The sequence below is a fragment of the Anoplophora glabripennis genome, unplaced genomic scaffold (genome assembly GCF_000390285.2).
Source record: "Anoplophora glabripennis isolate ALB-LARVAE unplaced genomic scaffold, Agla_2.0 scaffold146, whole genome shotgun sequence".
NCBI classification, from domain to species: Eukaryota; Metazoa; Arthropoda; class Insecta; order Coleoptera; family Cerambycidae; genus Anoplophora; species Anoplophora glabripennis.
In genome coordinates, this window is record NW_019416318.1 from 847,911 (window position 1) to 919,999 (window position 72,089).

A 72,089-nucleotide genomic window follows, 5' to 3' on the forward strand; every position below is an offset into this window, starting at 1 on the left:
GAAATTCCTTTCAAATACCCTTCGGTACAGAATTTTTTTCTTCTTCAGTGCATTCCAAAAGTGAAAAGATGGCAACTTTATTGGCGGTCTAAGGAAAAGCAAGTGAGTAACTCGCAAATATAGAGCGATCAGTTGAATTTTTACGATATTTTACATTAATTCAGCAATGAATATGCTTTAAATTTGGTTCGTTTTTGAATGATAGAATTTTTTTGAGCCCGTACCCGTTGACGAAGGTGACCCCTGGACGTCATTTGTAAGTCATTTAAATGTCGAATCTGAGATTTGAACCTACCGGCTGGAATTTCCGCTACGAAATGAGACGTCGGATCTCGGACCAGTTAACCTTTACGCTTTTTGAGTCGTTGATCAAATGAACTCCAGAGGTCACTTTTACTAACAGGTCAACGCGAAAAATTTCTCGCTGTTTCGGATTCCGAGATCAAAAAAGTCACATCATTTGAAAAATGGAATTTGACTTCTATTTGACCTTGATCTAGACGCGCTGATATCACGTGGAAATTGGATTCGTGATCAGCGGTAAAGGTCAACTGGTCCGAGAACCGACGTCTCGTTTCGGTAGAAGAAATTTCAGCCGGTAGATTTGAATCTCAGATTCTACCTTTAAATGCCTTCCAAATGACCACCAGAGGTCACTTTTACTGACATATTTGGACGTAAAATATCCCGCTCTTTCGAAATCCGGGGTCAAAAAAGTTATATCAATCAAAAAACGAAATGTGACCTTCATTTAACCTTGATGCAGACGTACTGGTTATATGAATACCGGGATCGTGATCAGCGACCTCAAAAACATAAAGGTTAACTGGTTTGAGAGAAGGTAATTTTTAATCAATAACTTCATATTCATGTCTAAAAAGTAAAAATTTCGTTTAATATCCAAGAAATGTGTAGTGTTTTGTTGCTAAATATTATTCTATAATGACATATAAATTAACTATACTGGCCGTTTTACTAATAAATCATTGTATAATTTTAATCTCAGATTTTAAAGAGTTGTATTCGAACTATACGCCATTGTTATTACACAACATTTGTATATGGGGATTTTTGGGGCCGCTCATCATGTATCTTAAGTTGCATTTGCAAAATTTAAGATGGCGGATTCAATATGACGAAAGATTTTATCCGCCATACTGGATTTGTCATTTTTTAACGACCTCCGAAAACCCCCCATATACCAGATTTGGTGGAAATCGGTTGATTTTTCGAAATTTCGTCCGCCATCTTGAATTTTGCAAATCTAGCCTCGGATTCATAATCAGCGACCTCAAAAACCTCCGTATACCAAGTTTGGTGTAAATCGGTAAATTTTTTAAAATTCAGTTACCAAATCGGTTTTTTGACCGCCATGTTATATCAGCCATTTTGGATTTTTTCATCCAACCATAGTGTACCTCAGCTACAATTTTAGTTAAAAAATGACCCGATTGGTTGCAATTTTTTTTTACAACCCTTTTTTGTCGTACACTCGGGTTTTCTCCTGCTTCCGGCCGCCATATTGGATTTTTGAAAAGTACCACTCTGCGTTTGAATGCCTCTTACTAGACGAACATTTTAAGCACTTACACGTCTCGATCGTTCCACGCAATTTTTGTCCAGGTCGGTGATCCGCTTGATGTGAAATATCTCATATATCAATTCCCGGAGTTATCTTCAATGAAACATTTTTCACTCCCGGGAAGGGGTGGTATCCACCCTCAGGGTAAAAGTAACCCCCCGGTACAAAATCAACTTTGAAGTATAGGGTAAATAGAACCTAAGTCCAAAGTTTCATGAAAATCGGTATTGTTTGGCAAAATTATACGGGAAAATGGTCATTGACTGGACTAATAATTATTATTTAACTTTACGACTGTCATATATCGAAAGGTGGCAAACACCCCATTATAACAAATCATGCTTTTGTGTTTGCAAAATGTGATATTTATTTGTAAGCACTATAGTCTGTTTGGAAATGAAAGAGAGTAATAAAACCCCGAGATAAGAACCGGCCATGGGCGTGGTAATATTTCGTTTCAGGTAATTATCGGGTAACACTAATGCTAATCCCGTGACGAAGGGAGGAATATTTATTATCTAGAGGAAACTTGGGTCAACGAGGGATATACTGTAACAAAAGTATGGCAAGATAAAAATGTAAAAAGTTTTTGACAAGCATTTTTGGATGGACTTTCAACAGGGTTCAAGGCACCTTCAGGTAAAGGGCGAAGATTAATAGTGACACATATAGGTAGTGCCAGTGGTTTTGTAGATGGCGGTTTACTTTTATTTGAATCTAAAAATACAGGTGACTATCACGAAGACATGAACGCAGATGTTTTCGAAGAGTATTTTACACAGATGTTGGATCTTATTCCTCCGGGGTCTGTAATTGTCATGGATAATGCCAGTTACCATTCACGGCAGACCGAGCGGACGCCTACGACTGCTTGGAGGAAAGCCGATATAATTCAATGGTTATCCGGAAAAAACATTTCTTTTGAAACAAATATGGTGAAAAAGGAACTTTTGACACTTGTCAATCTTAATAAAGATCAGAAAAAATATGTTATCGATGAAATGGCAACAAATCGCCAAATAACGGTACTACGGTTACCACCTTATCACTGTGAACTTAACCCAATCGAATTAGTCTGGGCGCAGGTAAAAGGAGATGTAGCGCGAAATAATACGACGTTTAAATTAAGTGACGTGAAAATTTTGTTAAAAAATTCCTTGGAACGAGTAACTGCAGATAACTGGCAAAGATGTATACATCATGTACAAAAAGAAGAGGAGAAAATGTGGGAACTCGATAATTTAATTGACGTTACTGTGGAACCTATCGTTATCAATCTAGGAGACGAAGATAATTCATCAGAATATTCAGAGGATGAATTTTAATATACCTACTTTTTTATTTTCTTTATTGTACATTTATACAACACTACATTTACTCACCATAATTTGAATTTTCAAAATACATATATTTTTGTGTGGAATAAAAGTCTATTCATTAAATTTAAATAAATATTTTGATAATAATATTGAATAATTTTATTTGAATTACTAAAAACCCTCTTAACCCGGTTATGATGCTTAAAGTAGCCTCATGTTTTGAAATGCTGTTTTTATATTGTTTACTTATAAGAGAAATGGACCGAGAAATTGAAGCGGCATAGACAAAGACGGATTGTCGGGGATTAAATTTTAGCTACCTGCTACAATTTAGTACAGTCCGATCGCACAAAGTTTTTTTAAAAGTACACCTCATCTATACCGATAATACATAATATAAAAATATTGAATATAAGCAACAGTACTACATTTATTTACGATTTACATACATAATAAGCTTTTATTACTCTTTTTCATTTCTAAACAGACTATAATTAAGCCGTATGAACAGTTCTTCTATAAGTTGCGTCGAGTAGAAGTTCATCCTGTAAGTAACAGAGTGATCTCGAGTCTCGCCGCGTATTTTTCGGAGGCAGCACGTCCGGAACGCCTCGTTTAGTTTGAATTATATATGTAATGTGATATATACAAGGGTTATAGCCATATCTTTATGGCCGCCTCATCCCTCTGGAAGCCATTAGTTATAGAGGAGCATACACAGTTGTTGGTCGTCTTTGGCTATTTTTACATTTTGCGCCGCATAGACGGTGTCCCGCACTGGTACACTTTGAATATAAAGTTCAAATTTGTAGTGTATTAGGATCGTAAGGTCCTGTTGTAGATGGAGGAGATGCAGGCGCTGAAAGAATGTTTGACTTACATTGTTTCCTCTTCTCTAAAAATATATGATTTCTAGGGAAACGCTGTAAATGTGTCGAATATTATAGACTCATATTTAATAGAAAATATTACAAATTTAAACAAGATTTAAAAATGTATGATAGAGTGCCTGTACTACGTAAGTCATAACCCCGCCATTTTGAAACAAACTTCCTAATAATAATTTTCATCGTATTTTCAAGCCATTAATAACCATGAAGTTTTTATGAAACACAACACACTTTTTAAAAACGTTATTAGAAACTTCATTGATACATTTGTAACCTGAGGGGTTATTTCTTTATCTATCTATCGTTACGACCAGTATCATAACAAGTCTGGGTTTCACAAGAGTTTACTATTTAATTCTCGAAAGGGAGTTTATAATTATCATTACCTTTTAATTAATACGTGGGAACTTAGAAATGTTGTATGTTCAGAGAATGAATTTCAAGCACTTACCATTCATTGCTTACGTAGAATGTAATCCAGTGACTGGCCTTACAGGGTGACACTGAAGTTGGAAGACACAGAAAGAAACACCAAAACTTCCAGGAAGGGTTTTAATAACAATAAACAAAACAAACAAACAAACAAACAAAATAACAACACAACGGCTCGAACAACATTATTAATTAATTTATTGACACGCGACAGCGTACCGAGATTCAGGGAATGCGCGCTTCATAGCAAAATTTGGAAAAACTTTATCCATTATTAAATTAACTCAATGTGGAACATAAGGAAGAACTGACTTTTTCGAGATCTTTCGACACTTCGCTTCAATACGCCCATTTCTTGGGCCCAGAAGTTTCTATTCGTATCTTATTGGCGGGAACCCTGAATGTCGGGATGCTTTGGCATAACTATGCCATGTTAATAATTGTCTAATGGACTGAATTTACATTTATATAAATAATTATGTGATTTACAGGTAACCCTAGCCTTCCTCTAGCGACTTCGTGTAGCAAATACGGGACGGATTAGTCGATCTCATTTAATCTACTCTCATAGCTTGGAAAATCCGTCAAAAAACCAGCTACTTGATCTGTTACTTTCTTTTCCAATTACTATCAATTTAACAATTTGATTTAATTCTACTTTGGAACCTCTACGTTCTTCTCGTGATTTCGCGCACTGTTAAAAATATGGGTTTCTTTGTTATGTCTCCTGGCTACGCTGGCGCCTCCCGGATGCAACAGATGACTGTCACATGGCCCCGACTGTAAGTGAACTTGTTCAAAAAATATTGCTAAATTTCTCCGAAGGACGATGCTACCTACTTGAAACCCTTAACTTTCGATAATTTGTGTTGACTGAAATACTTTACTTTTTGGGCCCATCCGTTCCGAGAACTAATAAATAAATTACCACGCGTCCTGGCTTTTGTTACACATATCTGGGGGTTAACCTATCTGGGGTGAAGCACTCAATCAGCATTTTAATTTCGCTAATGAAACTTTCACCTTTTTCAGCTTAATTCGACGACCTTAAATAATAAATAAGAATTGTGCCGGAGAACGTATTAATGTATATAATCCTGATAAATATATAATTTAAAAAAGTTATTATAGGTACACAGGGAATGGCTCCATCTATCGCGCTACTTCCCTACTACGCTATTCTAATGGTTAGTACTAATAGGAAGCGACCTGCTAAAATCTGCCAGATACTTATTTGTACGACCGTCGCCAACTGGACGAAAACAGAATGTTTTAAATTGCCAGTGTTGCGAGAAACAACTACTCCGCGGTCTGTATGCCCCGAGCGGCATTGAATTATACTCGCAACACCTAGTACAACAGCCACGATCGATCATCAGTGTAACCCACCAGACATAGACCGGTTTCGGACTTATTGGTCCTCATCAGTATGTCGTAGGTGAGACAACCGACGAAAGATCCATCTGTTTTAGTGTCGTATACTCACAACAAGGAAATATGATATACACAGAGCGCAAATAACTCCATCTATCGCGCTACTTCCCAACTACGCCATTCTAATGGCTACTATTAGTAGGAAGCGACCTGCTAAAACTTGCCAAGTATTTATTTACACGACCGTCGAAAAACAAAATGTTTTAAATTGCCAGTGTAGCCAGAAACAATTACTCCACGGGCTATATGCCCCGATCGGCTTTGGATTATACTCGCAACACCTAGTATAGCAGCTGTTGTACTAGGAGTTCAATTCAATGCCGGTCCGGGCATATAGCTCGCGGAGTAGTTGTTTCTAGCAACACTGGAAATTTATAAAAGTAATATATAATAATATAATATAAATTTTATTATTAATTCAAGTTATTTCTAGTTTTGTCACTAATTCCAATCTTTTCCTATCACCTTAGGTAGTTAGTTGAAACAGAGTTTTAGAAATACTTTACTACATTTTAAGTAAGTACATTACATACCTAGTAAATAAATGGGTCTGGTGAAAGCACGGTACGGAGTGAATCAATTGAGTGAAATTATTGAGTACATTTTCAGTCAATTTTGATAATTGTGCACATTTTTGATAATATTTGAACTAAATCTGATAGTTTCACTCATAAAATTTTTGCAGTCATACTAATAAACGAAACTTAACTCCGTTGTTCAATACATAGATCTAGATGTTATTTCTTCAGTTATATACTTTATAATACGTGATAATAATCAATTTGGGGAGACATTACGCTGATAGTAGTATTGCACAACACTTTTGTAAGGTCCAAACTTGAATACGCTTATGTTGTTTGGGGATCTTGCTATGAATGTCAGTTAAAGAACGTTGAGAAGTTTGAAAGATGGTTCACAATATATTTATGGTATAAATATGATAGTCTACCCTACAGTTGGCTTTTCGAATTACGCCATTGCTTAAATTATCCAACTTATCCAAAAAAAAAAAAGAATTTCATGTACAGGGGACTCTTACAAATACAATTTTGTAAAGAAAAAATTAAACTGGTTCATTGTAAAACCTGACCGCGACCGGCATGGCGGCAAAGTGTGATAAAAAAGGACAAATAAATAGAATTTTGTAGCACCTATTTTATATCAGCAAATTCAACTGCTTTTGCTGCTATTGTTATTATTAATTAATAAAATTAATTTGTGGTTTTAAATAATGAAACAATTTGACATACCTGATGTTACAACAACTGTCTACCAACCTATAAACACATTTGGCTCCATATTACTCAGTTTCTACGAACTCACACAAATGTTGTCTTGCTTCACCATAACGCAAATGCTTCACCGTAATACAAATCTTGTCTTGCTTCCCATAAATTAAAACGATATGCATCAATTCCGAGTTGCTATACATTCAAGCCATTTGTGACACTAGTTACTAAAAAACTGTTGTAAACACTATCGCAACGACGATTGTAAAATCGGATTTCAGTATTCGGAGTCGTTGAGGCCACGTGGCTCTCTACGCTTATTGCGAATGACGCTAAAGACTACAGTTGTCCAGCTATGTAATGGTTGAAAGTACTACAACTTCAATAATTTTTTTCTCGGAAACTATAAGAATTTTACAAAAACTTTTTTTACGATATTGACTCCATTTCTCACGTCGCACCTATTCCCAAATTTTTTTGAATAAGTTGTGAATCACTGTATAAATTACTGAATAATTTAAATTATTCTCCTGAACACATTAAATGATCACAAATTTAATAACACGTTTCCATTCTCTCATATTTCATGTACAAGTCTCCATGTAGGTGTACATTTCTTAGTTGATAACCTTTAAGATATTTTTTGCTGTAATCTTTAATGTATTCAAAATGCTTTCTTCCAGAGAGTATAACAATATGTTTGCAAACTTTTTGCATTTCATGTTTTTCTAAATGTGTGTATTGTTGGTTTCTATCTGGACAGTGTATTGAAAATAAATAAATAAATAAATAAATAAATAAATAAATAAATAAATAAATAAATAAATACATAAATAAATAAATAAATAAAATTGTAAATAAATAAATAAATAAATAAATAAATAAATAAATAAATAAAATAAACAAATAAATTGAGCTATTTTTGCTATATATATTGGTATCTATAGACTCTGAACTGTTATGTAGCAATGTGTAATGCTCGAGGGAAGATTATTAAAATTTTTTAACATTATGGAAAATATATTTAATTAATTATCAAAATTGAAGTAATTATGTGTGCTCTGGGAAATATTTTCCTTATCAATTTTTTTTACAAGTTTGTCTTCACTTTTCCAAGTTTATACACATAGACTTCTGTCTAGAATTACAAGGAAAATGAGAAGTAATGTGCGAACCACATTTTTAAATAATTTTTACGGGGAATTTAACTCGGAAGCCAATTTTTAGTTTTATGGCGCAAATATAATTCCGAACAAGAAAACCGCATATACCGGAAAACAATGAAATTTTATGTCCGTTATAATACTAAAGTTGGGTGGTGTGACGTGAAATTTTAATGTTGTTTTGAAGAGAAAAACTATTCTTTCTGACTTTAACATGGTGTAAGCATAAAATGTATTCACATTTTACCCCCTTCCTTAAAAGTAACTGGTTTGTTATTCATTTTGTACGGTTCGGTTCCTTTTTCTTTGGCGGTGCAATAATTTTGAGAGCATGTCGAAGGAGCGAATATAGTTTTAGGCTTCGTTATATCAGGGTGTAATGGAAACGGTGCGAGCTGTTTCGATACAACTTCTAAAAATATAATGAAAAAAAAAATACTGTAGGAATCAGGAATAAAAGTACCAATTTCTGCAATTGTGTATGTAGTATGGCCTATATGTAATATAGTACAGTCATTGAAGCTGAAAATCAGCTGTAACCTCCGAATTCCTTGAAACTGCATGGATTTGCATAAAAATTTAGAATAAGGCTCATCTTAGACTCAAGTTCAAAAGTGACATAAGCACGATTAACGCTTTTTGTGTTTTAGAGGTAAAAACTACCCCTAAGTGAAAAAAATTGAAAAAATTAAGTTTTAAGCATTATATTGATAAAAATCTTGTTCAAGCACAAAGATTAAATAATGTTCCATGTTCTCGAACATGTTTTATAATATATTTCATCTTTTCGACCCTTTATTTAACCCTTAAAAACTACCCCTATGCAAAAAATAATGAAAAAAAAATACTTTTTAAAGATTTGGAATGATTAAATCGTGAAATTATTTAAAATAAAAGTTACCTACCTTATACCTAATAAAAGAATTTTTCACTTTCAACTCCAAAAAACCACCCCTGTATTGACAAAAATGATAAAATATTACTTATTAATAACTTGGAATGCTTTAACGGTGCAATTATTTAAAATAAAAATTTTCTCATTGCTTATGAATTTGTATCTCATAAAAATTTTCAACCCTTATAAATCAGCCCTGTGCTAAAAAAATGATACAAAATTACGTTTTAAATCTTGGAATGCTATAATTTTGCAATAATTTATAATAAAAATTCCCTTATATTGTTTATGAAAGAATATTTTATTTTTACCTTTTTCAACTCTTATAAACTACCCTTTAACCAACATTAATGTAAAATATTTTTATTATAATCGATTTTTACATATAATCAATCACAAAAAAATTGCTACGCTGCATATAATTAAACGCACTAATTTTTTTTTACTTATTTTATTTGTATAATATAATATATAAAAATGAGAAAGCCTATTTTGCTCCGAATAAATTTCATTGGTTTTTTTACCACAACTCGGTTAACTTTGAAGCTATAATATCCTACAAAAAAGCATTTTAAAGATAATTTCAAGAGCTGTAAGATCGTTTGCATATAAAACCTTTTAAGTCCTTCGTTTTTTAAAGGGAAACGATCAAAGGGCTCGAGACAGGTAGTTTTTTCACTAAAATTAATACTTCAAGCGGCGATATCTCCTTTATTTTTTATGCTATAGGAGTAAAAAAAGCAAAACATTTGTTGAAAAAAAAGCTACATTTTTGTTGTCTATCATTTTTTACATATCCTTCATAGCATCAGAGTTATTATATATAATAAGGCTTTTTTTTGAATATTGAAGAATATTAATAAAAAATAAATATTAAATAAAATAAAATAAAAAATATTAATTTTAAACCGGTCTAACTTCAGGATCGTATGAAAAACACTAAAGCAAAACTAATTGTAAAGGGTCTACGATTAATTTTCATTCTGATGGAAATGGTACAGCGATTACTGCTCATGTTTTTGACGATAACTCCTTCAATTTTGCTCTAATTAACTTTTATAAGTGCTCATTTTGAAGGTCTTTTTGAGTACTCCAAAAAACTCCCGGAGCGTTATACACGTAAAATTAATCATTTTTCCGTTATTTGACGTTGACTACATCGATTCGAGTATTCCCCCCAAAACAAGTCCCTTTCCACTAACCATATTTCGCTTTGTATAGGACGTACAACACTTTTAAAAAAACAATTTTCTTTGCTTATTTATAACCTACATTTTTTTTCATTACAATTTTTTTAATAAAATGCGTAGTTTTTGAGTTATTTGCGAAAAATACTTTGAAAAAGTATTTTTTTTTTCACTCAAAATTTCAAGTGAATCGTGAATAACTAAAAAACTATCGATTTCTCGAAAAAATTCTTCGAATATTTTTTGCTCAAAATTTGATTCGATATCGATTTTTGAAAAAAAAATTCCACCCCCGAGAAGGGGTGTCAACCCCCCAACAGGGTGGAAGCGTCAATCGGCGCTATGTCACTAATGTGCCTAATTGACCTTTTTTCTAACTATCTGTTAAATTTCAAGTCGATCGGTTCAGTTTCAAAGAATTCGGAAGTGAAAAGTATTCAATGACTGTACTAATAGAGTAATAATTCTACATGAAAAAGCTGGTGTCGTTGAAATGAGTAAATAATTTAAAATAACACCAAACCAAGCCAAGCCAACTGTCGTACATCCCGGGGAGAAACTGATTTGTCAATTTCACATTTCATTAACCCCGTTTTATTTCAAGACCAAACCTAATTCCTGAACAGCTGTGCTAAGTTCAATTGGCCGTAATTGGATTGAGATAATCTAATCTTCGCAACTTATCCGTTTGGGTTTCTTGGGAATTTCATCAGCTTTGAGCCCCTAATACTTTGTAAACTAGAAAGTAAACCAAAACTATTCCTTAATAACTTTAATTTCCTTTTACCCATTCGCGCAACATAAACCGAAAGCTTTATGCTGTTGCCGGGAGGGAATCCTTGGGGATTTTCAAGACTTCGGATGCGTTTAGCTCTTTGCAATAACACTGTTTCAGTTATGCAGGGGAATATTAATATTGATTTAATAAATCTGTTTTACTGAGAAGAGAAAGATTAAAAATTAGTTACAGATCCTCGAGCCACAAACTAATTTTGTATATTAAATCTGAAGCTTCATTAATAATAGAAAACTAATGTTTTGACAAGCCGCAGCAAAAAAATTGTTAATTTTTCGATTAAAACGTGGCGATTTGACTAAGGCATTTGACTGTGTATCCCACAGAATCCTCTTAAATAAACTAAAATTTTATAATTTTGATGACAAACTTTGTTTCACTTTGTTCAACAGAAACAATTTGTGGAGTTCCCCAAGGCTCAGTATTGGGCCCTATTCTATTTCTTATCTATATCAATGACTTCCCAAATTGTGATATAACTAATGATTTTGTTTTATTTGCCGATAGTCCAGTCGGTATCTGTTTTAAAAGTAGGTTGTATGGATGTTTCATTATAGTAACGCTAATTTTTGTTGGAAATAGTTCTAAAATATTATGTAAAATGATAAGTGCGATATGCGCCCGCTGAAAAAGTTGTGCATAATTGTTAGCGCTATAAAATATAAAAAAAAATTGAAAAGCGCATTTTTCTCCCTTCTTTCATGTATAACTCGGAGAATATCGACATTAGAGGAAATAGTCAAAGGAAAAAAGTTTCGTTTTGAGACTCTCTTCAAAATAAAAGTTGAGAAAAAGTCGAATGAAGTTGGGCGAGTGGATTATGCTGCTCCGCTTGCATAGTCCCCACTCCACACTATTTGACTATCTGCTCGATTCCTATGAAATGTATAATTTTTTTTTGCATCAGAACAGTTAAAATATATTTCCGATTTAAACAAATTTCTATAGTTATAAAGTCTTTGCTTCAAACAATCAAAATCACTTTTGAATGTTATTGTATAGTACGTTGTTTTGTCGTAAACTCACTTCAATTTTGAGCTTTCATATCTCGTTGACGATTCATCGTATCCACAAGATTAAAAGTGTTCGTCAATCCTTCCTCTATTTGATACTATAATTACATTTGAAGCATATGCAAATACGGTAGCTCCAGCTCTAAATCTTTATTAGTATTTTTTCGGAGAAATTTTGAAAAAATTCCAATTGCTGCTAAAATGGATAAAATCGAAAATTTTTAAATGGGCATTGATAGTTGAGACTCCAAAGGGTATGTATAAAAATTGGGAGCTCAAAATAATCATTGGTTTTATCCTGAGAGAGAATTGAGAAATAAGTATAATTCTGTATTTTCTCAATTAACAATTGAATTGTGCGAAATCTACCCTGCCCATTGCGATGAAAAAAATGTCTGCAATACTACCAAGTCACCAAGTACTCAGAATCATACTTTTTATATGGCTGCTCTAAAGTCAAGGTCTGAAATAAGATCGTGAAAAAAACTTCTTTTTTCACGAATTTTTTTCGGTCAAATAATAACTTGACTAAACTCACAGAGGATTCAGTGGATACGCTGCTGCTGATACCTTAAGGACTGGTTTGTTGCTAATATATTGAACTTAAATGTAGACAAAACTCAATATTTGCTTTTTACACTTTGCCATATCAATAATTGTAATAACTCGAGTAGCATTAAATTTCTTGGAGTTCACCTTTACACTGAATTAATTTGGGAAAAATATGTCAATGATTTATTCGCACGTTTATATAAGAATATTTTCCTACTGCGTAATTTGTATCTTGTAGACTCTAAGCCTGTACGCATGTCTGCATATTATAATGCTTTTCATGCCATCATGACTTATGCAATTTTGAACTGGGGTCATTCGTCTCAAAGTGATAACATTTTAGGTTTACAACGTAAATGTATTAGAATTATGGCTGGAATAAAATACAGAGATGATTGTCGCAAACACTTCAAACTGCTAAATATTCTTACATTTACATACTTGAATGGCTCATTTATATTAAAAATAATCATAAAATATCAGAAAATTTGCTTTCCCAAGACAAGAGACCAAGAGAATATTAGGCCAAAATTTCATAGATTAGTGAAATCCAGAGATGGCACAAATTACAAAGGACCACAAAAAAAAATCGACGAAAGGTCTCCTCAGCCAAACCTATCGTATTGCATATTTTTTGGTCGCAGAAACCGAATCTGTAACTCATTTAGTCCCATCACGTCAGAATTTTTTTCTAACCTCAAAAAATAGCTGAAAAATGGTAGAATTCAACAAAATCAACCCTGCAACCTGTTAAAACCTTATAACTCCACATCCTTATGATCCCGAACCAGCTCGACAAGCCGTAAAATAATAACTCGCAACCGTAAAAATACATAACCTCAAAATTGGATGAGCCCAAAACCCAAAATAAGCAGCGAATAAACTTACACATAGGGCACAAACCTTCATTTTTGAATGGTAAACCCTTTTAACCTAAAACCCTGAAAACCCATAACCTGAAAACACGACAAGGCCTCAATCTGAAACCTCAAAACCTCGAAGCTGAATAACCCTAAAACTCCAAAACTTCAAAACCAGGGCCGGCATTAATAGGTGGCGATCACTTCGAGCGTCACATATGAGCAGCGAGATACGCACTTCGAACAAAGAAGCCACTGGCCGAAACTCATAAACTTAAGCACCCGAACACACATACCCTAGGGGCACCCTACACAGTAGGGTCCCTAAACCCAAAATCCCAAACCCACATACCTTGAGCACAGCGTACCTTGGTCGCAGCAAGATCTACGCTTCCATCACACAGGCCTTCGGCGGGACTCATGAAACCAAGCTTCCACACCCTCATATCCTAGGTGAAACAAGAGAGTGTTAGAGTTTGCAAGGTTAGGTTTGATACTAAGCTCCATTTGCTTCTTTATCCTCTTGGTAACAAACATTGATCTCGCTCCGACCAGAGTATGTGGGCTTGGGAGCTTGGGTGTGAAAGAAAGCTGGCTTTGCTCGCTTATCTGCTGTGTGATGAACGTGTAACGAGAGGCAAGGGAACTCACGAAAATCAAACACTCCGGAGGGAACAGAGTCCTGCTACGTCCACGTCGTTGTTCCTGGGTACGGCAAAATGTAGGCACTACCAACTCGTAGATTTTTGTGCCTTTGATGTTTCTTGGATTCTAATGAGTATCTGATTTCAATTACTAGGGTTTGAGGATCTTTCTGCGGCCAGGGTATGTAGGTTTGGAAGATTACGTTTATGAAATTTGCTGTACCCAGAGTATGTGGGTTTAGGATTTTGGGTTTGAGAGTTTGATGTGCCCAATCTATGTGGATTTGGGAGCTCGGGTTTAGAGATCTTACTGCAATCAGGGTTTGTGGGTTTGGGAACTCGGGTTTAGAGATTTAGCTTCATCCAATGTATGTGGGTTTGGGAGCTTAAGTTTATGAGTTTCGGCGAGTGGCTCCTTTGTTCGAAGTGTTTGTCTCGCTGCTCATGTGTGACGCTCGAAGTGATCGCCACCCTCACCCTTATTAATGCCGGCCCTGGTTTTGAAGTTTTGGGATTTTAGGGTTATTCAGCTTCGGGGTTTTGAGGTTTCAGATTGAGGCCTTGTCGTGTTTTCAGGGTATGGGGTTGCGGGGTTTTAGCTTAAAAGAGTTTACTATTCAAAATTGAAGGTTTGTGCCCTATGTGTAAGTTTATTCGCTGCTTATTTAGGGTTTTTGGGTTTTGGCCTCATCCAATTTTGAGGTTATGTATTTTAACGGTTGCGAGTTATCATTTTACGGCTTGTCGAGCTCATTCGGGATCATAAGGATGTGGAGTTATAAGGTTTTAACAGGTTGCAGGGTTGATTTTGTTGAATTCCACCATTTTTCAGCTATTTTTGAGGTTAGAAAAAAACTCTGACGTGATGGGACCAAATGAGTTATAGCTTCGGTTTCAGCGACCCAAAAAACATATAAAACGATAGGTTTGGCCGAGGAGACCTTTCGTCGATTTTTTTTGTGGTCCTGTGTTATTTTGGCATTACATTCTTCAATACTCTTCCATTTGAGATTCGATCACTAAATTCAGACTGTTTTAAGGCCAGAATTAGAAAATATCTGTTACAGTTATGAAGATGATGAGTTCTTTGCTGACCAGTTTTTTGATATATGTATGATGAATGTTCGTAATATTTACTTTTTTATGCTGTTTACGTTATATTTATCTGAATGTGTTTTTAGCTTTAGTATATTAATATTAATTATATTAAGATACCCTATACTACCGTTCTATAATGTTGAACTGTAAAATCTTTAGTGCGCTTTAAAACATATTTTCAGAAGGATTAGACCCCGATAAGTGTCCGGACGGCATTTTAGGGAAACCATTAAATATATATTTATTGATCACCTTTCACTCTAGTTGATTAATATTTAATGTAGAATGAGGAGACAGGTCTCATTTTATAAAAAGCCTAGACTGTCGAGTACCTAAGTAATTTTTCCTGTTCCGAAATTGTGAAATTCAGCAAAGCGTCCTGGAATTTCTAAGACAAAGGACCCCTCCCCATTGCACCGGGCCTCAATAGTCCTTTTCAGAGTTCCGATGTCCCTTTACAGGGGGACTCAATTACGGGGGATGGATTACTTTTATGTTTCCATTGTGAAGAGATATCGTTTTTCTTCACAGATTTACAAATTCGCTGAATAATATGTGGATAAAGTTTTCAGCAAGACGATTCATTGTATCTTTTTATCATACACGCGGTTAACAAGACTAGGTTTCTTTTATAGTTTAGATGCCAAAGTATTTATGAAAAAAACATAAAAATCTTATCAAATGATTCTCTCAATATATCTTAGGTTTTAATCGGTATAATTTAATAGGGGATAGAACTCGCAGAAATAAAAAGAAATGTCCACATAAACTTGTATGTTTTAAAGCTTCTCTTTCAAGATACAGTGAATTTAATAAAAAAAACTTTTTCAACTGTCTCAAAAAGTACTTCACCGATTTTGAAAAAACTTGGCACATTTTTAGTGATAAGTAGGGGGCTGAATTTGAAGGGGTTGTATTTAAATTCATAATAGTCCAGTCACTGAAGACGAAAATAAGGTAAAAGCTACCAATTTTTTCGGATAGCATGGATTTTTCTGAAAATTTGCTTACAACCTCATCTGACCCCCCGCTTCAAAAGTTATATTGTCTAGATCTGTGCTTTTTTCTATTTGGGGGTGAAAACTATCATTGTACGAAAAAAATGCGAAAATCGCAGATTTACGTATTTTAAAAATTCAATTCATGTTCAAATATGTTGGATAAAGTTCCTTTCATGTTTTTAATATAATTTATGAAATTTAAGCACTTTTCAATCCTTAAAAATCCTTAAAAGCTACTCTTGCATGGCCAAAAAAATTGAGAAAAAGTTTTTAACAGTTTAAAATATTCTATTGGTGCATTCACAATGTATTGCATTTTTTATTATTTTTGTTATTCATTAGAAAGCTTACGATTCATTACAAAGTTGGAACCCTTTAAAACGATCCCTTATAATAAAATAAACAAAAAAATATTAGTATGCATATGTCGAATTTTAAATTTTTTATTGGTTTTCTTTCCTAAAAATTATATGTATGATGATATAATTAATTTTTTAAAATTTTAATGAATTTATTCTTAATATTTTTTTATTAAATTAATATCAAATAAGAAAATTTGTATATACATTATAAATGGATGTATTGTACAAAATGTTTTAAAAATGGTCTGTTATTTTTTACATGTGTATATAATGCTGCCAACCTGTGCGTATACAGAATTTCTCGCTTGGTGACAACCTAAATTCGAGGCCTCGGCTAATATCCGAATGTACACATACATATATATGTGAACTCGGATACGTGTGTGTATGTATATTATTAAAATACTTACTCAAATCAGTTCACAAGTACTCCAAAATACACAAAGATGATCGTAATTTACCCGCTCCGAAAATTTTACCGAAAAAATGTAAATAATTTTAACCATAACTTTTGTAATTTTAAAGTTATAAATTTACTTAAAAAAACCATTTTGTAGGGAATTTAAAGCACTTTAAGTTATGTGATTTGCAATTTTTTTGAGCCCTTCGTTTTTTAGATTTGTAAGCTAAAATGGCTCAGGAAAGGCAGTCTTGGAGCTTAGTTTTGAGCTTCTAAAACTCTTGTCAAATTTTGTCCTACAAAAATTTAAAAAAGCATATTGTTCAGTAAGAATAAACCTACAATTTCTTAGTCTATCATTTTTTATAACTTGTTAGTTTTTGAAATATTTTGAAAAAAGGCGATTTTTAAAAAACTGAAAAATTTTATTCAAAACTAAATGAAATATTTCTAAAATCGATCAAATTCCCAGAATCTACTGTTACTAATAAAGTAAATTGCAGAAGGAATCGTTTAATTTTTTTTTCGTCGTCATTAATTTTAATACCGACTTTTTTCCTCAAAAATCAAGACAATAATTTTATTTTGATTGTAACTTCATTAGTTTTCATGCTAACGACTTTTACCACTCAATTTAAAGATCTTTTCAAGAACTTTAATTAGTGTTATATAAGTTTTCCTCAAAAAACCTTTAGTTTTTCCGCTACAAGACGTTGAACATTTCGATTATAGCTACATATCTTCAAAATTGACTTCAACTTGTAGTTTTGAGATATTCGCGAAAAATGGCTAAAAAAATGCATTTTTTTGGGCTAAAAACGAACATGTTTAGGCGCCAATAACTCAAAAAGTATTGACTGTACAAAAAATTCTTATAGAACATTTTTTGTTTAGAATTCATCCCTTTATCGAATCGTGAGGTTATTTTTAATAAAAAAATTCCCAGCCATTGTAAGGGGTGGCATACACCCCTAGGGTAAAAGCACACATCGGCACTATATAACTTTTGTGTATTGGGCTATTCCCTAGCTACAGTTCAAATTCCACGTCAATCCATTCCATCCGAAAAAATTGGTAGCCAAAATGCTTCAGTGACGGACTATAAGTGGATATTCTAAAGAAAAATTTGGGCACGCCATTGCTTTCTTATAAGTTTGATATTATCGTTACAGTGTGTCTACCTTTATTTATGTACAAATCCGTAAAAACTTTATTCTTCAAGACAATTCAACAAATTTTTAATTTTTTTATTTTAAATGGCATCGAAAACCGCTTCATCGGATCCTTCCACAGCTTTTAAGATGGCTATCCAAGGCCTGCTATGATTTTCTTTATACCCCCGAATTTCAATATTATAAACACTTGGCGATTTTTTTATTTAAAATCTATCTTATTATATGTATATTATGGAATAGTTAAAAAATATGTTGGGATTATTATAAATAGACATTTAAAATTACTTCATTGTTGTTCCGCAGCAGCAAATAATTTAAGTGCTCTTTGATTTCTTTTATAAACTATTGTGTTTGTCTGGATCCATTGTACATACTTTTTTAATAAGGACTAGTTGTGGATCACCTTGTAAATTCATATCCTCTCATCTAGTCGGCATAAGCTGCTTTAATCGATTTCGCAAAAGGCTAGAGCAGAGCAATTATTCCAGATGTACAATGTTTGTACATAATATACACCGTGACAACTTTATCCGATAAACAGATTAGCAGGCAGATATAGATTCAATTACGGCGCGTTAGGAAATCCCAGTAAGTTTCAACCATCCTAATTAAACCCATTAAGCCCCTTCATGTCCCGCACTGTCGTTTAAGTGGCTACCGGCGAACTTATGAGACACTGGACAGATGCCACATTAGAGCGCCCGCTAAAGCGACGGACGGACGTAGAGAACCCTGTGTCGCGGTTTGTTTGCGTTTTTTTGCTGGTGCTTTTTAATCGCCGTGTTGATTAATACATCAACGGGTTTGAAAAATTACTCTTCATATACAGGAAATGGATGGACTCACTTCATTTTGCTTTTTGTAAATACAAAAATGCTATAAATAAAGGTGTTTCGTAAAAAGCTCCATACAAAAGACCGCCACAAGCTTCTGACAGTCAAAATCGCGTGATTTAATTAAGCATAAATCTATTTAAACGTGCTTGTTTCAGGTGGAATCAAATTTCAAAGAGCTTTAAAAGTTTCAGATTTAATAATAAATTTAATTTGGGCTAGTAGAAAAATTGTGTATAACATTTCTGGTGATGTATTTTTACATACATAAAATATAAGCAGAAGTGTTAAAAACTACTAATATAGAGTAATAGCGACGTTACAACAAAGTTTCATAGTTGGTTCTCTCATAAAAACAGACAAAAACACGAAAGTATTTTTTTTTAAACGCAAACAATGCTTATGAAAGGGTGACAGTAATAGATGCGTCGCTATAGCAGTAAATGGACTAAAAAAAACGATGAATTGACGTCCGCTATTTAATTGTTGAAATGTGCAGGTAAAGGCAGTAGAAAGGTGTCTCATCTCGTGAGTTAATTTTTTTCATTAGCAACATTGTTTTTTTTAACAATTTGGGTCAAAAATCAATTTTTCCAATATATTGGAAAAACTATTGATTTTAGAGAAAAGTGTTCAACAAACGAAATATGCGCAATCAAATATCCATAACTTGGTTGATATTTATTGAAATTTTATAAATATGCTTAAAAGTTGTGAGTTTTATTGTTATTCAAAACTGTGCGAAAGATAATAATACAACAGTTTTTGCAAAATTGTAGGTATTTATTTATCCCATCAAGGGCAAAAATGCATAACTTTAACCTTCTGTCTCTCCGAAAGTTATTAACAAAAAAGGGTTTAGAAAGTCGATCTTTAAAACTTAAAACCTAACTTAGCTTTGTATTTAAATGGAATTTTGATTTATTGCCAAGTGCCCTTTTGATTTTTACAGAGACACATTTTTTGAAAAAAAGTCTAACTCGGCTCCAAAAGGCGTAGGAACATTTTTTTTAAATGTGTGTTTCTTAATTGGCTATACAATCACACTTTTTATAATTAAATATTATGCATGGTTTTGGAGATAATTTAAATGTTTATAAAAAATTGGTAAAAAACCTAAATCAAAAGGGCCCTTGGCAATAAATCTAAATTCCATTTAAATAGAAAGCTAAGTTAGGTTTTAACCTTTAAAATCGACTATCTAACCCCTTTCTTTGTTAATAACTTTCGGAGAGACAGAAGGTTAACATTATGCATTTTTGCCTCCGGCGGAATAAATAAATAGAATTTTGCAAAAAATATTGGGCCCACAGAGCCCATCTTTCGTACAGTTTCGAATAACAATAAAACTCACTTTTAGGCATATTTATAAAGTAAATAACAACCGAGTAATGGATAATTAAAAAAATGCTGCTTTTCCTCATTTTTTTCATATGTGTTTTTGCAATAACATTTAAAAAGTTTATCCGATTTTAATCTATCAGGTGGTATTTTGTAGGTCTTTTATTACGCATATTCTGCCTGTTGAACACGTCTCTTTAAAATCAATAGTTCAGTAAGAACTGATTTTCGACACAAATTGTGTAAAAAAAAACAATGGTGCTAATGAAAAAAATTGACTCACGAGATGAGACACCTTTTCTACTGCCTTCCCTGTACATTTCAACAACATAATAGCGGATGTAAATTCATCGATATTCAAATATTATAGCAACGCGACTGTAACTATTAAAACCTATAACACCATTCTATAATTTTCAAGTACCTACATTCAATGCACACTAAATTTCTGAATAAAAACAAAGATTTACATATCCAACAATTACCAACAACTACCATCACTTTGGCATATTGTCTTATTATTTACCTGACATTTTCAGTTACCTACTCTTTTTATTTGGTTGGGTATTTCTGCTACACCGAAAAGAAAAAAAAAATAAGAAACAGCCCCTTGTGATAAAAGCGCTTTACATTTAGCGTTACTCTTTGGAATTGGTACTATTGTGTTGCGGTATATTTTGTGTGCACACGTTCAAGTTTACACATTTGTAAACTTAGTCCCGTTCTGATACGAGCAGCGTAATACCTTTCTCAGATGGTATGAGTAACATAACATGGACGGATTGATGTATTCATGTCGATTTGTTATATTCACGGACGATGTTTTCCTTTCAAGTAACTTTAAGCGCGTTTAATCAGTATTTTTAGCAACCTATGGAGTGCTTTCAAATGAAATATGTAGATGTGTTAAATGTATTTTCTGTGTGACTAAAGTCTACCTATTTGCGGAAAAAAATTATACTCGAATTGGTACGAGGATAACATAAATATTCCAAATAAACGTAAGTACGTAAGTGATTAAAAACATGTTTTATACGGTGATTTTAAAAATATACGTACACATTTAAGATTCACCCTGTATGTTAATTATTATAATTCAAAGCAAAAAAAATAGAGAATACAATATAATAAACAATATAAAGAGAAACCTGTGACATGTTAGCAGTTATAATCGAAAAACTGATGATGGTGAGATATCAAAACGTTTAAATGAATAATAAAAGGTATAGTAAAATTGTTACAGAGATTATAAAAGCCATATGTAAACATGCGACATGTTTTTCTTTTTGTCTATTATTTATTTTTTTTAAATGTTTGTACAGGGTGATTCATGAGACACCAGGTGATAATACTAATAATTTTAATCACATTTTTTCATATAAACATGCTTCGTTTCTGATACAAAGAACGAAATGTAACAATATTACGACTTTTAATTTATATTTTCGAAATGTTTTAATTAATGAAAATTTGCACATCGCCAGTGAGGTTAAACAAAGGGTGAATTTTCATGAAGAATTTCCCAATATTTTTACTAGATCGATTTTCGATCTTATGTACTTTGGACATAAGTGCCAAAAAAAAATGGTTTCTTTGTGATGACCTTAAGTATCGCGCGATATTCTGGCATTATTAGAAATATTTAAGAAGTTTCAAATCCCAAGTGACAAACTAATAGAATTATAGAATTTATACATTTAAATTTATAGAACAATATTGACATTTATAGTAATTAATAAATTAAAATTATATCAATGTTACTGAGCATGCGGATTAAAGATAATTTCATGTAACCCAGGTAGCCTCGCAACAGGATATCATTCTAGAAAAGTCTGGTTGTAGTTAAGAGTACGTCTATAATACACCACTTGAAGAAAAAAACACTCGATAAACACACTGACACCACCAAGAAAAACAATAAAAATACTTTCGCTGTACAGCAAAAATAAAACGCTCTCTCAACGGTAATTGTAAAGTATTTTATTGATAACTAAGTTGTATAGAAAAAGACGGGGTGAGTGTTCGTTGAAGAGTCCCTGTGTGTGGAGTCGCTCGTAGGTATATGGGTGCGCATCTGGTCGCTGGCGCCAATCGCCGTAGACCCTTCCTGGAACGATGGTGCGTCCGACGGCACTCTTGACATAATGCTTTAAAATGGGTCACTTGCGAACATGTGTACCCACAACTTCATACACTTCAGTCTTTATCCAGCCCTAAAAACAGTAGTCTAAGGGCATCAAGTCTGGGAATCATGGTGGCCAATGAATAGGACACACCTTTCGAAAAATTTTTGATTTAGATTTTCTGTTACCTGATGGTAATAATAAGCCAGCTCTCCATCGTGTTGGATCATACGATTTCCAACGGTTGGGGGTCTTCTAATAGTAGCGGAAGAGTATTTCGTGAAAATTCGAAATAAATTGACCCGATAAGTTTGTTAGGTAATATTATCGCCCTGTTAATAAATTGTCAATTGTACCGCACCAAATGTTCACAGGAAAACGATGTTGAAAACTACTTTCCACAGTGACATATTTATTCTATTCAGATCAACGTGTGAATTGGGTGTATTGTTAATACCACTGCGGGTAAAGGTAGCTTCATCAGTAAAAAGTATAAATGGAATTGATTCTCGACTAGCGACAAATTCTAGTCTTACTACTTCATCTCATTGTAAAGTATTTGCACCTTTTGAAAATGGAATAGATACAATCCGTGTTTACGCAAAATTCGCCAATTTCTGATTCGAGAAACACTAAATTAACTGTGTAGCGATTCTGCGCGTAGTTAAACTTGGTTTGGGTTATGCTAACTGAGAAATTTCTTCTCCGTCATACTATTTTGGGCTTCTTGAGGGTCAGACCATATTCGGAAATTAGGGAAAGTACCACTCAAGTTATTAAAAATTGTAATAAACATTTCTATGCTTTATCCTTCGATTGAGAAATCGTAGACGATATTCTCCGGTGGTAACACTAGAATTTGCTTCGCAAAAATCGTAAACCATACATCAAAATATAAGCTTACTCAGCATTTGTAAACATTATTATTATAATTAAAAAAAAATTACAATTCACAAAAGCACTTTTAACACACAATGTTAATAATAGTCGAAAATAAATAATTATTCACAGTATAAATTTTTTGGTCAACTTGACGACAATGATACAATCTACAATTTACATTGATAATTTTTTTTTAAATGCTTATATTTATTTAGGTACGTTTTTCTCCAAAACGTTTAGATTTATTAAAGTTCACAAGGATAACTTTTTGTGTAAAAAAACTAAGTTTTCTAAATTTTGTCTACAGATTGGCATAAATAGTTGGCAAAAAAGTGTTGTTCCTAGTACAATCTTTGCTTAACCAGCCTCTAGTCGATTTTGACGATTAGTTTTATAATCATCTTAAAAAGCGCAAAATGTTATGGCAATGGCAAATTTTCATTGATTTATCTTAAAATTTGTCGAAAATATAAATTAAAATTCTTCAAAGTTTTAACCTTTCACACCCTGTATCCCAAAAGCAAACCATTTTAAATTACAGTTGGCATGTAACATATATTTACAATTTGCATTGCGTATTTGTTTGAATACGCAAATACAGGGTGTTTCTGAAATAAGTGCCCTTCATGACCCTTTTCAAGAAACACCCTGTATATTCTTCTTTATGTGTGAACGAAAAAACAATATAAAAAACTATAAACAATACCACAAACAAATAATTACTGATTCTTCGATGCATATACTGTTATCACCCTTTTGCTGTTATCAACTGATATCGATTTTAGCTTCAGAAATCCCTTCACAATTAATAAATCAGCGAGTCAAAACAAATTTAACTATTCCAAATTAATCGGCGCCCGCACGTTCCCGCATCGCCCGCATTTTTCCGAAAAAAAGCACCCCGCCCGATCGAGCCGACAAGACCGCTAACCAAAACGTATATGGTCAATTAATTTGCGGTTTATCCAGTTGATTTGACTTTACGCAGATATAAAAGACAAAGCGACTCCATTAAGCGATCCGAATTCGATATTAACGACGCTGCGGTTAGTAAATACGGCAAATATCGATGACCCGAAATTAGCCAGTGACAAATACGGCCGATATGGAACCGTTTTCGGAGGGTGGCGGCGGTCAATTAATGGGAACCGGCCCCCGATCTGAGAGTATAAATAAATGTTTTCGGGTGGCGAAATTGACCCTCCGACATAATCCCGGATCGTCAGCCGCAAATATAAATTTAATTTTCAGTGTTTGGTTTTGTAAAGGATCGTTGCATTGCTGACATTGATTGTACATTTCTTCAGCCAGGTTACGGAAATAAGGTACCTACGTCAGATAAGGTCACGTCTCTAATCAGGCCTTGCTGTTTTGAAATGAAACTAATTATAGTACAAGTTTACACATTTTCAAATCTTTAATAATCTTGAAATCCCTATCGAAAAACTGTTTGCATTTCTCAAAAACAGAGATCATGGGGTTGCTGTTAAAGTTCTGTTTAGGGATTTTGCCACATGTGAAAAAAAAATAAATATTAAATAAACCCTTACATTTAAGAGCGGAATTGTTTCCAATCGAAATCAATTGGTTCTTAATAAAAATATCTGAAGATGACATTTCGGATATCAACCAAATTTTCAATTTTTTTATTACATAGAAAGTGTTGTAGCGATCGGAATAAATGGAAATCTGATGGTGCAATGTCGGGCGAGTATGGTAGGTACTCCCACCCCAATTCATTAATTCTTTCCAGGGTTCCTTTTGCAGGGTGCTGTCTTGCATTATCATGTGCAGAGTAAAGTCCTTTCTGTTGAAAATCGCTTAATGATTTTACTCGATCGAATTGTTCACAGTAAAGGTCTGCAATCACAGTTTGTCCAGGTTTCAGCACTTCAAAATGAATGATTCTGCGAATCGGACCAAACACACAAAAGTGCCTTGTTGAGATATAAACCTGTTTAGCAGTACTTCGTGGCGGTTCATTCGCAGAGAGCCATTGCCGTTTGCATTTTGGATTATCATAGAGAATCCATTTTTCATCTCCAGTGATCAAGCGATCAAAAAATGCCTGTGTATTGTGCCGTTGAAGCAATAAGTTGCATGTGGTGTATCGGTTAGCTTTGTTTTCTTCGGATTGTGGATTATGCAGGACTCAAACACCTGCTCTGCTCACTTCACCAATCTGCTGCAAATGTTCTTGGATGGTGTTTGATAGTTCCTCGATTGTCTGATACGGATTTACTTCCACTTACGCCCTTAACACGTCTTTGTCTAATGTTCTTCATCTTCCTGATCGATACGAGTCGGAACGATCTGAACTTAGAAAACCACCTTTGGCATTTACAAAAGTCTAATGCACTTGGATAAACATCGCAAATGTTTTTGGTAGCAACTGTCGTTACTATCCTTGTGAAACTCAAGAACCATACAATGCCTGGATATGTGTCTCTTCTGGTATTTGGCTGGCCATTTCACGCAAAACTGCAAGAAAAATTAAGATTTAATTAATTACAAGTAAACAAGTCGCTTTAACCTTAAAATGTCTGGTACGGCTTTGAAGTATACAGGGTGAGTCAGTTTTTTTGTAGACAAACTTAAACAGGAGATAGAACACATGTTTTTAAAAAGAAAAGTTCCTATAAACATATATCGTAGAAGGCTTTGTTTCCGAGATACAGTTTGTTGAATATATTTTTTTTCTCGAATTTTCATTATAACTTATAAATGAATGCTTAGATTTTTTTCATATTTGGAGGATAATGCATATTGATTAAGGGGCATAAAACAAGCGATAAGAATGTTCAAAAACTTGCACAGTGGCGGAGTGGAGGGGGTGCTCAATCCCTTTCTTAAACAGAACTTCTACGCCAATAACAATTTTTTTAAAAAAGTGTTATTTTCATTACCTATATACAGTTTAACAAAAATAATGTCCCTCTTCTCTTTTGAAATTTCTGTGCGTTTCCGAGTTATTTTGATTATTAGTATTTGATGTGGTACTAAATTAATTTATTTATTATCAATTATCGGCTAAATATTTAATTCTTTCAACGAAACCTACCTAAATTTGGTTTGTTAAGGATTCTAAAAAGCCAAAATCTCTTATTCTTTATCTCTTTCCAATGTAGTCAAAATAAATATTTGTTATATCAAGCCACACTCAAATATGTACAAGACTTTTATAAATTGAAATCTGTTTAGTACACTAATTTGAACAATCCTTATTTATTATGTGCTGCGTAAATACTAATGTACTGCAACTAAATTACAAAAAAAAAACATTGAAAGAACATTGATGTTAATGTTTATGGAGAAAATTTTTGAATTTATAACAATATTTAATTAACAACTTCTTAAAACTTTTTGGCAACTGTACAATAATGTATTGTATATATGTAATGTAACAGATTTCAACTTATAAAAGTCTTGTATTTGGGTATAACTTGATATAAAAATTTTTTTTTGACTACATTAGAAAGAGATTAAGAATAAGAGATTTCGGCTTTTTAAACCATATTTAGGTAGGTTTCGTTGAAAGAATTAAATATTTAACCGATAATTGTAATAAATAAATTACTTAATTTACCACAACAAACACTAAAAATCAAAATAACTCGGAAACGCACAGGAATTTCGAAACAGAAGAAGGGACATTATATTTGTTAAACTGTGTGTAGATAATAAAAATAACAGTTTTTTAAAAAAATAGTCATTGGCGTAGAAGTTCTGTTTAAGAAAAGCGTTGAGCATCCCCTCCACTCCGCCACTTTGCAAGTTTTTGAACATTCTTATCGCTTGTTTTATGCCCCTTAATTAATAGGCATTATCTCCCAAACATGAAAAAAAATCTAAGCATTCGTTTATAAGTTATAATGAAAATTTGAGAGAAAAAAATTATATTTAACACCCTGTATCTCGGAAACGAAGCCTTCTATGGCATATGTTTATAGGAACTTTTCTTTATAAAAACATGTGTTCTACCTTCTGTTAAAGTTTTTCTACAAAAAACTGACTCGCCCTGTACAGTGAGCTGATAAATGGTAAACAAATATTGACGTGCGTAGAAATGACATTACTTTCCGCTCCCACATTATCATAAAAAGAAACTGAAAATAACCCTAGTATACCATGTCAACTTAAAAAAAACTACTTACATAAAAAACACGCTGTGATTAACCCCCAAAAAATTCCTAACTTCTCGTCATGTTACTGAAATACAAGTCAATCTTTGAAATTCCATATTTTCTGATTTCTGTCACGAGAAAAGACCTCCAATTATTTACTATGGACGATTCCACTTAGTATATTCCAGTGCAGCTTCCCTTGTGGTTTGCTTCTCAACTTCCCCAGATTTCCTCAAAAAACACTGGGGAATAGTCGCGAATAAATGCGATTAATATGTCGACTCCTGATTAAATAATATTTGAACATCTTTCCCAGCTGTTTCCCCGCGGGTTGTTTGGTTTCCGTTGACTCAACCGATCGCGGTGTGTTCTGGAACTATTCCATACTAAATGACGCCTTTCATATATAGAGTGTTTCATTTCGTCAATTGTATAGGTCATTAAGATGGTAAGTAAAAAACAAATGAAACTGGAATATTTTTTAAACAAACGCACACTCGAGAGGTCTATTTGGAAACTGTTGCTGGAAATTGGAATTTTATCTGCCCATTTTTGAAAAATTGTAGTATCATTTTAAAGGAGTACCTGTGCTATTATTTCATTTAATGAGTGTCATTTCTGGCACTCAAAAACTGTTTCCAACATAAACTGTCATATTGGTTTGAAGAACGAAACTACTAAAATTCTCTTTCATAAACTAAATGGTGTAAGTAACTCATAATGTTAAATCAGAATAAAAGTAAATATCGTTTTTTTATCCACTTTTAGGCAAAACGTTTACTACTCCCATAAGTGATGAAAAATACAAATTAATCTGTGTTATATCGGTGCAAAATTTAATACACAATATTTTATTGCATAGGGATAGTACCTGTATTACGAATATAAGGCAATATTTTCTGACATACCATTAAAATGATGTGTGATGAGTACTGTATTGGGTGTGGTTAAGCATCTGTGGGATTTTCCAGTTCCTATTAAAAGTAGCAATTAAAATTAATAACTGCACCGAGAAAAAAAAATTAATAGAAGAAAAAAAAACTAACTCTTCTGCAATCACTGAAATTTCACCAAAATCCATCAACTTTGAAAGTTTTAAACTGTTGAAATTCTCAAATCGATTGACCATACGAGATAAAATATTAACTCATGTATGTAAAATAATAACTCATATATTTTGCATCTATTGGTTCTCAGATAATATCACTGCGCGTTCTTTTGTCTTTGAAGCTGCATATTTATTTCTAATTATTGAAATTTATTCCACAGGCAATCAAACTGTTTTCTTTTGGATACAATTATTAATCTGTAACAATAAAAATGTCGGAGCAGCGCAAATAAATCAAGGTCTTAATTTTCTGACTAGGCTATAGTTTAGTTTTCCTTCAGAGCACAAATAACAATAAAGAAATAAGAATATAGACGTAGAAAATAATTTAAAAAAGTAAAACAATATTTAAACAATTTATTGCCATATTTTAAAATAAACGCGTTAATCATTAATTAAATTGTTAAATAAGCCTACACAACAGAAATAAAAATCAAAATATTCTTGAAAAAGGGGGAATAAAATAATTCATCATGTATTGAATTGAATTGAATCAAATTTATTTTTTTAAATTACTTCTCATGTAATACAATTTCTGTGAGAAAACTGTAATGTGTTTAGTAGTCATTAAAGTAAATACATATTAAAACAATTTGTGGTAAGGCAAGAAATAATAAATGAAACACATTCACAACGAGAAAATGATCATATATTAAAACACACCACATATATTGGGTGCTATCATTTGACTGTCATTTAATAAAATTTTTATTGCCATTGTAGACTGTATTAAAATTATCTGTATCTCTTTTACGGACAATTAACTTCTACTAATAATGCTAATCTAGTTTTCGGACGATTTTCTGTAATTATTGGGCCTTACTTTAATAACACAATAATTCACAAACGTAATTTAAATTATTTAATTGTTAATAGTGACAAAGAATTAGAAAGGAGCTAATAGGTGTATGGGGATATTATATGATTAGCTGTGCTTCTACAGCTTACAAAGTAAAATAAAGCATTATAAATTGTTCAAGAATTATAACCTATGTATTTGAAATGTTTTTTTCAATGTTACATATAGTCATTTTAAAATATTATTTTAAGTAAACGAAAAATAATACTATATAGCTACATATTTTATATGACGAATTTCATTTCTCGGCTTCCATTTTTTTTTAATAATTCTTATTTTTATCCAGAATTAAGGTCATATTCAGGTCATTATTTCTAACCATTTAATATTCTTATTCCTCTCATATGTGTATACAAATACCAACTAACTCTGAGTGTTGTTTGTTTCAGTGTAATATTTGACACTCATCGTTTTACTGATGAAGCTTTCTTTCTTTAATGTCAAAAATTTTGCAGGCGGTACCTACAATAATAAATAGATAAAAACTAACAATAAAATCACTCTTGTATTAAAATCTATATTGACACAAAATTAATTTATGATTTAAACGATGTGCATATAATGCTGAAATTCATTTCCTGGCGGATAGTCAGAATGCAGACCGTATCCTCCTAAGCCATTATTCCCTATCGGTGTCCCGTTATTGTTTTAGACTCCCTCGAATGGATATTTGCATTTATATTAAATTGCCGTGTTTAAAAACCGAATGTGAGATTAATGCTTTACATGAAAAATAACCATAGCGAGAGTTATTATCGTGAAATATGAGATCTGAACTTTTTCACCCTTTTTTTGGTTGGACTAATTTTAATTAGCGGCTTTTTAATTAATCTGCAGCAAGAATATGAAAAAGCGAGCTACGTAAATGCGAATGAATATATAACGCACAATTAATACCTATTTTGTTTTATCTCATAACATTATTTAGCGAAATTAAATCACATAAAACTATTACTGATAAGATATTTTAAAAAAATCGTTTTCCATTAATTTTCTTTAATTTGGTTCCTACGTTCATCTAAAGTTAACAAAATATCTTTTAGGTTGTGGACATTTCCATAAATGTATTGACTTCAATTAGTAGTTTAAACTGGCGTTGATTGCAGCAAAAATTACACTTATCATCTTAATGTTAACAGTGTTTGAAGAATTTTCTTGTAAATTTGATAAAAAAACTTTTCTAAAAAAGTAAACTAAATACTATTAGGTATATCTATTAGTGCCTTATTTTTAAATATTATTTTTACTGCCAAAACAATATTAACTAAAGAAATAATATGAAAAATAAATAATTGTTACAACAAAATTAATATTCAAATTTAAAAAACAGGGTTGTCTAGAGATCGAGAAACTTCACTAGGGGAAAGAAAAAATTATTTTAAACGCATATTTTCATACACTGTAAAAAAATTTCACTCAAATTTCACTCAGTTTTACTCAATATTGTATCGATTGCTGTCCACACCCCAGTGAGTGAAATTTTCATTCTATTAGTGTGAATACAACTGAGTGAATTGATAACTATCAATTGAGTGACTTTTGACTTTATTCTGAGCATATAAAACCAATTTAAAGTTGACTTTTTCTCTAATATGACTTCAATTTAATTATTATTGAGACATTTTTTACTCAGACTTGGTTTGTAATTAACTAAATATTGAATGTAAAAATAAATCACTCAATATACACTGTTGAAATTAATTAGATGCTATACAGCGTATTCTGCAAATGACGAACTTTCAAATTAGGAGAGATATTGTAAAAATAATATCTCAAATCTACATTTTTTATGATAGTATATATTAACCCTTGAAATTAAAAGATGAAAATCAGTATTTTGTAATAACTTTTTTGTAATTATTTATTAAATTTGTATAATTTTTGGGTAAAAGCCATGTTATTTAAAATTAGGTCAACTAATGTGTACAATTTACTAAATAAATGCTTCCGTATCATTAACGTTTCTTGAAATTTTAATTTAAATATTGTCATAAACTACTAAACAGTCATGGTGGACTCAACAGAGATATGTTTTAGAGACAATAATTTAGGTCTCGACTGGTTCGCTGATCGGATAAATAAATTGCCATAACCTATATTGTACGTTACAAATACGTAATTATAGATAACAATTTGACTATCCGTTTATTTCACCAAATATTAATTGAGACTTAATATATTGTCTCTAATTATTGTAATTAAATCACTGCATTTAAATACAATTTTCACTAGAATAACCAGGTAAACCTATACTTGTCCAACTCCAAAGCACACCATACGCCATACTACCATCCACCACGACACGGTCACGAGATATCCTAATGGGGATCACTCAGTAAAGAGGGCATTTACTGTGATTTAGATACAAATGTACCAAATACAAATTTACGTGAAGAATTTATTTAAGGGCCCCATATTCTTTAAATAGTGTTTTCCACAAAGACGAATAATTTCAAACATTTAATAACTGAATATTATAAAGCTTATCAAATAATAGGAATGTTATGTCATGCCATCTGGTTATTTTCAAAGACGCCGCAGTAAAACGAATAAACAGGTGCAAAAAACGATCAAACCATCAAGGTTTTAGGTACTGAAATCTACGNCGATGTTTTTGCAGTGTATAAGCTGGTTCGAAGTTCGCTTTTTTTTCGAGATATTGCGCGTTCAATTTAGAAGATATTTGATACAGATTGAGTAATTGATTTATTTAATTGGAAATAAAAATTCAAAGTTGATTTCTACATACATTAACCAGTGATGGAAATACAGTACCGCTGCAAGAATTAAAATTTGGACACCTTTGACTATTCTGCAAATTTTTCTTGTAAATGATTTCAATACCGATGTCAGTTCTAAGAAAATTGAATTTTGGTCGAAGAGCAAGTATTAGAGTTCCAATTTTTAATTTAAACTTTTGTTTTACTTTAAAAATCGCACCGTTAAGTAAATCGAAAATAACTTAAAAACTATAAAGGACCCCGCAGGTTCCTTATGGAAAATGGCTTTCAGCAGATAGTTTTGAAACTTTGGATTTGGATAGTTCTCGAAGCGTAGATAAAAAGTTATCATAGGCACTAAGCTGAGAAAATTATATTTTCCGAGATATAGTCGATGAAAGCTAGGAGTTATAGCACCGCGAGGTGTAAATTAAAGAAGACTCTTAACTTGTAAGGTCAAATGAAAAGAAGCCGTGCAATCTGTCCCAAACACATGTTCCTTACGTTATCGGGGTCACTTAATCTGAATCTGCCATCCATTCGGCTGTCGGATGAGTTTCAAGGTCACATCAAGATCAAATAAAGGTCATTGTAAGATCATTGTTTATGTAATCTGTCTCAAACATATGTAATCATATTATAATAATATTAAGTAATATTTTATTACAGCTTTAGGATATGTTTTATTATATTGTATTGCGCATTTGCAAAGTATACAATGAGAAAACTTAAAAGGATAACAGGTTGTAAGACGTTCCACGGCCAACCTGGTTCTGGAGTTTACTAATTAATTGAGTAGTTTAAAAAATCTTCTTACTTCACATGTGGTTGATGGCGGGCATAGCCTAGAAACCAAAAAACACTGCCCACATGAGCACAAGTTCCTACTACTCTCGCCCCTGAGTAACACGTGCAATAATATGCTAGGATTGGACCATTATCTCATAATTATCTAAGTCTTCATCCACTTTGACATAACTAATGAATATTTGATGTCTTGCAGCATTTCGGAATTTTGAGAAAATTCGTACTCTTTGAAGTCCTAGTTCATCTATATGTTCATCCAATTGAAATTCATCATAATTTTCCCTAAGCACCTTCTGTATACTGTATACCCTGTATAGCATCTGTATACCCGAATGGATGGCTGATTCGGATTCAGTAACCCCGACAATATAAGAAATATGTGTTTTGGACAGATTGCACGGCTTCTCTTCATTTGACCTTACAATGAGTCTTCTTCAATTTATATCTCGCGGTACTATAACTCCTACCTTTCGGAGACTATATTGAGACGTTTTTTGAAAATCAACACGAAATGAAAGGAACAAAATTATAATAGTAAGATAGAGAAATCTCAATTAAAGTCTGAAAAAGAAGTATAGGCACAAGAAAAGCAGTTCTAATCAATGAAAATTCAAATAAAAATAAAATAGTTGTATGATTGAACCATTAAAAAACAAGATTAAACCTAAATTTGAGTAAAATATCAATTATAAGATAATAAATTTCATAATATAGAACGTTAAGAACTGAAATATCATATCTAAAATAGAAGCAAAACCAAGAAAGTAGCATATCAAGTTAAAATAGATAAAATAAGTTATCGTTAAAGACACATCAATAGAGATGACGAGAAAAGAGAAATGAAAAATCTTTATTTAAAATTCACATAGTATTAAATTTCAGAAACTATCATGTCAAGGTGACAGTAGTTGTCAAAGTTAAAGGCAAATCCACATGACATGAGACAAAACCCGGATTGAGAAAAAACAGAAATAAATGATATTAACAGTTAAAAGAAAAATAAATAAAAATAAAGGAACATTATTGTTAGTTTAAGAAATTTTGTAAATAGAAAGTAAGAATTAGATAAGAAGTGAGTGGAAGAAAAAGAAATACAAAGTGAAAGAGAATGAGTGAAAGTGATATAAGGACTATTCATGTGGACGGACCTTAAAAGAACTTCATAGGGAAAAGCAGCCCATGTGAACAAGAAAAAAAAGGCCGGTTACCATGAGAGCAGTCAACAAATAAAATCCAGGAAGACTCCATGAAAATTTGTACAAAAGCTAGAAAAAAGGAGATTATTGAAGAATATTAAGCAAGAATACAACTAAAAAGACATACCTGAAGTCCTATGACCAAAAGCCATCGTGGTAAAAGAAAATCTACCAGATTCATCCCAAGTGGAAAGAATTTCAGGCCAGAATTCCATCCACACACCCGCAGAATTGAGGGAATACCTACAAAAAACCAGGACATAAGTGTGAAATAAAAAAGGTTCATTATAAACATCACCTAAGGTAATATGAATTCATATTTTCAAAGTGAAATAAAAACAAATCAGATCTGAAAGAAAGTACTTACCGTATAGAGAGCTCATAAATCATTTCACTCATAAATAGACTTAAAATCATTTTTAATTTAATCATTTAGAATAAAAGTTTGTACTGATTTCTTAGGTTAAGAATTGTCAGCAGATAATACAGGAAAATATTTTTTTTCGAGCATAGATTGGTAAAGATCAACGAAAGTGAGGCCATCTATATTGTAGAGACGTAAGTAGCAAAAAGGTTTAATTTGAAAAAGTATTTCTGTTAAAGATTTGAAATTTTGTATGTCAGCAACCAGGATTACATCTCTACGATAATAGTAGGTTTTCAAATATTAAACAATTTATAGATTAAAAAAAAATTAGGTAACTGTGACTATCATTTAATATAAAAAGAAAGGGGAAAGGTTTTTTCATTTAAATGTGATGATATTTGAAATAGTTAAATGTTTTTAAATCTTAATTTGCATAAAAATAAATGTTAAATAATTGAGTGCAACTGTTTTCTTTTCTGGGAGTTTGAACCGACACTGAGATAAAGAGAAACTTGTGCCCAACCTGAGAATTAGTCGAGGTAGAAAAGTAAGTATAACAAATTCGAGTCGAAAGTAGCAAATCAAAATTAAAATCAAAATTTCATATTTTTCCATATTAACAGCATATAACAATATTTCGAAAAATATAATTTTCTCAGCTTAGTGTCTATGACACCTTTTTATCTAAGCCTCGAGAACTATTCAAATCCAACTTTTCAGAACTATCGGCTGGAAGCCATTTTTCACAAGGAGCCTGCGGGGTCACTTCAAAAAATTTATTTAGAGAAGAAAATGTATTTAGAAATAAAGAAAAAGAAAACGAAATGAAATATTATCAAAATAATACAACTCATTATAACCAATTTTTAAAAATAAATTTAAAGTCTAGAAATAAGGATCCAGTGTTATTGAAGAATATGGCAAACATCAACGTTAACTTTATTGAGCTTTTCATAACCTTTACACAGAGGCGTCATGATTGTAACGTACTATTTTAGACACTGGTTTTACTCACACTATATTTTGTTTTCATTTCGATATTCTCAAACCAGGAGTCTATTATTCTCGAAATAGATCGAAGATTATTGATCAAAATACACCTTGATATGAGACAAAATTTTGATCGAGGAAAAAATCTTCACATGAATGAATATCAGTAAGGTTTTTCACCAAGGAAATAAATGAAGAATGTATTTGTTAATAGCTTAATTATTTTATAGAAGAAAATGTGTTTCATTCGTTTCATACGTGTAATTATTTTTGCTTAATATTCGTCGTAGTTAGCAAGGCCTAAAGATTTTTTTCTTCTTAAGCATACTACGTAGTTTCTCCGCTTCATAATAAAATTACTTGTTATTTGCTGTATATATACGAGATGTCGATTTGTAAATTTACATTCTAAGTAAATTACTGGAAAAGCGTAAAATTACACATTTTTTATGTAATTTTATTGAATACTGACTCCCCAAACATGAAATGTACGTGTCACCTTGCACTCGGTTTCCGACTGTCGAGTGCCAAGGGACAATCATCTGCAACTTTTAACATAACTCAGCTGACGGCACCATGAGCATGTTTGTTTCAATTAGCACCCTGTTAAAACCGACAGCGATGTCGCATGATTAACAATGAACTGCATGAAGGCAACATTTTCCCGAACAAATCGACTTCTGTGTATTTTCGATGTGTGTAAGTTCCAGACAATTTCATGCTCTTGGTTAATGGGAAAACAATTCAGAGCAGTGCATCTCAAGTGTATGTCTTGTCATTATATTTCTATTACAAACGTTATGAAGGACCTGTTCAGTAATTTCAGATGTAGCTGTGTTTACCGTCGTCTGAGTGGCTGAAGCTACATAGTTAAGCGATTTACTTGATTATTCGGAAAATGAATTACTCGTTGAATTGATGTACGCGCAAATTTTCCTCGTCTCATCTCCTTTGCTGCATCTTAATACACTGACTGTGTATTTTGGTTTATAGAAGAACTAACAAAATAAATATCTTCCTTGCTATTTTTATACGGAATATATTTTCAAAGTTGGCATAAAAAATATGTTGAAAGGATGATTGATTGAAAGATTTCAGTAATACGATGGATTTATATCAGAGCCCTTAAAATATCGTCTCATTATGCACAGCTTTGGTGGACGAGATATGATGGAGACAACAGCATATAATGTAAATTGAAAAGTATATAGACAATATGACAATATTGTTGCTGTGTTTACTGGTGAGTGTTGAATTATTAAATCCCATTTTTTCAGAAAACAATTTTGTCAATTGTAGGAGGAGAGGTATACCTATATGCACAAAAAATGCCATCTCCAAATGAAATGAAAGGAGTTTTTGAACTTTCGCTGGCTAAAGCATACTACGCTAAAAAGCATGGAAAATTGCGAATTTTTTTTGCTTTAGAACATTTTGGTTATATGGGCTTAAGTTAAAAAAACTGCAAACTGCAAAATTCTATGATAAAATTTAAGATTTCTTAATAATTCTAAAATACTCAGTGAAATGAATGTATGCCCTAAAATAATAAATATGATAGAATTGACGTTAACACAAACAGAAAACAGTGTCAGAATAAACGGAAAGTTTTCGGAAAGATTTGAAGTAACAGAAGGCCTTAGACAAGAAGATCCATTATCACCGCTCTCGTTCTATATAGTACTAGAAAGAATATTCAGAGAAGCAAATATAAATACTCATAGATCTGGCTTAATATATCACAAACGACATCAGATTGCAGATAATATTGTACTGTTAACAATGAGTAACAAAGATGTAACAGAGATTGGTAAGATCAGCAGAAAGGATTGGATTAGTAATCAACTAAACTAAAAGGAAATTCATCATTTTGTCTGACAGGGAATTTGTACGAAATGAAATATTACAAATAACAACAGATGAAGGAAAAGTATACTCATTTGAAGAGGTTGAAAAGTTCTCATTCTTAAGAAAGACATTTACTAGAAAACCAAGTTTTGAAGATTAATAACAGGAAATTGTTGCGTTGGTTCTCTTAATAAAATATGAAGAAATAAAGATATACCAAGAGGTCTCAAAATCAGAATATCCAAAACTGTTATAAAGCCAGTACAAATTTTTGGATTCGAAATATGGACACTGACAATGTAGAACAAAATAGGTTAAGGACATGGGAAAAAACAATTCTTAGGAAGATATTCGGAGGAAAACAATAGAAAGCGTATATGAAAGATGGACAAATAGTGAGTTAATGTGCCTGATATTATATGAGTAAAAAAACCCAAAGACTTAGATGGATGGGTCATATAATGAGAATGCCGAAACATAGAACTCCACAAAGAATAATAAAAAGCGGTATCGAAGGAAGAAGGAGACGTGGAAGACCAAAAATTAAATGGAAGAATGAGGTGGAAAGTGATGTAGAAAAGACAAACATCATTCAGGAATCAGATAACAACAAGAAGGAATGGAGAAACTTTGTGAAGCAAGATCTGTTTATTTATGTTTACTTCTGATCCGAATTATGAATTAATTAATACTGCAACTTATCTGTTGTGGCATTAGAAACTCCATAATTTTCTTTAACCACATTAGAAAACCTCCTTTTGGAATATACTGATTGATAACCTAACATGTACATTACAGAATAATTAAATTAAAGGGAAACAAAGAAAACCAAATCAAGGTTCATATCGAAATATACGATTATATGATTACATAATATGAGAATATAGCTTTAAAAGTTTTCTGGATAAATTCTAAAAAAATCAAACTCGCTTTTGCATTATTCAAGTTTACATAGGAATAAACGCCTTAGCCAGTTGTTTGTTTATCTTTTAGTTTTCCTGTTGTACTAAAATTTACACCACAACGAATCATAAGCTAAATACCAGAATATACTTCCTCCACGCGAAGACTATCCCTTGGAGAATTACGTCCTCAAAGGTCCTAAAATTTCCCAACTAAAAGGCAATAAAATATACAGTAGCTACGTTCCATCATATGGATGGTAATTGTCGCTGTTCCGCCACTGAGAATTCCTGCAGCGCCATAATGTAAGAAGAACGATTGCAATTTATCTTGGGCTGGCATTGCCGAGATTCCAGCTCACGTAACGAGGGACTTACAACTCCCTGTATTATTCATGTGGTAATAAAGTCATATTTCTAGTTACTTTCAACGGTTTCCTTATTATCCTGGAATGCGCTTTTTGTCATGGAAATTTCGAGATGCGCTTTCGTGGAGCGGTACGTGATCCATCGCCAACTGGGTCTCGCGGAATCTCAAGTAAACTGCCCGTCGCAAGCTAGGAAGGACGTCCAATAAAGTCACGTGGAAATTTACTGCCATTACTCATGTTTTAGATGTCTCCTTTAATTCCACGATACATAAATTTCGATTTGCACGTTCGCCAAAGGAAATTACTTAAATATTATTTAAATAGGTATTTAAAATATATTACTGTTATACTAAAATATACTAAAAGCATTGTTTTTTAAATGCAATGGATATTATTAAGTACAGTGAAGTTAATCAATTCTACATTTTCAAGAAAAACAATTATACACATATATTTTATACAAGATTCTTATTTAAATAAAATGTAGGAGTATCTTAGAGAACAAAATGTATAATCCAAAAAAAATAGTTTAAAATAATAATAAAGAATGTCATATTTGAGAGTTGTGTTTATTTCTAAATAATTAATGTACTATGCCTGTAAAAATTAGTTTTCTAAGACTGGGAAATAACCGGGAACTTATCAATTCCACTGTATCGAAGGAAATATTTTAATGTTCTGGTGACTAATATTTACTTTTTTAATAATAATTAATATATATATTTCAATTACTGTCTTATTCCAAGTCTGGTTAGGTTAGGTAAAGTTATATTTCTTTTTTGATACATATATATGGTTTTTCTTGAATCAATATACGAAACTAGACATGGGAAGCTTTATGGCGACTATAAAATAAATCAACAGTAGTAATCTACATTATGCTAGTAATCGGCAATACGCGCTGTAGTAGCAGAAATAGGCTAGATCTGTGGTCAAAAAGTGTGCTGCTCGATGCTTACGATGCACAATGTTACTGACTGCCACAAAAACACGTGCCATACACTCGACCAAGCAAAGCATCAAACTCACGCACAAACGATAACAAAAAATTTCCCGCATAAAAAACCTTGTTTGATCACCGGCATGCCAAGCCGACTGGGCAGGCATTAGGGTGCCAGTAGATACGTATCGAATAAAATGATCGATGCGAAGCTTGAGATCAGACATGTTATTGTACAATAACGCGGATAGTGAGATTACTAAAATGCTTCGCCACAATTAGTTAAAATTTAAAATTGAAAATTCTAAGCAGTCTAATTCTAAGATGCTCTTCAAATATTGCAATAATAATGCGTAATGGGAACAAGAAAAAAGAGTATTGATTTTCTGAGTAAGCTAATGTTTCTATTTTATTTAACATCTTCAAGGCTATAAATATATTTTTTTCGAATTTCTACTACATCTACAGTTTTTAGATATTTCTTTTTCTTGTATAGGTACTTACCTGGAATTTGAGAGCTCAATTAAAGGTTATGATGCAAAATGTTCAAGCATATATCAATATTTTCATATTTCTTCTATAAATAATTGGTATTTCGTTATGTTGTTTTGCATTTTACAGATGCCGGATGAATGATTTTAAACTGTTTCATCGATTTTTATTCGAATTTCAGGCAATAGTTTTCTAAACAATTACAAATTATACTACAATACCATTCTCTGAAACTGAGAGACGTATTTATTTTGAAAATGTTTAGATAGTCCATGTATCTACAAAATTGGATAATAAGATCTGCATTATATTGAAAACATCCCTGTGTTGATGACTTTGTTTGACACGAGTTCAAAATATTACTCTTAGGCGAAGAAATTTTGATTTTATAAATTTAAGGAAATAATCTTCGTGCATTGATAAATGCCTCCTAATTTAATTAAAAATTATTATTTGTATTACAAGAGTACTTTCCATGATTGAAAATAATCTCATTTAGATCAAGTTAGTACAATTCAACTTCCATAAAATGATAAAATTCTTCAAAAAAATTGTTTTTTATTAATACTCTTCAAGGCCACCTAGTCAATTTTTAATATAATTCAGTAAAATTTGGTATGAAGACGAATTTAGGTCTTCTACCGCAGTGATTAGTTATTACAAGTCGAATATTTGAGAATATTCTAATATAATTAAATTCAATCCTTTTGCTAAGTTTGTGCCTTTCGCGAACTTTTCTTTACTATTGCTTTAGCTCAGGTTACTTCTATTTAAATATCGTCGCCCACAGTGACGTAGATCCTTACATATTAATTGGGGGAATTAGAATCAGTCATATCTCAGTAGGTGGTGATATTTAAATAGAGATTAGAAAGATAAATTAGTTTAAACCATGAAAAAAGCTAATTTAACAAAAGTGATGTTTAATAGAATTAAAAAACACAAAAATATCCTACTCAGCATAACTGGTAATTGCAGTGAAAAATCCAAATCAATTGAAATGATGAATTTCAGGGACATGCAACACGTACGTAAAGTGACGTTTCATAAAACACCTGGGTTTTCTCAAAATCTTCTCTCAAAGAAGCAAACACTGTTTCAGGCAGTCTCTACGTTTTCGATATAAATTAAGCCTATGTTTATTTTCTGTACGAAGTTTCATTGACAGATTTTAAGAACTGTCGAAATCTTTATGTCGAAGCAAAGCTGTACTAAGATTGATTTAAATCGGAATTAATTCGTGGAAACTACCTTTCAAGTATATTAATTTCCAAACACCATACCTATATAAGCCCAAAGTCAATTATTTCTAAGATGTTGATAAATATGGCATTGTAAAATATATAAATTAGATTCATTGTTTGATGATTTTGTGCTAAGGTTGTTAGTGGTTAGCCTCTCCTGATCAAAACAAGGTTTTTTGAATACCTATCTAAGTACTACAAAGAACTAGTTGCATAAATATTCCTTTATTTATTTATTTTTCAGAACAACCAAACATACTTTTAATTGTAAACGGAAAATTAGGCTACTCAAACGTTACTTTCCAAATACTCAATACTGTACTCAATGTACTCAACGAAACAATACAACAATACAACACTGTACAATACAATGCAATACAGTGCACTTCATACAATGTACAATACTGTACTCAAATGTTACTTTCCAAATAACTGTCTACCTGTAGTTGCGGTTTCATTTATAAAAGTGAACCAAATGGTATTGTATTTCTGCTATGGTCAAATGTAGAATGCGATAATTTACTCAAATTGGATTGAAACACAATGTACTTTAGATATTACAAAATAGCTTGGATGCAACAATATACAATTAAAACTTTGATAAAAATGTTTGCTCTATTTAAGTATCAACAACTTTAAGATGTTTAAACCTAAAAGAATGATAGAACATCATAAAATAGAATTTTGAGCCCAAAAACTACGGTCAGTTAGGAGATTTATAATAAAGTTTATACGTCTACTACCGACAGCTGTAATTAATTGTTTAAAAATATTAACAAAATCGTAACTATTGAATTCATTATAGATATTTTATAATATTTTACTTTGATTTTTGGGCAGACTATTTTTAAGTGACCTTTTTAGGTTGAACATTTCTTGAGTAATTTGAATAACTGCAAAAGGGAATTCTATAAAATACCTACATAAGAACATCTCAAGATATACCAACATACAAATGATTACAATGAGTCTTTCCCACAATAAAAAAAAAATCTGAAAATGTCAATTTTAGGTAGCTATTAATTTTTTTAGTAATAGAAAATTTTAGATCACCCCCACATATTTTTTAAAATATTCTAAAGCATTACATTAATTTATTTCAGCAACATCACACTTGGCAACTTTTAATAGAATGTTTGGCTCTTGTAAGTAAGTTAATCCTTTCAAAATTTCATGCATTAACTTTTATTGTGTATCACATAACAATTTTAAGTTAATTTGCTAATAATAAATTAAAGTAGAACGTAATTTTTTTTTCCTAGTTTAGGAGAAGCAGTTTAAAATATGTCTCTGTCCTTGTTTTTATTTTTGCATGGCTCCGAGTACACGAAATTGTGATTTTAAAAAAGCAAATCTCGGAACGTGTACACCTGGAGATAGCGACTGCTCGCTCCCTATTCCTTTTGTTAAATATTAAGGTTTGTTTGCTTCTTTCAAATTTATCGGGCCGGCTGGAAATTGAATTTATGAAAACAGATCGAGTTTTCTAATACTCCCTGAAAGGATGCATCGTTAATGATTTGGCAGCGAAATGCAGCAAAAGCGAATTTTAGAAATTCCTATAGTTCCAAAAGATACGTCTTTGATATCAAATATAAAAACCACTGTATTTACCAATGCCGTCATTTTCGATAGAAAATTATGTACAATCTAAAATGTCATAAGTAATTATACTTTCTTATGTGGGATATCTTATAATATACAGGGTGACCCATTAACGCTACGGATAAATAGTTCTTTAAAATGAGCCGATGATTCTTGAAATCGATTAAGGCATTTAAATTCCAAGATGGCGTCCTTCATACTGGCGTTGCTATAGTAATAACAAAAAACACGTTCAAACAAAACTTATGAAGGGTTTAACAGTGTATCTAAAAAGTGTATTTTCAACTTAGGTTATATGAGCGAAACTAAAAAACGACAATTTTCTGTAACACTATATCAGTTGCGCCCTCTAGCCGTGAAATTACAAACTTGAAAACATTTTAAATGCATTTCTTTTGGCCGTATTTGTTAATAGATTTTTTACTCCATAATCATAGCAAGTATAATTTCCTATGTACAGTCGCTGCGTACCGTTAATGGATCACCTTGTATAGCGTACCCCGATTTAAGGTATACCTACTGGCCATTAATATAACAAGAATGAAAAAAGTAAGCGAAGCAAAATTTTTTCTATTCATTAAATATATTTTCTAAAACGGCATATTTAGAAACTATAGTTAATTTCTTCAAAATTTCAAATACTAAGTCTGCTACTTTTTAGGTGTCAATTTTTCAAAAACTGTATTAACAACTTTTTTATTCAAAACTGGTAGCTGCTTTGTACAGACTTGCAGAGTCATGCTTAATCTATTTCATGACAGACCCGGAGAAATTGATGCCTAAAAAAAAGGTCTCATCGATTTCTAAAAAACAAAAAAAAAGGGCGTACTCAGGAAATATCTACTTCTTTACTTCATGACGACACACCTTACAGCAGAATTGATGTCTAAAAAAAAACGGATGGAGAATGAATCACGAATTTTCTTGAGGCAAATGTCGGCTTTTGTAATTTTAGAATAGTCATTTCCTACAATTTAGTATTTTCAAATCAACATGGGAATAGCTGCGTTTCTGTAAAATAAATTTTCCATAAAAGTTTATTAATTTTTAAATATGTGCTTTAAAAATTATATAGGTACATAGTTTCTTTTAGTTTTTTCTGAATTAATTTTGACTACAGAAATGGTGTTTAGTAAATAAAAAATTGAAGCCAAAAGATTTATAATAAATTCGAAAAAGGATTATTTATAGCCTTGAAGATGATTTTAAATAAAGAAATCTGGATCCTTTTTTCTTTGCCATATTCCTATTACACATTATTATTATGCCAATATTTGGAGGACACGAAAATTATTTGATGAAAAAAAAAACTGGCATCTAAAGAAAAACCATATCAGACTTAGGATTTTCAATTTTAAGGAATTTCATTTTAACTAATACGTTAGAGACACTTATAAAAATTATTTTGCCTCATAGTTAAACTGTTCCATAAAATAATTTGGTGTACCATGTATACATATATTGCTGAAAGAAATCATTTATCAATTGATACATCTTGGAGCAACAGAGTAATTTTTCAAAATATCGTATTCAGATTAAAGTAATGAAAAAGGAAAATAACTGTTCGATATTTAACGTCAATGAATTGATTTCCTAATAGGTTAATTTAATTGGTATAAAATGTCCTATTTTGCAATTCTGTTCTCTGGCAAAGGAGTAGACTTTATAATATTTAATACGCAAAAAGTTAATTTTTAACATCTTGAAACTGTCTTCCTTATTCAAATACACGTAGAAGACATAATTTCCTGTTTACTTCTACAACGGACATGAGAGACAATAACGAAGAAACAAAACCACGAGAAGAGACAAAACATTCCCATTAAGATATTACTCTGGACGGGCTTAAACAAAGTAAAACGGATGTCTAGCTTCCCCAACTATTTTTACACAGAATTATACCATTACATTATTATTCATAATGCCATTTGCTGAATCATTCATGCAATAAAAGATCATAAGCCCTAAGTCTCGGAAATATCAACTGGAAATTTAAATACCTTTCGTTTTAGAGCTGAAACTGTCGAGCTGTTCGTTTTATAGACGGAATATTCTTGGCTTCCCTTGAAAGAGGATAATTATCCGCGAAGTCAGACGTATAGAAGAAATAATATTTTATATAACTGTTTAAGTACAGTGGTAATAGAACTGTTTTATGTTGTCGGAGCGGAGTCTTTACAAACTCGTAATTCTGTAAAAATTCTAAAACTGTAGTTTTGAGCCACATAAGGCAGAATATCTAAAACTTTTATGTCATTCTAGAGTTTCTAGGTAGTGTTACTTTAATCTGGATTAGCTGTTTATGAAACAGTAAACTCGTTTAATGCAAGGTTTACATTAGTTTCAGGAATACAATATGAGTATTGAAAATAGTGGATCAAGTGATACAAGATAACACTAAAAATCTTCCGATTCTCGGTAATTACACAGCCACACGAAACAAAAGTGTCATATCGTATTGACCAAACTACACTGAGAAAAGGATTTATTTGGACTAAATAAATATCGTTTGCCATGTACTAATCCTAGTTTTGGATATTGCCTAGCATATATAGTGTGAAAAGTAACTAATAATAAGTTCATAGTTTTGTAATAAATCTTATTTGAATGTTAATTTATTTTTAATATCACATTTCGCCTCTTTATTATTAATCTACATATTTTAAGATGTAGATAACATAATATTATTAGAAATATATCTTACCTTAATGTGAACTATATGCTTTTCAGTGAAAGTAGGTTGTTTTGAATGGTTTATAAAAAAAATTGTTTCTTTCACTAATATTGGACGTATTTTTTTCTTGATTAGTCTCAGTACTTTCTCAAATTTAATTAAACTGATAATTACATAACTTATCTAACTATAGGTTTATAATTAAATTTGAAGAGGTACATCGTATTGAGATCTACTAATAGAAAAGCACATACGAGTACTATACTTTTATTCGAACATTTCATTTTTGTTAAATATGTATTTTAAGACTTTGTATTCTCCGAACTTATTATTTACTTATTATGTACATACATGTATTGATATAGTCCATACTAACCTATCGAACTACACAATACACTACAGGCACCTTGCATACATAGTCGCCATGATGGCAAAGACACGAATCTTGGGGAGAAGACAACTTGATCACGTGATTGAAATAATTTTTAAATAATATTTTTTACTATTGAACTGATAATAGTTTTAAACTATATAAAAATTTAACTTTTATAACCAGCTGGTTCACATTTAAGAAAATATATATTTGGAATAATTTTCCTTTAAAGTTTAATTCTAACGTTTGGTAGGCCAATATAAAATAATATTTATTAAATAAAAACGACTATAAATTTATATTAAATATTTAGTCTTTTAATACGGCCTAAGAAATATTCTAAAATCATAAATGGTTATATTAAATCTAATTTGTTAATTATAGACAAACCTGTTGCAAACTGTTTCTTTTTTTAATTCAAACATCAAATGACTTGTATTGAATATAACTGGTTTATCTTAATGTAACTAGCATAAATGTAAACTGACTGCATTCAAAACAACCGATTGCTTTAATATAAAGTAATTGTTTTTTCAGTGTAGTATATCCTATAGTATTTTGACGCGCTGAAACCGAATCCACTGTCTGAATTGCGCTAACATGTCACATTTTTTTCTAACTTCATAAAATAAGTCAAAAATAGCAAAAACATACGAAGAAGTATGAGAAAAAACACAAAAAAAATATTTTTCACATTTCTTAGCGTAGCTATAGTATGTAATTGGGCTCGCTGAATCCAAATCCACCTTTAAAATCATACAGTACGCCACATTTTTTTCTAATTTCAAAAAACGGCCAGAAATCGAGATTTGCAAAATAAATGAATAGAATCATAAAAAATTTGGTATGTAGGGGTTTTTACGTTCGCTAATCACGAATTTGAATTCAGAATTGCAAAATTCAACATGGCGGATCCAATATAGCGGACGATAATTTCTAAAAATCAACAGATTAATCCCCAATTGGATCCTGGGGGGTTTTGGGGGTTACTGATCGCGAATACGAACTCAGAATTGCAAATTCAACATGGCGAATCCAATATGGCGGATAAGGATCCAATATGGTTGATTTTGTAGATGAATGTATGCACCTTCAGATGGATGGCTTTTTCAAAACAGGTACAGATGGACCATTGTATGGATCTTTGGATGTTAACATAACTTGCCCCACTAAATCCTACACAACAGAAAGGCCCTGTCGGAGCTGTGAAGCCCAGACCTAACACAACCTGCTCATATAAATCATACGCAATAGCTAGCTGACAATTAAAGTGGAGTGATTTGCTTTTACGATTCCAAAGAGTTCGTTTCACCAGGCCAAAAATTCTATATCAGCATTATAAAGCGTTTGGCGTTTGTTGCACGATAACGCGCCATCTCATCGATCGACAGTTGTGACCAATTTTTTGACTAAAAATTGCATTTTAACTGTCAACCCCGTATTCGCCTGCTTTGGCATCGTGCAACTTTTACCTTTTCGGAAAAATGAATTTGTCGATGAAAGGAAAGCGTTTTGTGGACGGAGAAGTCATCCAAAACGCTTGCACCGACATCCTGTCCTGTTTCGTCGAGAGTTTTGTAAAAAGTACTTAATAATTGTGATTAATTCATGTGTTAATAGTGTCCTAAAAGCATTCTGCGGGGTGTGATTAAGTTTATAGTGCCGTACACGATTTTATGTAAAATTCAGGAAATGTAACGATAAAAATGAGAGGTAAAAATATCCTTTTTTTTCTTATTCTGCATGTGTTGTGAAGTACAAATACAGTGAAGAGATATTGTTTCTAATTTGCTTAGATTTCCTAAATCTCTTGACAAAAAATTACTATATAACTGAAAACTATGCATTAAAACGCCCTATTAATAGATTAATATATTTAAAATGAAGTAAAAATGCGAGATCTACTAATAAAATAAATTTAATGAAAATGCAAAAATTGGTTCAGTAAAAACACAATACTTGATAATGTAACAAAAGCCGCGCGGTCATTTATTTATTAGTTCCCGGAACGGAAAGAAAGATATTTCAGTCATCACAAATTATCGGAGGGTTAATGGGTTTCAAGTAAGTCGCCAAGATCCTCCTTCGGAGAAATTTGCCAATATTTTTAACGAGTTTACTGTTTACTGTAGGGGCCATGTGTTAAGCGTCTAGTATGAGAGAAAAATCGATATTTAATAACGCGCGAAACCGCGGGAAGAGCGTAGAGATTCCAAGTAGGATTCAAATTAAATTGTGAAATAGATAATGATTGAAAAAGAAAAGTATATTAGTAAGCTGGTTTTTTTGACGGATTTTTCCAAGCTATAAGAGTAGATTAAATGAGATCGACTAATCCGTCCCGTAATTGCTACGCGAAGTCATAGGGGAAGGCTAGGGTTACTAGTAAGTCACATAATTATTGTTATAAATGTAAATTCAGTCAATTAGATAATTATTAAAGCATCCCGACATTCAGGTCCCCGCCAATAAGATAAGAACCGAAACTTCTAGACCCAATAAATGGGCGTGGTGAAGCGAAGTGTGGAATTCAGGAGAGACTTCGAAAAAGGCAGTTCGTTCTTAGGTTTCTCATTGAGCGGGCTAATTATTAACTTTAGAGTATCGGGCTAATTAATTAATTTTGATAGTTTTTCCAAATTTTGTATAAAGCGCGCATTCCCTGAATCTCGATACGTTGTCGCGTTTGAATCAATTAATTGATAATGTCGTCGAGCCGTTGCGTTGTTATTTTGTTTCCTTGTTTTGTTTATTATTAATAAAACCCTTCCTGGAAGTTTTGTGTTTCCTTTTGTTTCTCCAACTTCAATGCTACCCTGTATAGCCAGCCACTGGATTACATTCCACGTAAGCAATGAAAGGGTAAGTGACTGAAATGCATTTTCTGAACATACAACATTTCTAAGTTCCCACGTGTTAATTAAAGTATAACGATAACTAAATAAACTAACTTTCAAGAATTAAATAGTAACTCTTTCGCGAATTAAATAGTAATTCTTTCGAGAATTAAATAGATAATTAATAAAAGTAGATAATTAAAGAAATAACCCCTCAGGTTACAATAATAATCTAAATATATCGCCAACAATTTCGACGTTGGTACTTCAAAATTAAATTTTTTCTAAAAGTTTTGTGTTTAAAATATAATTTTGTTCTTTTAATATTTAATAGCAAAAAAGTAAAATGTTAGGTTAATTACATGGACAAAAGGCGACANATATATCGCCAACAATTTCGACGTTGGTACTTCGAAATTTAATTTTTTCTAAAAGTTTTGTGTTTAAAATATAATTTTGTTCTTTTAATATTTAATAGCAAAAAAGTAAAATGTTAGGTTAATTACATGGACAAAAGGCGACAAAAATTCGACAAGGACATAAATGTGTGGTTTTATCACAGCTACTTTATTTTAGCGAATTTTGCAACTAATGTAAACAATAAATCACGGTAACAAGAGCACTACACTGTAAAAAAAAATGACTCAACCTTCACTCAATTTTTCTCAATAATATATCAATTTCTGTCCACACCCGATTGATGAAATTTTCACTCTTAGCACGAGTACAACTGTGTGAAACTATTGCATCAGAAATGAATGAGTTTTACTCATATTTGAGCGACTTTTGACTCTGTTCTGAGTATATAAAGCCAATTTAAAGTTGACTTTTTATCTAATATGATTTAAATTTAAATATTGTTGAGGCATTTTTTACTCAGACTTGGTTTATATTCTCTTTAAATTTTAATTCAAATATCATTGTATTAAAGTCATAAACTACTAAGCTGCCACAGTGGTATCTATAAGTACAGACAATATTTTAGGTCTCGATTAAAGGAATTGGTTGCCATAACCTATAATGTACGTTACAAATACGTAACTATAAATAACAATTTAAGTATAACTAAACATTAATCGAGACTTAATATATTTTCTTTAATTATTGTAATTAAATCACTGCATTCAAATACAATCCTCATTAGAATAGCCAGATAAACCGATACTTGTCCAAATCCAAAGCACACTATACGCCATACTGCCATCCACCACGCCTCGGTCACGAGATAACCTAGAGGGATGATGGGAACAGACAAAGACAATGCATCTGGATATGAAAAAGGCTAGGACCACAGTAATGAGGACATTTACTCTGATTTAGGTACAAGTGCAGCAAATACGAGTTTACGTGAAGAATTTATTTAAGGAGTACCTTAAATAAATTCTTCATTTGAATAAAAGTACTCAGTTTTACTTTAAATATAAGTATTCAATGGATTCACTCCGAACCTTTACTACTTTCAGTCACACCGATTTTTTTTACCATGTATGATAACCACAATAAATAGACATTTGTAAAATCAAATAGGGTAAACCTACCTAGCGGACAAACTTAAAATACATTTTAATAAACCCATTACAATCACCCAGCTACGTAGTGATTTTAAATCTAACTAGATACATGGTTTTTTTTCTCGAAATCTGTAAACATTTTATTATAACTTTCATGGATAACTTGTGAATCATCATATATACAAAACTATAAAATTGTTTATTGTGAACATCTCCCGCTAAGGCAAATTCAAAGGTATTTTAAGCCCGCCGCACAAAAGTATCTTAAGTGGCAAATTTCCCGTCCTTCAAAAACTTACGCGATATTGCCCTATGCGGCTTATGGTCGCCGTGTTGTTCCGTAAGTAAAGTGTAAAGGAGGTATCTGATATCTGGCTTTCATCTGTGGAAGTGGCTGGCTCTATTCAGGTTTGGGAAATTGAGCTGTCATGCGTGAGTTGGTCTCGTCACTCCAAATCACTATCCGCCATTCTGCGCCGATGAAAAGCCCAACATCATTCTTTACATTAGGAATGAAAGGGAGGCGGCGTGCTCGAATTCGGGCAACCGAACGTATGGGAACGTTAAAGCTTTTTAAACAGGTAGTTAGATTTTAACGAATGAAAAATGCTACGGGGTGTCCCATGTCGCACTGTTCAACCATCTTGTTCTCAGTCGCTTGCCCCCAAAAACTACTCAAACTATTCTGTGGACCTTTTTTGTAGCATTTGTAGACTTTATACACTGCTCAAAATAATTAGAGGAACACTTATTTAAATCTCAATAACTTTTTTATTTGTAATACTATATAAATCTAATAATGCATATCTTAAAAACTACCTTTTTTTTGTTCGAATAAATTTACGAAAATAAAACAAATTTACATAATCATTCTTGAGACAATAGTACCAATTCAAAAAAACTACAGGAAATAAAGTGAAACACAATCAAAATTTCAATTTAGAAATACGCTGTGCCTTGGAATAGTAAACAATGTTGACAGTTCAGCATAAATTGTAAAAAATGAGGCATCTAAGTGAAGTTGAAGTCGTTCGTGTTGTTGCTAGTATAGAGTATGGCACCAGTATTCGACAGGTTGCAAGAGATTTTAACGTAAGCCCTTCTGTCATCCATCGCGTGTGGAATCGTTACTTAGAAACCGGAGGATATAAAAGACGCATTGGACAAGGTCCTAAGAGGAAAACAAACCGAATTCAGGACAGGTTTTTAGTCCTATCCTCCTTGCGTTCTCGTACATCCACAGCAAAAGACCTTCAAAGTAGGCTCAGAACGACTCATGGGTTGGAAATTTCCGATCAGACAGTTAGGAATAGACTGAGAGAAGCAAACTTGAGACCAAGAAGACCCGTGCGAAAACCTATTTTAACTCCGTATCACATAAGGTCTCGTTTACATTTTGCACGTGAGCATGTGGCATGGCAACTTCGATATTGGAGACCAGTACTCTTCACAGATGAGTCACGATTTCGTTTAAGTCGTTGTGATGGTCGAGTACGTGTATACCGACGTCCACATGAACGCCATTCTTCAGCTACCATACAAGAAGTCGAAAGATTTGGTGGTGGGTCAGTGATGGTTTGGGGCGGAATTAGTCTTGATGAAAGAACCGATCTTGTCATAGTTCCAGGGACTCTAACCGCTGAACGGTACATTGATCTCATTCTAGAAGATCATGTTATACCAGCCGCTTATGGTATAGGTCCAAATTTTCTGTTTATGCAAGATAACGCAAGGCCACATACTGCGATTATCACCATGAACTACCTTCAACATCACGGGATTCAATCCATGGATTGGCCTCCGCTAAGTCCTGATCTAAACCCCATCGAACATCTTTGGGATTTGTTAGATAGGCGTGTTCGGAGGCGCCCAGACCCACCTCAGACTCTCCAACAGTTAACAAATGCCCTAATCGAAGAATGGGAGAATATACCACAAGAAGACATTCGTAGGCTCATCCGAAGCTTACCACGGAGGTGTCAAGCAGTAATTCGTGCTAATGGAAGACATACACGATATTAGTGAACCAAATCTCACCAGGACCTTTATGTTATACAGACAGGATCACAGACTCTTCACTTTATTTCTTGTAGTTTTTTTGAATTGGCGCTGTTGTCTCAAGAGTGATTATGTAAATTTGTTTTATTTTCGTAAATTTATTCGAACAAAATGTTAGTCTTTAAGACATGCATAATTAGATTTATATAGTATTACAAATAAAAAAGTTATTGAGATTTAAATAAGTGTTCCTCTAATTATTTTGAGCAGTGTAGTAGTAGTTTAGTTTTTTTAGTAATGTAGTATTCTTTCTAATATAAGACGACATTAAATGGGTCCTAAGGTGTCCAGCAACCATCAATTTTATCTAAAAAGTAGAGCTCTAACTTCTAAATTAGAACATGATTGGTCAGTTTATAAACTAGCACGAAATGAGTATAAACGGGCATTAAAGTATGAAAAAAGGAAAACTTATACTGAAGTTATTTTAAATTCTTCTAATAATGCAGGAATGTGCTGGAAAATAATTAACTCGGAAAGAATAGGTACATAAGCCAAAATCGAGACTGTTACAATATAAACAGCAAAATAATAAAATCCATAATTGCATACATAACACAGCCGTTGACTATCCTATTCAATAAGTGCACTGAGAACAGGAGTTGGCTTGATATATTCAAAGTAACTAAAAGTATTCCTATGTTTAGAAAAGGTGACACTGATATCACAGATAATTATAGACATAGACCGATCGCTATTGTTCCTTACGTGTCCAAAATGCTAAAGATTATTATACAAAAATAAGTTGTCATCATATCTAGAATCTAAGGAGTTGCTATCTGGCGAGCAGTACGGTTTTCGCAGGAATAAGTTAACAATTAGCGCAATAGGACATAATTTGGTACAGATGTTGATGGCTTTAATCAAGGCCTTACAACCGAGGCAATCATCTGTGACGTATCTAAAGCTTTCGACTTATTACTTTACTGCTTCGTAAGCTTGAGTTCTATGGAGTCAGGTCCAATGCATTAAATTTGTTTGCATCTTATCTCATAAACAGGAGGCAGTTTTTTTTTGTTGCGAAGGTAAAAATTCTAACATTGTTCTTGTAAATAATGGTGTACCGCAGGGGTCTGCTTTGGGGCCTCTACATTTTCTTGTTTATTTTAATGACCTCCCCGGTGCTCTTGAAGGTCATTGTGTATTATTTGCAGATGATACTACGACCTTATCAAGTAGTGGCACACGTTTTCATATTTCCCTATTTGATAAAGCTAAAGATTAGTTTTCAGCAAACAAACTAATGTCAAATGAGTCTAAAACTCGACACATGAACTTCACATCCGATAGACGAACTATTAGCTCTACTCCAGTGAAACTGCTAGGTTTAATGCTGGACAATCACCTAAATTGGAAAGCACATATTGACAATTTTGCCCAAATTATCTTCTCAAATATTCGTTTTACGACAATTTAAAAATTGCTTGCCTCATGATATTCTAAGATCTGTTTATTTATCTCTAATAAATAGCCACTTGACTTACGGGATTTTATTTTGGGGGAATTCAACGTCGTTTAAGTGAGTCTGCTGTTTGTAAAAATCGGCTATACGCATTATCAGTAGTTCTTCACCAAGTACTCATTGTCAACCATTATTTAAAAAATTAAAATTCTTCCCATTACCCTGTTTGTATATACTAGAGTTATTTACTCAACATTCACCGTAACAAAAAGGAGCTCAGACACAATTATAATAATCATGTACAAGGCATGCTGATAAGCTGATTGTCTTGAAATCCAGGATTGACATTGCTAAAAAAAACAGTTTGGACTTAAAACTTTATAATATTTTAGTAAGTAGATTCGCTCAACACAAACTCAACATAATGTATTTTAAACTTTTTAAATCTTTTACCAATCGTTACTTAACAGAAAATTGTTTTTATAGCGTTCAAGGGTATATCAATAAATTGGCATTTAAATAAATTTCACTTACTGTCTTCTTTTTATATTTTATTTATATTTGTGACACAACATGTACCTTTTGTATATAAAACTGTCAATAATCAATACAATATAATACAATACGCAATTCAGTTGGTATCTGGATTTGACCGTGTCGGAGTGTTTTTTGCGTACCACTATTTGAATGGTGATGGACATTTTGAGCATATGTTGTAGTTTGTTTTGTACTTGTGCGTTTAAAAATTACTGAATTTTGCTTTTTAGTAAGTACCTAAAGTATTTTTAATACGTATGATTATTATTCATAATTACTAAGATTCGAGCCAAAAATTCAAGCAAAACAATATCTTAGTACTATAAAATCGATACATTTTATTTTACTTACTTACTTTTACTTAAAAACTGGAAAACAATTGTATTGACTAAATGTTTCACAATAATAGTTGTTTACATTTTTTCCGTAGGACAAGTTTGCTGCGTGCACATATGATGTGCATCAGCAGGTCAAGTGCTTTTGTCACGTTGTGATGAAACTCCCCAATATTAATGTTCGCTGTATTTTAAAAAATGTTAATATTACGTCCCTGTAATATACAACTTTTTGGTTCATTTATGATTACTCTATCTGATGCTGAAGTAATGGCAGTCAAACTTCTTAAATTCTGTATAAATGAGCTTTTTTCAATTTTTTTTTGGATTCCCCTTTGCTTTTACACTAATTTTTTGCACACTCTGTATACGTTTATCAAAATACCCCTAGTGAGATTGAAATTTTGCTGATGCTATATAAAGGATAAAAGGATAGCTCTGGCTCTCAGGACCGCTCTAAAATTTCATAATCGTAATTAAAACTTTCTTAAAATTGGGACCGTGAGCACCGACTTAATCCCAGATTGGATTTTTTTTCGTAAACATTGGAGAGTGCTTACTAAAATAATCCATTAATGCAGATCTGAATGGACTTACTCCCTTCGCCTTCGGTACAAAGAAAGAGTCAAAGGAAAAGAACCGAATCATCCTGCACCAATAAATCATATTAAATGGGCCCACCATTTTAAACATTCCAATTCGGAGTCGTTGCTGCAAAACTTCCATAATAAGTTCGTGACCGGTAAGGAGTTTTCGGAATTCAAATAAAAAGTATAAGAATATTCGCTGATTAATTTGCAGAATACTAAAACTGGTGCAATTTGCTTCATAAGGAGGTACTGGACTTACAGGTATATTAAACAATTATTAGTGATGCAGAAATCAAATAAAAAAACATAGTTTACAGAAATTTAAAAGTAAAAATTTCGTGAAAAAAATAATTTTTGTTTATGTTGTATATGTGTAAACGGGTTGACCAAATCAATTAGATTCAATTTGGTAGGAGTCGAGTAACTTCCAACTTGGAAATTTTCCCAGGGATGATATATCTTCCTATACAAACCTCGCCTAAATTTGTATAACTTCTTTGAATACACCAACATGCAGGCTACTAGAAGGTGGACGAATATCGCAAGCCTTCCCCTCAGTGTAATGAAGTCACTATAATGTAAGTCACTAGATCGCACTCGTCCTACTGATGCAAGTAAAACATATATTCATATAAATCATTTACACTTTTGTCTTTGAATGTTTCATCGACATCTAAATATGCACCAGAATAATGTATTTCAGATTCAATTATGCGTCCTCTCAAATATCTCAGGTTAGGCTCAAATTGTGTAGAACCTCAACCTTCCAGAAGTTCAGAAGTTTTAGACATCGCGGCAGTGTTAACTTTAATACCTAAGAAGACATGAAAACAATATGAAATGGTGGACAGGGTTGTTCACGTAACATATTATTATTTATAACATTTCCTTTTCGTATATACAAAAAATTGTATGGGCTAAATCTATAGGAAATTTTCTTGTGATTTCAAAACTGAACTTAGAAAATCATAGACAATTATATCGATACATAATGAGTGAATTAAGATTTAGGTTTCTGCCGACAAATCCGTAAGGATCCGGGAATATAAATTTTCTCCAGTACGTAATATTTGAGAAATATTTGTATCTGATTGTACGAAATACTGTAGTCCTCATAATAATTATTCTACAATTGATGAACAATTTTTAGGGTTTCGAAGCAGTTGACCGTTTAAAATCTACAATTCATTAAATACTACTGTTTCATATCTGGGCAAAGAAAATTTGACTGTTGACAATTTAGTTTACATTCACTCCCCTGTGCGACAAAATGCAGAAAAGAGAAGAGAGAAATACTCCATCATTTATCTTTTACAAATTAAAAGAAATTTTGTCACCTGAGGTTTGATTTCACAAACAAAAAACTTGTGTTCTTCATGAAAGTCAAATCTGTGGTACTTTTGTCTACAATACATGGTAATATAATAGATGAGAATAAAAATCCTGAAATATTAATTTTTCATAATTCGGCCAAAAGATACTTTTTATCAAATGATTCATACATATTCCGTCTCTTTTATGGTGCAGTGGATCGAGGAGGGATTAACTCCAACATTATTTTTCAAATTGTTCAGCGAGAGAGTCAAAAAAGGATTCATCAGCATTTGTTTGAACTTGCTACAACTTGCAAAGCCACATATGAAAAGACCTTTAACAAAACCGTTAGCTCGTACATTAAAAGAATCAAGAAAAAATATGCTGGAGATGATTTCAGAAGAAGCAATAGATCTACGCCCAACAAAATTGCAGAAACAAATTCGGTGCACTTAATAATTAATAATAATAAATGACCAAAAAAATTAAAACTACAAGTGTGAAGTATTTCAAGGCCATTTGTACAAAGAGCCGAAATATGTACTGATTGTATAAAATAAGTCTTGTTCTATTGAAACAAATCCACATTAAATAGGAATACATCACTGGGGTTACTGCAATTCCGTCTAAGCAAATATGGCATGCTATTCGCCTATGCATTCTAGGATTAATTTAATTTCTTTAGTGCCTTTAAGTGGAATGACTAACAGTAGATATCTTCAATTTGAGGTTGAAGCAATATTTGGCATTGTTGGTGAATGCAGAAAAGACGACTATCATAAAATGAGCGTTGGTGATGTTAAAGCATTGGTTAACAATGAAAATTTCTACGTCAAGAACTAATAAACCCCAAACTTGTATTGCTAACAGCGAAGCGAGAGACTTTAATAATATGGTTGAAGTTTACAGAAACTACATCGCTCTTAGTCACTCATCGACTGTTAACACCAGAATTAAAAATGTTCTGCTGATATATACCTTTACCAAGGTAAATATATACCTGATATATACTTTAAAATACCAAGTGGATTAGCTGGATTTGCTGATTTGCTCAATCCACAAGAGTATTACGGGTCATAGTTTTACGACTGTCAGCTGCTAACATGCTCGCAGATGCAGATGTCTTAAAGTTGAAATGGTGTGGTGGTTGCAAGCCATCGACAGTGGCAGAATGTTACGTTGAAGAATAAATTCAAAACAAAATTGCCATTTTAAATCAAATTTTGCCAAAGCCAGCTAAGGGTACGAACATAGTAGCGCGACAGGCTTCAGTGTCAGATAGAGTCTTACTTTGAGGCAAAAGACGCGCGCGACGAGGGGTCCATGGTGGCGCGTCAACACGCAGGGCGACTTCTGGAATTCGGGGTCAACGCATCAGATTGTTTACGTTTGGAAATAACCCATATTCACAAAAATGTATTCAGACAGTGACGACGATATTATTTTGGACAGTTGTGCGACAAAAGTATTATTACTAAGTAGACGGTGTAGTGTGTACGATCTTAATAAAAAAAGAAACGTATTAAGAGAGAATACCATCGGCTTTTCGATGAATTAAAAAAATATCCAGACCGCTTTTTTGAGTATATGAGGATGGACTTAACGACATATAATTATATAAATTAGTGCTCATTTAAACAATAATTGGACCAATTTTAATAAAATGCCCGTTGGACCCGAGGAACGATTAGACATTTTTTTAAGAAAACATTTGCTCAATTGATTTCTATGCATCTTAAATGCCAAGAAGAAAATATCACTTCGATAGCACATACAGGGCGTTTGTTACGGAAATTACCATTTCTAATAAATTATAATTGTTTAATGTCCTGTATAGGTAGCTATACATCTTTATTGCAACCTAGTTGAAATGTGTTTGCTTTTACATAATGGAAAGAGTCTGATATTATGTGCTCTCTATTTCAGAAAGAATGAAAATAATAACAATCGTTAATGCAGAAAAGCCGTCGTCGTTCCATTCTGCAATTTTGATTCCTTATTTATCCTTAATCACATCGAACATATAAAAAATAGCTTAAGGTGCAGTAGTAATAATTATTTAGGCATAGGGGGGCATTAATAAAATTATAATTTATTAGAAATTGTGACAAACGCTCTTATATTTCTTAATTTTAGATTTGGGATGCGTAGAAATCGATTAAGCTATTAAACGTTTTCTTACAAAAAAATGCCTTATTCGATTTTGTCATTTTTCATAGTTTTTCAAACACAGTGAAGGTAGATTCCTTTCAAGTACTACATATTAAAAAAAATTGAATCGGTAAATGTAGTCTAAAATACGAGTTTCAAATTGGAACGCAATGTATACATAAGATATATGAACAGATTAGATTTGGAAGTATATTATGCTGATTATTTGTTAACATTTTGTTTGATTCCTTGCAAAATCACAAATAAATGTAAGAAAATAAACATTTGACGCAAAATGGAAAAGTGTGATCAATTTAAGTTTTGTAAAGGACGCATTATTTTTTTTATCGTTTTATGTAGACGATATCCCATGTCTCTCCTCCACTGGTTAGTAATTTTGTAATACATCAAATTTTATTTGGATTTCTTTCTCGGTTTGGAACGAGGTTTGGAACGAATAAAATTGATATTTCTTTACACACGTAATTTGTTGCGTACGTACCTTACGCAACAAATTATCTTTTATTTTGTATAGACATGTCACTCCTCGAAGTATGTTCATTTAAAACTTGCATCGCCCTATTTTACTAAACTCTACATATTGACATCCGCTCACAAATAAAAAAGTACAAAGAGTAAATATTTATTTTAAATACAAATGAAATTTTATACCTATCCATCGAAATTCAAAAGTTACCTAATATCATAACTTATCTAGAATACACCCATTACAATGATTAGGATGGCATTGGTTCCAAGTAGTAGGTGTCTCTTCGTTAAATAAAAGATATTAATTGTACCAATACAATGAAATTTATTAAAAGTCGCGTAAAGACGCGTGAAATAATAGGAAGGCAGATTTGTCTCCTCGAGGCCTCGCCGCGACACACGCGTGACTCGTCGCGCCACTATGGACTGCCCAATGCTATTCAATGTATTTAAATCACATAGCGGCAAATTTTGCCTCTAGACTCTATCTGACACTGAAGCCTCGTCGGGCCACTATGTTCGTACTCTAGGGAAGCATTTTCAAACAATGCAACTGCCGCTACTGACATGTTGTCTATTACACCGAGAAGTTTTGCGTTGTTTCGGATTTGTCTTGAAAGAATGTTAATGCCTAGAAGATGTACATTGCTAAAAATGAATAATCACTATAATTCTGATATTCGTTCTCTACGGGTACCCTTTGTCACTGTCAAATTTCAACAAAATCGGCTGAAGGATTATTAAGATTTTTACGAAAAAAACGTATTTTTTTTTAATTTTGACACCCTGTACCTTGAAAGAGAAGCATTAAAGATCTATGTTTAGGTATAGAAACTTTTCGTCTTAGAATCAGTCAAAGAATCCGAAATTCACGGACGTGGGCCGGAATTTGGATGGGTAACCTAAGGCAGGCTCGGGGACGTGGCTGTGGCAGCCTACCAAGAGACCTGGGTCGCCCAACATTTGCCGCACGCGTGTGGTCCCCGATAAATGGTAATGAGAACAGAGCAAGAAATNATTAGCTGGATTTGCTGATTTGCTCAATCCACAAGAGTATTACGGGTAATAGTTTTACGACTGTCAGCTGCTAACATGCTCGCAGATGCAGATGTCTTAAAGTTGAAATGGTGTGGTGGTTGGAAGCCATCGACAGTGGCAGAATGTTACGTAGAAGAATAAATTCAAAACAAAATTGCCATTTTAAATCAAATTTTGTCAGAGCCAGCTAAGAAAGCATTTTCAAACAATGCAATTGCCACTGCTGATATGTTGTCTATTACATCGAGAAGTTTTGCGTTGCCTCGGATTAGTATTGAAAACATGCAAATGCATAGAAGACGTACATTGTTAAAAATAAATAATAACTAAAATTGCGGTGTTCTTAGTGATATATCTTTTGCCACTTCCAAATTTCCACAAAATAGTTTAAAAGATTGTTAAAATTTTTACGAAAAAAACTATTTTTTAAAAAAAATTTGACAGCCTGTACCTTGAAAAGCTTTACTAGATCTATGTTTATAGAAGCTTTTCGTTTTAGAATAACTCAAAGAATGCCCCCTTGACGTTTGGCCACGTACTTAAATAACACCCTGTATGCCCATGAGGCCTGTAAATTTTAAAATCGGTTGGTCGAACCGTTTTCCTTTTCCGAATCTTTAAAGTTTTATAAAAAATTAAAGGAGTAGGTATTGCTCCTTAATTCCTAAACATATATTAATGATGATTAAGATGAAAAAAATTTTTTGCGTTATTTTCCTCACAATTTCGCGTCAAATACACAAAAAATTTCAAAATTATGAAATCTTGGGCTCAGAAAAATTTTTTCTGAGGCCATGAGCAGTATAAAAAAATTGTAACATTTTGCCTTGCATTATTTCTTTTGATTGCTTAAAAAAATTTTTCATCTCAAGATTTCAAAACTAGAATCTTCAAACTTCAAGATGCTTTTTTATTTTGTCAATACGACCATTATTCACGAAGCTATACCATTTCAAAACTCATTAAAAAAAAAATTAGAAAGTTTTCTGCTCCGTTAACTTTTTTGCTGAGTTTATAAAAAAAACTGTCACTTTTTACACAATATTTTTTGAAGAAGACTATATGAAATGGGGAACAACTCTATTCTCCTACAAGGACATTTTTATTGCTTTTCCTAGTTTTAATCATAGCCAACGCCGCGGAAGGGCACTATTCTATTCAGCCGCGGCCTCCCCAGAGATATTCCGCGATACATTAATCCAATATCTCCGAGCCCATCTAATTGCCACACCAAAAACAATGCACTAAGCAATATAATTTGCCGTGCGGCATTCCAAATATTAGAAATTGGAAAATCAAATTGCAGGAGGCATCACCTCCAGCATCACCTTATTGTCTGTGCAAATTAAATTTGTCAGTGACTGGCAGCAGCGCGGTTCCCCTTCTGCTATTTCTTGTCGTTTTCGGATAGGGGCCGTCGGTACAAGTTACTGTACCAGCCAGTTTCGACAAATATAGGTATTTGAAAAAACAACAGCACAATTTTCAGATAAAAAAAAACAAAGTTGGAATTAACAACGCATTCTTTTATTTCCTTCATTTGCAATTCTGGAAATAGAGAATGTATCTTAATGCATACATATATTTTTAGCAGAGGTACACTTTACTGTGCATAACTGTAATTTAAGATAAATATGGATTATTTAATAATATAAAACTTGTTTATAGTCGCTGACTTCACTCTAATAACAATTTGTCTATTTTAAACAAAGATTAATCAAACGGTGTTGTCGTGTTACAGTTAAATAAATAAACATATTTTTGGACGATACTGTGCCAAAGAAATTTTCATAACGATGTTTATTGCTTCGTCCTTCTCTTGTGCCTTGTTATTCACGTCTAGCTTATGAACTCTGGTTTCAACCGTTTACTTGATTTTCTAGACTAGCCTTGCGATTTGCAGTCACCAAGTCAATGTTTTGGTTCAGATCACTTTTAACATGATCTTAAAATGAGATTTTTTAAATAGACTCTGTCATTGTGCATTAGAGTTAGATTCAACTTGCAATATGAAATTAAAAAATCTTACTCTACATAATTTTCTTAACAAATGACTTGGCAATTCGTTGGTGCGCATGCATAAATGATTACATTCCATGCCAACAGCGGTTCTCAAAATGTACAAGTGGATGAATGAGTTAAACAAAATGTAAGGGTATGCAGTCAGTTTGAATAATACATTTTCTTCCAAAAATATAAGGTCTAAAATAACGAGCGTTCAAATAAAAACGTGGTCAAGTTGGTTCTGAATATTTGGACGTAGGTCGTAGCGTATAGCAAATGAACTTAAACGTCATCTGTCAAAGCGCTATATCGCCGCTATCAATTTGAATATTTTCGTTTTAAAAAACGTTTAAAATGGTGTTTTCTCAAGAACAAAAAGTGTTTATCATAGAGTCCTACTTTAGAAATGGACGCAAGGTTGATGGAATATGGAAGTATTCTATTGAGGAATGTTTCATAGAATTTCAAAATCAATTTCCCGGCGTTGTTGAGTACAAAATTTTTCAAAGAGCAGTTCAGCGTTGTGTTAATGTTTTTCGTGAAACGGGCAGTGTAACAAGAAAAGAAGGAAGCGGCCGACCTAAAAAGCGGACTGAAGAATTAAAAGAAAATGTCCAACAAATAATGGAAAATGCGCCAAGAACTTCTGTACGTGTTTTATCACAAATGGTGGGAGTATCAGTCGGTACCTGCCACACAGTGTTAAAAAAAGATTTGCGTTTGTTCTCCTATCGTTTAACTTGTCAGCAAGAACTTCATGAAGTTGATTTTCCGCGACGGGCTGTATTTTGTGAATGGTTTTTAAACAACTACGGTGAACTTCATAATATCACCTTTTTTTCTGATGAAGCCTGGTTTCATTTAAGTGGTTACGTAAACTCACAGAATATGAGAATGTGGTCTTCTGAAAAACCAGATAACTTTTGTGTCGAGGGCCCTCTACACGCTCAAAAAATTGGAGTTTGGTGTGCTCTCAATCGAAGGAGGATTTATGGACCTATTTTTTTTAATGGTACTCTTACTGCGCAAAGGTATAGAGAAGAAATTATCGCTCCTTTTGTTAACCAGCTGGAAGAAAACTAAATTACAAACTTTTACTTTCAACAAGATGGCGCAAGGGCACATACGGCAGGCAAGACGATGAATATGTTGAGGGAAGGTTTCCAAAATCGACTAATAAGTCTCAATGCTGAACATGAATTTCCACCGAGGTCATGTGATATTACCCCGTGTGATTTCTCTTTGTGGCCTTACCTTAAAAACACTATTTTTGAACTTCATATTCCTGATTTAAACCATCTGCAGGCTCGACTTATAGACAAGATTCGTGAAATTAACAATACCCCGAGCATCTTAGAAAATGTCTTTAATTATTTGAGGAACAGGTGTGAAAAGTGCTTGGAACAAGGAGGGGGACACATTCAGCAGCTGCTTTAATTTATTGTTATAACAAGGAGGGGGACACTTTCCGCAGCTCCTTTAATTGTTTGTTATTGTTATCACGTATAGTCATTAACGTTATTGAAACTGACAGCTGCTATACAGCTCGTTGAGAAATGAGGTTAAGTTGGTCGCTATAAGCTACTCCCTACGTACAATTGTCAGAGCCAACTTCGACCACGTTTTCATTTGAACGCTCGTTATTTGCATGCCCATACGATCGCGAGCAGTTCTTTTTCTATGTTACTGGTAATTTATTTCAGCCGGATTTAATGTTCGAAATGCGTAACTAATGCGATGGTAATTTTGACTAAGTACTGCACCTATTGCAAAATTTGAGGCGTCAGTCGTGATTGTAAATTGTTTTTCAAAGTCGGGAAATGCTAAAATGGGGTGGTTACATAAATTACAAAATAAAAATTCTGATTTATCAAGTTGAATTTTGAAGTTATGTTTCCTAAAATGTTCAAGTAATTTATGCCAATTTAGAATATGTTCCTGTCCAAGTCAGTGTTTTGGGTTCAGATTACTTTTAACATGCTCTTAAAATGAAATTTTTTAAATAGACCGTCATTATGCATTAGAGTTAGATTCAACTTGCAGTAAAAAAATAAGAATATTGTTAAAAATAATAGAAGGGAAATTTCAGTTACAAATATATGTGACATATCATTTTTCTACGAGGCTTTTGTATTCCATTATATATAAGCACTTTTTTTTTTAATTTGAAAATATATGTTTTTAATAATTCAGCCAGGAGTACACCATTTGTAGTCAACATTCTTAAAACTTTGTCCTCCCAAAATACCCTTGAAGGGTCCAAAGATGTGACACGAAGAAGTAAGGTTTGGACTGAAGCCAGTGACGGCTAGCGCGGGGGAGGGGGCTCTGGGCACAGCACCCCCTAAAAATTTTAGTAGTAAAAAAATTACATTTAAAATTTAGTTTACAATATCATCTACATAATTAAATAGAAGAACCTTATGAAACACATTAAAAAAGAAACGTAAAATTTGTAATGTTCAGTTAATTTAAATGGACATGCAAAATTCGTTTTCAAAAGTTTGAATACGTGGGCCCCTTGTAGATCGCCTCTACATCCGTAAACTGTTTACAGCAGCGGTAATGGTTACCGTTGCGTAGCAGTGAAAGAGGGAGTGGGAGTAGCTCATATTTTTTCTTAATAAACGTAATTTGTTCAGGTGTGATGTAAAATTTTGTTACTTACATATTGTTTCGCGTACGTTTTTAAAAAATTGTAGAAGTTTAAATTGATTGTAGCACTATGCTATCTATGGAAAAATCAATGGTGCGAGAAATATTAAACTTTAATGAAAAAGTAATTGAAAAGTTTATTTCGGACAAAAGCAGATGAATGGACTTTTATTATAAAAAATAGTGTTGCGTACATTTTCCAAATATATTTCAAAAGTACTAAAAATACAAGTACCCAATTATATTTGATTTTTTTTAATACTTTCCTAAATTTTTCCACCCTGCCTCGTATGGAAGTCAAGAGCCGCCACTGGCTGGAACTATAAAGTGTGTTTCTGAAATAAGTGTGTTCCATCAAATGAGTTACCAAAAAATGTATCAATGATTATTTTGTGAACCTTGGGCCGACCCTCCATCGCCTCACGTAGTCAACTGATTTACAATACACCAATTAAGTCAAGTTCAGTGTGGTTACTTGCACGGAACGAGCGCGAACATCAACTATAGAAACTGGATCCAAATTATACGAAATATACAGGGTGTCCCGTTCATGTTTCAAAAAAACTTGTGTGCAAGTTCCTCTTGGTAAAATAATGGAAGTAGTTCATGTAACATTTTCTTCTAAGACGCCCTGTTTTCGAGTGTGTTGAAGTTGTTACTTTCCAAATGATTTTCCTTAATTATCTTTAAAGATAAAAATGGTAAAATTTGTACACGAGTAAACATCAACTGTGCATTAAGAATAATGTGCAAACGGTTTCTTTCTGAAAAGCAGTGTCGCCGATACAGGTAACTGGAGGGGTACAATCGAAAAAAAAATGTTAAAAGTCAAAATTTATTACATTTCCAAACGGTTCTACCCCTATTATTCTCCCATGGGAAACTTGCACACAAATTTTTTGAAACATGAACGGGACACCCTGTATATGAAACAATTTGAAGCAGGTTTAAATAAATTACAGACTGTAAATATGGAGTGGATAGAGAATACGCCATTATTTTTTTCCACTATTGGGGATCTAGAGTCCGTCATTCAATTTCATTTTTCTAATTAAATTCTACAGCTTTGTCAATGTATTCTTCACAGAACTTACCGTCTCAAAATTACTCAGATGTTTTCCGTGTGATTCTCCCTTACATCAATGTAAGCTTTATTATGCTCTAAATTATTTACTGAAGACAAATTGTGTATTTTATTGTCACAATAAAGAATAATAACAAAAAGTCATTTTCACTGGTTAGTGAAGAACGCAATCATAACAAAATTTGAATTATATAAAAAGGCATCTCAACAATATTAATCATCCAAACTCAAAACGTTGATTCTGAATTCCATCTGGCGCTTTAGTACCAAATGTAATCCACGTTTTCAACCCCAAGTACTAAATGTGGTTACCGTCACCTATACGCCTATTATAGTAATCATGTTATCATGTTCTGATTGTAAACCACATCATCCATCAATTTGTAAATAGTATTAGCAATATAACATTAGGTAATTGTTCCAACGCCTGTAAAACGCCATTGTAATGAATCGACCCTATAATCCGATGCCATTGGGAGAACAAACTAATACATGTAGCCACATAATGAGGAGCTGATAGAATAAAACGGAGATATTCAAAGTTTTGACGATACTAAACATCAAACTCAATAAATGTTAGTTAATTGCTTTTTTTAATAATTGTACTTACATATTTTACTGAAAATTTGATATGGTGTTTATACTTTAAAGGTAATTCAAATTGGTTCTGAAAATGTTTTAAATTCTTATCAAATGAAGCCACGGGTATAGTGGCGGCTGGTTTATATTAAAAAAAATGATTTAAAATTTAGTTTAAAATTTTCCGTAGACAAGCTCGCTCCTAAATCTGCAAGTTGTTTATAACGGTTGTCATGGTTACCGTCACGTAGCAGTACGGGCGGAGTGGAAGTAGCACATATGCAATTTGGGCTCTGTTTAGTTTGCCCGTAACCGAATAATAGCTGTTCACCTCTTTTTTATTGTGGTGAAAAACCTTGTTACCTATTTATTGTTTGTTGTATGTTTCTATTTTTTTAGAAGATTGTGAAAGTTTGAATTAGACTGTAGACAGACTAACAGCACTTGCAATGCTATTTACTGAAAAATCAATGGTGCGAGAAATACCAAACTTTAATGAAAAAGTACCTAATTGAAAAGTGTATTTCGGACGAAAGCAGAAGAATAGACTGCCACTATAAAAAATGTTAAGCACATGTTTCCTATATTTTAACAGTACTTAAAATAAAATTACCCAACTTGATTTATATTATTTGATTTATTTTTTCAATATTTTATACCTAAACTTTTCCGCCCTCCCTGGTATATATAACCGCCACTGGTCAATAACCAACCTGGTCAATAACCGCCACTGGTGTATACCCTTTGTACCAAATATCTATGTATACTAAATAAGTAACAATGAGTATTTATCAATAATAATTAATAAAAAATAAAAAGGTAACACATCCAAATAGTGATAATGACAAAAGCATAATATCACACACACACAGTATTTCTGATACCTTCAACAAAGTCCTTTTTCAAACATTTATAGTTTTAACTATTATTATATGAAATTTCTGTTTCTGTTAAAAAAAAGGTGGAAATGTAAAAAAATTGAAGTCAATGAAACATAAAAAATAAGACATTTACTTACTACTTACATTCTGGTTTTTGAGAAAAAGAGCGTCAAAAATTATTTTCGGAGGGCAACGTATTAATTAAAATTTGATACAAGTAAGTTTTTGAGGGAGCTAAATATATCTAGTTGTCAATGTTTCTTCATCTACTGGAGATCACTATCTCTTCCAGTAACAAGTTTTTGAGGTTAGGATCCTTATAGCGTATGTCGTGCATTGCAATGTAAACCTTTATTCCACACAAGAAGGCACTCTTGTTCAAATCACCAAAAACCCACCGTTTTTTAAGAGAAACGCAATTAACTATTCTAGAGGCAAAGTTAACCAGTCTCTGTTCCTTAATATACAGGGTGACCGGAAATGAATGGTATTTCCTTGAATAAAAATGAACTGATTTTGAATGAGATAACTTGGTACAATTTTGCTCTCTTAAAATATATAAAGTATTCAAAAAAATAAAACAAATAATAACTTTTTTGAAAACGAATAAATTTCTAAACTGGTAAATAAAATAATTTTATGAAAATTTGTTGAAGTATAATATACAGGGTGTAACGTAAAGGTTGGGAATAAATTAAAAGGTGGATTTTTTATTTAAAAAAAAATAAATATTTGTCATATAAAGTTATGCTCTACGGATTTTCTGTTCAAAGCTACAGGGTGTTAAAAAATTTTAAAAAAAATTAGTTTTTTAGTACATTTACAATGCAAAAGTCATTTTTCAATGCCTATTTGACCACGTTCGGTGGCTGAATCAAAGCATACTTCATAATGTTTTTGTTATTTTTATTTTCCAATGTTAGCAGTTAGAAAATATGGTATTTACAAAAGTTTTATTTACGGAAGAATTACAAGAGCTAGAAATAAAACGCAAGAGGGTAATTTTTATTAAATAAAAAGTGGATCATAAAATAATATTAAAAAATGTTTTTACCAGTGGCGTACCACAATTTTGTTCAAAATACATTACGGTACTATCGGTACGCACGCCACTGAGTAACTTACAAAGTCGATCTTTTTCCTGTTACTAGGGGATTATCAAATTAAGTTAATGCTAAAATTTCGTTCCATTATCTTATAATGTTCGAAAGTTATTGGAGAAAAACTAAATTTTTGGAAACTTTTTAGCGCCCTGTAGCTTGGAAAATAAAATCAGTAGAGCTTAACTTCATATAAAAAAAAATAATTTTTTAAACCAAAAAATTCACCGTTTAATTTATTCCCAACCTTTACGTTACACCCAGTATAAATTGATATAAAAAACTGAAATATTTAAAAAAGCCACTTTCAGCAATAAAATCCATAAATTGTCTATGTAAATATTATAAAGCCATAGAAAATATTTTAATATCATTGTTTCTCAACTTGAATAAATAACAATAATTTGCAAATTGAATTAGAAGTGAAATTGTGACGTTTTTCTGAAATGAATGAAAAAACGAAACGGGCCCGTCACGTTTCTAGAAGGTCCGATACAGACATTGCGATTGTGGCTGGGTGTGTATTTAAGTGTATCGTTCTCTATGGCGGTGGGTTATGTTAATGTCAGGATAATGAAATTCTTGTAAATCTGCGAAGTAGCTGTGGAAGACAAACGATGACAAATGAGGGCCGTAATTACCGACCAAGCTCTTCCAGGCCATGCAAATACCGTGTTGTAGATAGACCGAAGTAGACCCGCTTCAAATACACTATATGTACAGCAGGTTCCGCCTACTAGGAATTAGCATAGTAACTTATCGGGCATTTAAACTTAAAAAAACTAAAAACAGACGGTTCGTTGAACAATTTCGTTCAAATAGATAGCTGTAATTACTGAATCTTTGAAAATTGTTTAGGTACACATAAAAAATTGCCCAGGAATTAATTTAAAATTCCTGTCATCGAATTTCTTCTATCAGGGTGAACCTTAAATATGTATGTATTTTAAGCAGTAGAACATGATTTTACGAAAAATATTAGAAATAAAAAATTTAATTTAAATTGAATGTGCCTGATTTTTCAGTAAAAAATTTGTTGACAAGCACTGATTCACTGTGGCGTTTACGACTAGCAGAGACCAACTATGCTATGTTGCTGGTATTACAAAGAACTTTATACGAAACAGGAAAGAAAAACTTGAATAAATGAGCGTCTTTTTTAAAAGATAAGTCAGAATCTTTGTAGTATCTTCATAAATGCTTTAGCCTTCGCCTTCTCATACTTACTATTTTCACCAATGAACTATTTCATGAACACAAATATTTTACTGAAAGATGGACACGTTATAAAATGTGTCTGTTTATTTTAAATATAGTCAAAACTGTCAAAATTAGTATAAAACCAAGTGTCAGTTCAAGTGTTTATAATGAAAACAGACTGAGTTTCAAAACGTAAGCAACCTATTGAAATTGCGATGTATAGTGATGTGTATTATTTATCTGCTTCTTCCAGTGAGAGTTTTTAGTTATTAAAACCTATTTTTATAAACATAACTGATCCTTTTTTCGCAAAGGCATATTTCATAAATTTTTTATTTTTCTCCCAGGAGACAAAATACCCTAATAAAAACTCTTTCGGCATTTAACGATCAGTGTGTTAACAAATTGCCACTCAACATAGCCAAATGTAAACTAATATCCTTATATATCATGATATACTGCTACTTCTATTTAATTACATACATGATAATGATGTTCTTAAGAGACTTGATCACTAAGGCTCTTGGCATTTTATTTGAGCCTCAACTTAGGTTTGCGCTTCATATGGAAGTCTGTATATTTGTAGCGTATAAAAATACAAGTCCCACTACCCTTTAAAAGCAATAAGTCACATAATAAGGTACCTATACGTACTACAAACTAAATAATTACACAGCAGGTAAATATTTGTCATTCTGCTGTATGGCGGACATTACGAGAAGCTTTGTTGTACCTATTTTATATTCAACGTATTCAAGCGTTTATTCCTGAGGATTTTCCACTACGTCGAGAATTTTGCGAATGGTTGCTTCAGGAACATGCAAGAAATCCTCAATTTGCAGCGCAAATACATGTTACAGATGAAGCATGTCTCAGTCGAAATGTCTCCAACACTCACCACTGGACTATCAAATTCCACACGAAATACGTCGCGGTGCCTTTCAGCAACAGTTTTGAGTGTACAGGGTGGTTGATTTTCGATAGTTTTATAGGGTACAGCCAAACGGTGATAGATACAAAAAATCTGATATCGATGTCCCGTCCTCTTTTTTTGAGCTTACTTTGCTGGTACCAAAAGATCTTGGCTAACTTGATTAGTTTTAGATATACAGGGTTTTTTTGAAAAATGGCCCATTTACATTAACCTCTCTATCTCCGTTGCCATTCAATTTAGAAGAAAAAAAGTGTGCACATTATTTGTTCTATTTTTTATTAGGAACCCAGTAGCGTACTCAGATTTTTTACAAATCGCACAGTTTTTTCGATATTACATAAACATAGGTTTTTTTAAATAGAACACCCTGTATTTGGCCATCCCGTTGAATAGCATTTTTTTTACCTTTTCAGCCATATATAATAATAGATACTTTTTATTTGCCTAAATGAAGAAAAATGCAAAAATGTATATATATATATTTTTTCAGTTGGCCATGTTATTTATTTATTCGTCTTTTGTTGTTTAATATTGACAGTTAGTTTATTTTTGACTGATTGAAAGCTTGTTAAACGTCTATTACTTGGTTTTAATTTTGAAAAGTATAAAAATGGTGTACGAAAATCTTCACAAAGTTCAAATGTTAGAGTGTTACATTGAAAGTGAAAAAAATAGTGACACAGCTTTAAACTTATATTTGGAGAGATACCCAGAGCGTCATCAGCCAGAAAAGAGAATTTTTAGCCGACTCTATGATAATTTGTGTGAGTTTGGTTCTTTTCAAAAACCGAGAGCTAAATCTTATAATATACAGAATAGAGAAGATGATGAAATCAATACTTTAGCTTTTGTTGTCGCAAATCCCAACGTATCCAGCAGAGAAATTCAAAGAACGATAGGAATTGGTAAATTCAAAGCATTGAGAATTTTAAAAAAACACAAGTTTCGACCATATACTATAAGAAAAGTCCACCATTTGCATCCAGGAGATGAAGAGAGACGCATCATTTTCTGCCAATGGTTTTTGCAGCAAACTCATGTATACCCCAATTTTTTTCAAAATGTTATTTGGACCGACGAGGCTTTTATAAGCAGCGAAGGTATATTCAACCGGCATAATGCGCGTTATTGGTCAGATGTTAATCCTCACCAAACTGTGGCCAGAATTCAACAAGGGCGATTTGGTTTTCATGTATGGGTAGCTCTCTTCCACAATAGAGTGTTAGCTTACGAAATGTACGATGAAAACCTTAACGCTCAGAGATATGTGAGAATTTTACAAGAAAATATTATTGAACTGCTGGACGATATGTCACTAGCTCAACGATATAATATGTTCTTTCAGCATGATGGTGCGCCTCCACATAATTCCCACATAGTTAGAGAATTATTAAATCATAATTTCGGGGACAATTGGATCGGTACGTACGGACCAAACAGGTGGCCGCCTAGGTCACCAGACCTAACCCCTATAGACTTTTATTTTTGGGGGGATGTTAAAGACAAAATTTATAAGTATAGAGCTAATAATGTCGAGGAGCTAAGGGAACATTTTGAAA

At 32.5% G+C, this 72,089-nt stretch overlaps 1 pseudogene; it reads right to left on the reverse strand.

Annotated features, from left to right (window-relative positions):
- Positions 1-25,260: 25,260 nt before the first annotated feature.
- Positions 25,261-27,284, reverse strand: LOC108904501 (annotated as a pseudogene).
- Positions 27,285-72,089: the final 44,805 nt, after the last annotated feature.